This window comes from Camellia sinensis, chromosome 14, assembly GCF_055761805.1.
Source record: "Camellia sinensis isolate YWXY chromosome 14, ASM5576180v1, whole genome shotgun sequence".
Classification (NCBI taxonomy): domain Eukaryota; kingdom Viridiplantae; phylum Streptophyta; class Magnoliopsida; order Ericales; family Theaceae; genus Camellia; species Camellia sinensis.
Genome location: NC_138974.1, coordinates 69,336,745 through 69,408,833, shown reverse-complemented (window position 1 = coordinate 69,408,833; position 72,089 = coordinate 69,336,745). Strand labels below are relative to the sequence as shown.

At 38.8% G+C, this 72,089-nt stretch overlaps 1 protein-coding gene and 2 long non-coding RNA genes across 3 annotated transcripts; 1 reads left to right on the top strand and 2 right to left on the bottom strand.

The window, feature by feature from the left end:
• Positions 1-38,043: 38,043 nt before the first annotated feature.
• On the top strand, positions 38,044-39,591 carry LOC145807062 (uncharacterized). The gene is made up of 2 exons (XM_082904980.1): positions 38,044-38,441; positions 39,432-39,591. The coding sequence occupies exons 1-2, from the start codon at positions 38,044-38,046 to the stop codon at positions 39,589-39,591; spliced, it is 558 nt and encodes a 185-aa protein (XP_082761106.1).
• Positions 39,592-43,765: 4,174 nt separating this feature from the next.
• On the bottom strand, positions 43,766-47,011 carry LOC145807702 (uncharacterized). Its single transcript, XR_014351006.1, has 3 exons — positions 46,681-47,011; positions 46,116-46,210; positions 43,766-44,477 (listed from the first exon to the last, which is right to left on the bottom strand). It is a non-coding gene; the product is annotated as an uncharacterized LOC145807702 (long non-coding RNA).
• A 523-nt stretch (positions 47,012-47,534) lies between these two features.
• LOC145807701 (uncharacterized) lies at positions 47,535-49,560 on the bottom strand. Its single transcript, XR_014351005.1, has 3 exons — positions 49,121-49,560; positions 47,971-48,008; positions 47,535-47,882 (listed from the first exon to the last, which is right to left on the bottom strand). It is a non-coding gene; the product is annotated as an uncharacterized LOC145807701 (long non-coding RNA).
• Between the last annotated feature and the right edge of the window lie 22,529 nt (positions 49,561-72,089).

The window sequence follows — 72,089 nt, the reverse complement described above, 5'->3', positions numbered from 1 at the left end:
AGGACTTTAAATATCTTCCACCTAGATCTTCTTAAACATATATGGTGGCTAGTGAAGCTAAAAGCTTCTTTGAAGTTGTGATTTCTCTATAAAGAAGTTATTAATTTAGCCTTATCTTGCATAGGTAGTAAGCCCTACGATGCAAGTGAAAGAAAGCCGATGAGATAGGCTTGTTATTAAAGGATACCGGCAAAGAGAAGGCATGGTTTGACAACCCTCACCACTAATTAGTGCTAATCAATGATTAAGCATGTTAACTGACTGATTGACTGAAATTTTGAACTGATTGATTTAGTGTATTAGTTTAAATGCATGTCTATCTGTTTGACTGCTAAATTATCTGTCCATGTTTTATGTCTAAACTACAAATTGAAGGTCTTATCGGCGGCCGAATCTGAAATTGATAAATGTTTTATGCTAATTGGAATTTATGTGATTTTATGGTATATTTAATTGAAATTTGATTTAGTATGATTAAATTGGATTAATTAAGTTAAATTACAAGAGTTGGACGTATCTACGACTTTGTCATCTAGTGGACTTTGTTAGATTCTCTATCAATCTTGATTCAAACACATTTCCTCAGCCATTCCTTGAACCTTAATCGACTAGAGAGAGAGAGATAGGAGAAATTGAGTTCAACTTGAAGGTTTTGCTTGGAAATTAAAAGAATTGAAGGTTAATTGCATAATTGAGCCTCTAGACTTGTAATTGCAGAACCTAGGTAAGGATTTCATCCTTTTAATTGTGAAATCAAGTTGTATTTTGCATGGTTCATGGAAGATTAGAGTTTTAAAGCCAAAAATTGGTTTGAATGTTGAATTGAGTTGCAATTCATGCATGCATGTGCATATCTTGAAGTTTAGAGTTGTTTTCATGGAAATTATTGCATGCATGTTCATATTTTTGGCCTTGGTCTATGAACTCACCATGTTTTGAAGTTAAATCTTGCATTTGATCTTGTTTTAGAACATTGGAGTTTCAAGGAACCCATGCATGTGTTGAATTTGCATTGTTCTTCATGTTCTTGAAGTTTATTTGAAAATTGTGTTTAATTGAACTACTTTTGGGCTTTGATTTTACAAATTGATCTTCAAAACATATTATATTATGTGTTTTCCAGAAAATTAGCCCAAAAGGATCGAATTTGATGCTTTAAAGTTGAGTTTTGAGCTTGAGGTTCAAATCTGGAATTTCCAGAATTTGGACTCATGCTCGAGCGGGGAACTCCACACTCGAGCGTACGCCTTGTGTTCATGCAGTCCGCTCGAGCAAGGAAAGTGGCGCTCGAGCGTGAAATGCGTGTATCCAGTACTTTGCATGTGTTTATAGTCCGTTCGAGCGAGGACTTGTGTCTCATGCTCGAGCGTGGATCGAGCACCCGTTGAGCGTGATTTTTGTGCATCCAGTATTTTTACTGTAGCTTATAGTCCGCTCGAGCGACGGAAGTCACGCTCGAGCGGAGCTTCTTTGTCTGTATGTCCGCTCGAGTGAAGAAAGCCACGCTCGAGCGAGACCCCTGTTTTCTGAAAATTTTGAAAAGTGTTTTAAAGTGCATCTTTGCATCCTTATTCCATCCTAGGCACTCCTAGGCCTAGTTTAAGGCATCTTAATGAGGATATTGATGTAGAACCACGCTGAGGAAAATTAGGGATTAAGTTATTATTTTTCTAACTATGTAGCTTAGTGTGTGTTTGTTCTGTAACTGTGTAGGGTTGGCATCTGAGGACGCGTACTAGCTTATCTGTAGCCCAGAACTCTGTGAGTAACAATGTTGTAAAGATATGTTCAATTGAGATTATTTTTTGAACAAATGACTGTACTGCTTTATGAAATGAACACTGTTTACTGAATGAATGTTTGTCCTATTTGTGAACTGTATTCGTGGCATCCATAGCAATTTACTATTACTGAACTGTTACTGCTACTGTTACAGAGATCTCTGTCGGTTCTCATGTTGGAACCATTACTGTTTACTGATATGATGGCCATCAACTAACTGTTCGGTCTGTTAAGACCTACTGTATTGTTTGCTACTGGATATACCACTTATGACTGCTATAATTGAATAACTGATATACTATTCAAATGACTGTTTTAAATACTGAAAGGACATTCATTCTTAACCTCTTTACACATATGTTATTCATTGGGCTTTAGCTTACTGTTTATATATATATATGTAGGTGTCCAGGCACTGGATCGGAGCTAGGGGCGTGGGGTTTAAGCTCCCGTTTTGTCAAGCCAACCAATGTGCCTCACTGCGAGGTTTCAAGTCCTTCAAGCTAGGTCTTTTTGGGGTGTTTTAGTTTTCCCCCTTTTTTGCATCTGGTTTTGTAACACTGTATAGACTGCATGATATGTGTATTTGTACTGTACTGTTACGGTAGGGACTTGGTCCCTAACCCGAATGACTGTATATGATATATGTATATACTGTTTTTGGTTCTGAATGTGAATATGTTATGAAAAGTCTTTTTGCATATAGACTGACACAGCTCATTGGACATCTTTTAATTACTGTTTTGGTTTCCGCCAGCCCCTGTACTCTGTATTACTATTTTACTGTTAAGCAGGCCTTCGATAATCTCGGATTACTGGCCGGTTAAGGTGCTAAACCCATAGGGGCGGGTTTGGGTCGTGACACATGGATTACTTTGATATGTAATCACCAGTTATGGTGAGTGTGATCGCAATTGTGCGAAATTTGGAGATACATCAAGATGGATGCTCAGATAGCTTTCCTATATGAAGATTTAGTTGAATTAATCTTTATGGAACAACCCAAAGGGTTTGTTGGTTCCAAGACGAGGAAATATTATAAGTTTAAGAATCATTTTATGATTTGAAATAAGTACTGAAATAATGGCACGAGAAATTTGACTACACTATGTTGTCAATTGGGTTTTTATAATCAATGGGTATTGATAAATGTGTTTATGTCAAAGACACTGACAATAGTATATGTCATTTTGTGTTTGTGTATAGGTGGCATGCTCATTGTTGGTAGTTATAAGAAGATATTCAGTACTACTAAGTGGATGTTGAACTCTAAGTTTGGCATGAGCCTTGCAGATGTGTATCTGAGAATTAAGATTTCTTGACTATCTGCTAGTAGTATACTTTCTGAGTCTCATTATTTTGATAAGAGTTTTGAGAAATATAAGTCAGATACAAGTGTATTAAAGACTTCGATAGACTTTATCTCCATTTGACCAAGAATAATAGAATATTCTTAGGTCATTGGAAGTTTGAAGTATCTAATGAGTCGTACAAGGCCGGGTATAGCCTACTCAGTTAGCAGGCCAAGTAGATACATGAGTAATCCCAATGCCTATATTTAGAAGGCGTGTGTGTACGGGGTACTAACGTACTTACAATGAAGCCGGGGATTATGGGTTGCATCACACTTGATATCCAATTATACTAGAAGGGTACAAAGGCGCCTAATGAATATTTGATATAAAGACTACGAATCCGTTAGTGGATATGTTTTCTCTAAATTGGAGCTACAACCGTGTCTTGGAGATTTTCCAAGCAAATGCGTATCACGAGATCAATGATGGAATTGGAATTCAATGCTTTAAATAAAGCTCCTAAAGTAACTGAATGGCTTTGCCGGTTTTTTAAGAATATTACATGTTAATCAAAACTTATGCTAGCAATTTTATATACTTTGCAACAGCCAATCAAGTATTGGTAGGGCACAGATGAAAGGTCTAGACATTTTCGTCGAAGATATAGTTTCATATGACGGCTACTTTCGTGTATTGTCACTATAGACTATATACATTCTAAGGACGATATTACGGATCCATTAACGAAAGGGTTAAATCGAGAGTTAGTCAACTGTGGTATAAAGAGATACCTTATGTAGGTCACCTATGTGAGTGCAAAGTGGGGCCGCTTCTTTAAGAATTGATGAGGTTGAATTCTTTAAAAATACTCTCTGAACCAAGCTACTGTTCTAGGGCCAAACCAGACACACCAGTGAGAACAAGAACAATGGTTGGAGTAACTCCTGTGTGAGGTCTATTGTCTCGGTTTACACAAATGATAGAACAGTTCAAGACATTACGTTCACTGGTCAGCCAATAAATCCAATAGGCTTTCACTACGAAAGGTTCAAGGCCAGCAACAACCTTTTCTGATGTAGGGTTATTCTGTATGCTCTCTCTCTGAGTCTTTGTTATTAAGCGTTGTCCATTTTTCTTTATTCGGCCAATCTTATTCATGTGGGGGATTGTTGAAAAATAATGCTTTTTTGGCAACTTTAATTTGAAATTAAAGTGGGACCCAACCTCCGGTTAAGGTGGGTCTAAGTGGTTTTGCATGCTCTTAAGTGAGAAGATTGCAATACAAAAATAATGAGCCGAAACCATTGAGTTGTGAATGAGAATTGTCTCATAAAGTGGGCATCAATAAAGTTGGGTTTAGATTTGGATTTAGTCTTGGTTTGGACAGGGCCTAGATTTGTACTTGTGCATGTGCTAGGTTTGGTCTTAGACTTGGACTTGGAGCTAGTCTTGAGCTTTGGATTGAGCTGTGCTGGGCTTAGTTTGTGCATATGTTTGAGATTGGGTTTGGATTGGGTTGTGACCCAACACCTATATCTATTTTACAACCCATCTAGTTTAATTCTTAAGAATTATGCATTATATACACATTATAATTTATATAATGGTTTTGGAGTTTTGAACCTTTGTAACTCTAGGCCTAATGGCTAGAGTTGATGACATTTGATGACCCCATTGATATTGGCCTTTATGGCTAAGGCTCTCATTTCCCAGTATAAATAGAGGCATTTCTCTTCCAACTTAGTAGGTTGTTTTTAGAGCGGTTTTGTGATGGAAAATGAGATGGTGTTTTGAGATAAAAAGTTGGAGATGATTTTTTATACCAAAGAAAAGATTTTCTATCTTCTTTTATTAGCCTCTTCTTTGGTTTTTGTTAGAGAGAGTGCATCCATTGTTAAGTTCGCCGAAGCTATTCAGAAGGTGCTTTTGTGTTAGTTGGTTTTCACCGTCGTATCCTGGGAGATAGACGTTGTAATGACTCGGATTCTAATTCATATCAGATTGGTGTAAAGTGGTGTCCGTTATCTTAAAACTTGTGTGGTTGTCGGACTCTTGGTATTGACGGGTTGGCAAATGAAGTTTAAATATTATAATTGAGGACCCTTGGGTGATATTTGGAACCTTGATTAAAGCCTTAACAAGGTATTTAGATAAAAATAAATCAAAAGCCCCGAATTTGAATTTTTGTTTTTGACCAGCCTTCACTCTTTTTGCCTTTTCTCTTTCCATACTTTGAATTTGGATGTGAGGCCAAAACCATTGGAAAGCTTGTTTCCGGGGCTTCGATTTGGACATAAGAACCACCTAAAACGGAGTCCGAACGAGAGAGTTATGCCTGTTCCAATTTTGAGTTTCTGTGCTGGAACCACCTAAAACGCATTGTTATTATTTTTAATTTTGGTAATAAATAAAATAATAATAATAATTGAAATAGATTTTATTTTGATTTGGAGGATAATTATCATAAAGTGTGTGGGAGAAATTATTCTATTAATTTCATAAATGAGTATTGATGTTATGTATTTGTCTAATCTCGTTTATGTTGAAAAACACACTGCTAAAGATTTTAAAATTATTAATTGAAGATCGATATTATAGTGAACATGATAATTTTGGTTAATATGCATAACCTCTTATTAATTTTTTATAAAGTTGTGGAATCAATTTAAATATATCATGCTTGTAACTTCAAAAGAAAGTTGAGTACTTAAGCGTCGTAATTGAATTCCAATAAAATGATGAGGTGTATGTTAACATGTTTAAATTATACAAGTTGAGAGGGTAATTTATATGAAAATTGGGCCGAGCTGGGTAATGGGCCGTTATGGGCCACAGTACGAAGGGCTGAATAAAAAGGCCTTAAAATTAGTCCGGTCTTAGAAGGCCTTAATTAGTCTGGTCCTAGAGAGCATATTGTTATCTCGGTCCAGGACAGCACTGCGGATAGCTCGGTCGCCAGGTTGCCACATTCAGAGTTAACCCGGTCATGGAATACTGCAGCTAGCTCGGTCAGAACCATCCTAATTGTCAACCCGATCTAATCATGCCATGGCCTGTATAGGAAGAACCGAGGTAAGAGCAGTAAAAGGAAGAACCTGACTAGCTATAGTTTGGTCTACTCTGCGGCTCAGCATAGCCATGCTTATCTCGGTCATATTGGAATTCGACCATGGTAAAACCATCTCACTTGGTTTAAGTAGTGAGGGGGGTATTGAAGGATAAGCATTATCTTTTAGGAATATAACTCCTAGGAGGACTCTACATGGAGGAGTAAGAGTCCTACTAGGATTGTGCCACGCGAAACCTATAAAAGCTCATAACATCACATATGGAGAGGTAACACAACTTTGATTCTCGAATACACAGAGCTTTTTGTCTATTTGTCTATTTGCTGACTTAGGCATCGGAGAGGTATCCGGCACACACCCGCCGGCTAGCTCACGTTTGTGTTTTCAGGGAATAAAGCGATGACGTACGGAGGAGCGCAATCTTGATTAACAGGATTATACGAGAAGGTTTATTTCTTTCCCGTACAATTGGCGCCGTCTGTGGGAAACATCAGACTAGAACAAAACCTCTTGATCAAGCTTTTCCTCTTTATAAATAATGGCGCACAACAAAGATTTTCCGCAGTCCGCTATCGACGGACAAACACCAGAGGGGGGTGCAAGACGTGAAGGCCTACCTTCTGTCCCTCCTATGGCGGACTTGGAGCCACAACAACAGAATCCCAGGAGGGATGCAAAGGGGAGGAGGCGGACTAACAGCCCTCGTCACTCTCGTTCACAAAGTCCTGACAGACAAAGGCGGAGGATTGATCCTCAAGTTCTGGAGGACCGCATGAAAGAGCAAGATGAATTGATAAGGAAGATGGCGGCGGACATGAAGGCCATGAAGCGCCAGATCAAGGGAAAAAGGGTGGCGACAGGAGAGGGGCGCAAAGGCAATGCGCCTCCTCGCCACTCAGAAGATCGTAGTAGGCATACCACGACATCACAAGCAGAGAGTAGAAGCCTCAGGACGAGCGACACTCAATCAAGGACTTCCAGAACTCGTTACTCCAGGTCTGAGAGAACGAGATCACTAAGGTCTTACACAGAGGGAAGTACCTATCGGCCCTCACACACGCACCATACATCATCCAGGCAAATAGAGTTGCCTAGATCGTCTGACTTACGGACTGTGCTTGAAGAAAGGGCGCGACAGAAGGAGGATGCTAGGACATGCGATCCACACAGAGTTTTAGCCCTTCAGCGGTTGGCCCCTCGGACGCATAGAAGTGTCGAGGTTGGGATGCCAATACCGCACCTTGCCTACGAACCAACAGATAAAGCGTTGGCAAGACTCCATTGCTCGCCGTTCGTTCCGGCAATTGAGAACGCACCATTACCCTCAGGCTTCATCCAGCCTAAATTTACCATGTACGAAGGGAAGACAGACCCTTACATGCACCTAAGCCACTTTCGTCAGGTTATGGCAGTATACCGACGGAACGAAGCTTTAATGTGCATCCTCTTCCCATCAAGCCTTGGTATCTAGGCTTGACTTGGTTTGAAAAACTTCCAGAAGGCATCATAGCCTCGTGGGTGCAAATGGCGGAGGCATTCGTTACTAGGTTCAGAACGAACACCAAAACCCCGGTGGAAATTGATCAACTGCTCTCCATCGATATGGGCGAAAAAAGTCATTAAAATCCTACAATAGCCGCTACTGGGAGACCTTCAACCAGATTGGGGACTGCCCCATCAATCTCGCCATCGCACAATACAAAAGAGGCCTTCCAGTCGGGAACAGACTAAGGGACTCAATCGCTATGACACCGCCTCTCACAATGGAGGCCTTACTGGAGAGAGTGCACCAACACATTCAGGTAGAAGAAGATGGCGCTTGTGCTAAATCAAAGTTTAGCACGACCACAGTACCAGATAAAAAGACCGCAGCAAAGGTTAATGCGGTAGAACGTCCGAACAAAAATGGACGAGGCAGGCGGGACAACGGAGAAGACCAGGCTAAAAGATGGTTGAGAATCCGCACTGCCATTACTACGGTATTCAAAAAATCAATCTACCGGATCCTAAGCGAGATATGCGATGAACCTTTCGTCAGATGGCCTGCCAAGCTAGGAGAAGCTTAGAAGGATTACGACGAAAGATCGCGGTGCACCTTTCATAAAGAAAATGGGCACCGTACTGAAAATTGTACACCATTGAGACAGCATTTAGAGGAGTTAGTGGCAGCCGGTCACCTAGACAAATACATTGAAGGAGGGGCGCAGCCAGCCTCCCAGAATGATGATCACCCGAACGGTATGCCAATCGACCCCCCACCTCAAGGTGTGATCAACGTGATTCATGGAGTATTCAAACCTGAGCGTGTATGCGAGCTCAGGGGCATGATAAAGAAGGTTGAGTACTTAAGAGAGGTACTAAGCGCCCAACCTACCATCAAAAAGGGGAGAATAGAGGCCACGAACGTCATATCTTTTTCAGACAAGGACTTGGAAAGAATATATTACCCTCACAACGATGCATTGGTCGTCACCCTCCGTATCAAGGACTACGACGTAAAGCGAATTTTGATAGACCAAGGTAGCTCGTGTGAGATAATGTACTACGACACCTTCAAACAACTAAAATTGGAGGACAAAGACCTGGTCCCAGTTGTATCCCCCCTGATCGAATTCAACTCAATGCCAGAATGGACAGTCGGCAAAATTATCCTGCCAGTTAGGGCAGGAAGCATGACAAAACAAGTGGAATTTTGGGTGTTGAAGGTCCCTCCCACTTACAACATAATCTTGGGAAGAACATGGCTGCATGCCATACGAGCGGTAGCTTCATCCTACCATCAAGTAATGCGATTCTCTAACGAAATCGGGGTAATTGAAGAGGTCTTTGGAGACCAAATTATGTCCAAGCAACGCTTTGTCACGGTTAATGGCAGCCGCGTTGCCAAGGGATATGTTCATTCAGTGGAAGAACCTGAGAGCAATGAACTGTTCGTAGATGTCGGCAAAACAGCTGATCAAAAAGCGGTGGAAGACTTGGTAGAAGTAAGAATAGATGAAAAGAACCCGGATAAATTCTTTTTGCTCGGATTGTCGTTGTCCAGCACTGAGAGATTAGAGGTTTTGGAATTCTTAACCTCTAACATCGAAGTGTTCGCCTGGACACACTACGACATGCCAGGCATTGATCCAAACTTCATCTGTCACCAACTCAATGTCCACCCATTCGCCAGACCAATCATTCAGCGCACTTGCAGATCGGCACTCCACCACGCCGAAATAGTTGCGGAAGAAGTAGGAAATCTGCTGGAGGCAGAAGCTATCATAGAGGTGCACTACCCCAGATGGATTTCCAACACAGTCGTGGTACCAAAAAAGAATGGCAAGTGGCGTGTCTGCGTCGATTATAAGACAGTCAACAAAGCATGCCCAAAGGACAGCTTTCCCCTACCACGGATAGATCAACTGGTAAACCTAACGGCAGGGCACAACCGACTTAGCTTTCTTGATGCATATAGAGGCTACCATCAGATCGCCATGTACAAACCAGACCAGGAGGTCACGTCCTTTACAACTCCAAGAGGACTGTATTGCTACAAGGTCATGCCCTTTGGCCTAAAGAACGCAGGGGCAACATTCCAAAGAATGGTCACCAAGATGTTCGAGCCGTTGTTAGGCAGAACAATGGAGGCTTACATCGACGACATGGTGGTCAAAAGCAAGGATGAGAATGACCATCTAAGGGACCATCTAAGAACGATCATCTCTCAGTGGCCGTAGGCTACGTTTTGTGGTCGTAGGCCGTTTTGCCCGTTTGGAGTCCAGTTTCTGATTTTTCGGAGCCGTTGGCCGTGTGCCTCGGTTCGGGACCGTTTAACCACCTCCGTTTGCTCCAGTTTTTGTCATACATCTTATTTACTCCCTTTTGAGGGACACTGCGGTCCGAGAGACCAACTTTGTGGTCGGACACAACTTCCGGTGCCTAACAGCCCACTTTCGGGGCCCCAAACTGCGTGTTTTGGCTCCCGAACCTTCATTCTACATTTTTGGGCTCCGATCCAAACTTGAGATAGTCATATTTTGAGGTCTTTTTCATGTTTGATTAAGGACCTTTTGCTGTTTGAGATCTCCTCCTATCACTTGCTTCTTTAACGCTCTTTTAGGCCTATTTTTGCACGGCATTTTAGGCTTACTTGTGAGCTATTTCAGACTTGGTCATAAACTAAAAAGTGTCTTGTTTTGAGCCACTCTTCAACTTTGTTGAAGGGCTCTAGGCCATTTGGGTCCAGAAGCTACCACTTGCCTTTATATCCCACTTTTTGGCCTTTTTTTGGGGGGAAACTTGAATTGTTTTCCCCCCCTTTTTCCCCCTCTTTTCCAACTCTTTTGCTTATAAAACCAGCAGCTCCCAGCTGTGTTGGAGGGTGAGAAAATTTTGGTTTTGAGCTCTCTCATTAAATTTCTCTCTCTCTCTACTCTAAACCTCAAAACCCCTTAAGTTCTTAACCATTTTTACACACCATCACCTAGCACCACACCACCACTTCCATTTCCAGCAGCTTGGAGGTCTTCTCAGAGGCTAGGAGGCAGCAAATTTGGTCCAAGAAGTTGCTAAAGATTGGTCTACAAGGGTGAGTTACCATTTCCCTCTTTCTAGCTCCTCTCTTTCTTGTATATCTGAGCTCCGGCCACAACTGAAAGTAGTGTTTTTTTGAGCTCTATTTCATGTTTCATTAAGGGACTTTTGTCATTTGAGGTCCCCATCTTGCACTTGCTTCATTATCCCTCTTGTATGCCTATTTCTTGCGTAGTATTTTAGGCTTATGTATAATCTATTTTGAGGCATGTCATAAACTGAAGAGTTGCTTATTTTGAGCCCTTCTTCAACATTGTTGAAGGTATCACTGCTGTTTGTGGCCTCCATTTACTACTTGTCATTATATCTCTCTTTTGGGCATTTTTTTTGCATGATTTGTTAGCCTCGGATGCTTCTGTTTTTGGTCTCTTTTCAGAACTGAAAACAGTCTTATTTTGACTCCCTCTTAATGTTTCATTAAGGGTCTTTCATGGTTTGAGGCATCTTTTATATACTTTGTGTTATATCCCTATTTTTGGCCTTATTTTGCATAGCATTTTGAGCATTCTCGCCTACTGTTTTGGGCCCGGCCATCAACTGTAAAGTGCATTATTTTTGGCCCCTATTCAACATTGTTGAAGGGCCCCTTTGTGTTTAAGGCCAGCAACCACTACTTGCTTCTTTGTCCATCTTTTGGCCCTTTTCTTGCATGAGAGCTTAGCCATAACTGTGTTGGTTTTTGTGGTTTGTCATAAACTGTAAAACATCATATTTTGGGCCCCTCTTCAACATTGTTGAAGGGCCCTAATCTGTTTGGGGTCAGCAGCTGTGAGTTGCTTCTTTATCTCACATTTAGGGCTATTTTTGCATGCTAGTTTTTTCCTATTTGTGTTTGCTGTTTGGCCTCGCTTAGAACTGTAAACATGCTTGTTTTGGGGCTGCCTTGAATCTTTCTTCACATGTCATGATCAAATAATGCATGCTTGATGTAGCTACAAGTCATTTCATGTGCTTAATCTTGCATTTCGGGAGAAATTCCATGCATCGGGTGTCATTTCGCCTTGTTTCGGGGCTGTTTTCCCCCCTCATTTTGCTACTGATTTTTGCATGTTTGCATATCATATTCCATGTCTTTGCTATATCTCATTAGAGTGGCATTTCGGTGCCTGAGGGTCGGTCATCGGTTTGCGTGCACGCGTGCACGCATTTCGAGTTGTCTTATTTTCATCTGATGGCCTCCTATGTGAGTGTGGCTGAGGCTCTCTCATGTTGGTGTAAGCCCATTATTGCATTGCGTATGCCATTTCATCCATAGCATTGTGTATGCTCGGTTGTGTATTACCTCGTGCAGCGTGTATGCCATTCCATAGCATTGTGTATGTTAGGATTGTATCTTAGTTGCATTTCATGCATGTCATGCATATTGCATCGTGTTCGGGATAGGAGTTAGCCCGGGCACGGGAAATGAGGTGCATTTCGTACTTCGAGTGATGGAACGTGTCTCAATTCCCTAGTCACCGACACTCCGGATTATCCATGATGGAGTTAGGTTTTAGTTGTGTTTTCATGTGCATTCATCCTATATTGAATTGTGCAATTCGACTCCTCGGCCATCATGCATCGAGATGCGTGATTGATGGCACGAGGATCGAGGCATGCATACATTTGTAAAAATACATTGCCATGCCCTTTTCCTGCTCTCTGTTGCAGCAAATCAAGAATCGGCAGTCTTCCGGGGCTCGACGCGCTTTCCAAGAATAAATTGCAAACAGAGGCTAATCGGGGCATCGCCGTGGATTTCCGTGCAAGGCAGCTTAGACATGCATCATCCATCATCTGAAGAAGAGTCAAGGCAGTCCCTGGCTTGCATGCCAGTTTATCTTTTTTTTTCTTAGTTAATTTGTAAATTAATTAGGAATCTGTATTATTTGGACTGTATTATTTGGACTGTATTTATTCTGGACTGTACTATTCATTCGGGCCCTCTGCACGAGGGCACAACTGTAATAACTGTGGGTGAGTGTGATGTATGTCTTCCAACCCCACGTCTTTCTTTCCTTTTATTTATCCGCTTATGATGGTTAGATTAGGGCATATTTCAATTAGCATACAGTATGATAGCATGTTTGCATTCATTCATCTGTTTTGCATGCACCGGGCTCGGCGCATCATACTAACTGCATTGTATTTTCAATTCCAAGTTGAATACATGTTAGCTGTAGCATTTCATATGCCATGTTTAGAATAGCCGAGCCTGCTATAGTTGCATTTTTGCATGTGTTGCATTAGGCACTTCTGTATAATTAGGATCATGCATAGATTTCTAATTAGCTTTTGTTTTGGCTTGGAGTACTCGGTGAGTTTTTATGCTTTAGCATCCTTGCATGCGTGTGAGTGACTGCCATGAATAGCATGCTTACCATGAGGCTAATTGCTTATGTGATATATCTGCCTGAATGCCTGTGGGTGAAGGTTGGGTTATTTGGATTGGAACAAATCATTGGCTGTGAGTTTTAAGCCCACTAGATAGTGGCAAAACCATCTCTTCTTAAGCCCACCTGAGGGTGGAAAAATCTGCATTTCAAGCCTACTTGCGAGTAGCAAGCCATCTTTCAAAAACAAACATGAAATGTTTCGTTCCAATTCAGGCGACCCAGTCTATACTTGTATGCTGTGCGCATCACATAGTAATCTAGGATAATAACTGGAATAAGAACACATAATGTTTTCAAATTTGATATCATGGTTAGTAGAGGCCGATCTTTGATCGGGCGAGCGGGGGTGCTCACGAAGTGACCTTCCCCAATCGTACCCAAGTTCCCGAGCCGAGGCAACTTTGGTGATGACGGACACGTGGCCTTAGGCAAACGAGTTAGGGTTTCCTAAATTTTTCCAAAATAAAACATTTAGGTGGCGACTCTGTATCTGGCAAAGTAGTCCATGTTTGGCACTTCTTTCAAAAAAATCTGTTTTCTCAAAACGATTTGCCGGATTTGGACTCTTTGGTTCAGACTTAGAACCGTGACAATTTGAGAGTCCTGAGCTGTAGTGAGCCCAATATCGAACAAAACAGGACTCACCCTCCCGGGGCGTTCGGGGACGTCTACAAAGTGCAACATCTCACCGGCATGGCAGCTGCACTCAACCGATTCATTAGCCGGTCGTCAGACAGACTACGACCATTTTTTTCTAGCATTAAAAGCTAAGTTCGAGTGGGACGAAGAATGCAACCGCGCTCTGGAAAACTTGAAGGAATACATGTCTTCTCCACCACTGCTTGTCACCCCAATACCTGGAGAAGAACTCTTCCTGTACCTGGTGGTCTTTCAACACGCAGTCAACGCAACATTGGTCCGTGCGGAAGGAATCCAATATCTGCCCATTTATTATGTCAGCAAGACATTGCTGGGCACCGAAACGAGGTACTTGCCACTAGAAAAACTGGCCTTGGCCTTAATGATGGCCTCAAGGAAGTTGTCGCACTACTTCCACGCCCACACCATAGTCGTCCTCACAGCTTTCCCATTAAAAGCTTTGTTTGAGAGGACGAACTTTTCTGGGCGAATTTTGAAGTGGGCAGTAGAGTTGGGACAATTTGACATCAAGTTCCAACCCAGAACTACGATAAAGGCCTAAGCTTTGGCAGACTTTGTCGCAAAATTTACTCTTGGAAGTCATCATATCTGCCCAGTCGACCTGACTAATACAATCGAACTAGGGATGGAAGTTGACACCGGAATAGAACAACCCCTGGTGTAGGATACTCAGTCGGACCCCAAGGTAGACCAGAGTAAAGAGAGCAAGGCAGAAGCGAACCATGCTACACCAAGCCAAGACTCACCAACAAATAAAGACTTGGTTCAATCAGATAGCGAGGGGCAGACAGCAAGCATAGACCTTGAAAAAAACACCAGCAACATTCTTGACCCCATGGCATCATCTGATCCCTCCACTTGCTGGAAATTGTTCGTCGGAGAGATGTGGAAGCTCTTTGTGGACGGAGCATCCAACCGGCATGGTGCAGGACTTGGCATAGTCCTCATCTCACCAGACGGCCTGGTTATGGAGCAAGCAGTCAACCTTGGATTCCAAGCATCAAACAACGAAATGGAGTATGAAGCGCTTCTTGCAGGTCTCAAATTAGCATTCTACATGAAGGCTACCGAGCTAATGGTCTACAGCGACTCACAGCTGGTGGTAAACCAAATTTCTGGCAATTACGAAGCAAAGGATGACAGGATGGCCAAGTATCAAGAGTTGGTCAGAACAGAGATCAAGAAATTTGAAGTAGTAAGGACAGGAGAAAAACAGCAGAGCAGACGAACTAGCAGGCTTTGCTTCAATGGCAGATACATCCATCCCTCATCCACTGCTAATTGACTACCTACCAAGACCAAGTATTGAAGACCCCGAAGCAGAAGAGGTATGTTGCGCCGAACTAGGCCCCTCATAGATGGATCCCATCATACTGTTCTTAAAAGACGGCGTCTTACCGGAAGAAAAGAAAGAAGCCAACAAAATTAGAGCAAAGTCACAGCGATTTTGGCTTTCTCCATCTATGGCATTATACAAAAAGTCATTCTCAGGACCTTACCTAAAGTGTGTCCACCCCAGCAAAGTGAAAACGTTCTTGTTCGAGATACACGAAGGCGTGTGCGGAAGCCACCAAGGAGGAAGATCGTTGGCCTACAGAGCCATTTCGCAAGGATACTGGTGGCCATACATACAAGCAGACTCAGAGAAGTATGTGAAGAAGTGCGAGAAATGTCAGAAATTCGCACACCAAATACACCAGCCAGCCAGAGAGCTCCTACAATGTGGGGCTTGGACATAGTAGGACCACTTCCAACAGCACCCGGTAATAGGAAGTTCTTTCTCGCAGCAACAGACTACTTCACAAAGTGGGTGGAAGCAGAAGCATTGGCATCAATCAAGGAAAAAGATGTAAAGAAGTTTGTCTGGCAGAATATCATTACTCGATTCGGCGTACCTAAAGCCCTAATATCAGACAACGGCACTCAGTTTGATAGTAGAATCTTTAGAGGCTTTTGTGAAGAATACAAAATAGAGTTCTGCAATTCTACACCGGCATATCCCCAAGCCAACGGCCAGGCGGAAGCATCAAACAAGGTCATTTTGGATGGACTGAAGAAAAGGTTAGAAAGAGCAAAAGGCAAATGGGCTGAGGAACTTCCTCATGTTTTATGGGCCTACCGCACCACACCTCGACGATCAACAGGAGAAACACCATTCTCCTTAGCCTACGGCATGGAAGCAATAATCCCACTGGAAGTTGGCCTCCCCACAATTAGAAGCGAAAATTTTGATCCAGACTTGAATGGAAAAGCCATAGCATTGGAGCTCGACCTCGCCGAAGAAAGAAGAGAAAAAGCACTGGTTCACATTGCCTTATACCAACAAGAGTTATCCAGGAAATACAACAAGACAGTACATCCAAGGCAATTTAAAATTAGAGATTAGGTACTGCGCAAAGTGATCGGAAACACCATGATACCGGGAGATGGCAAGTTAGGACCCAATTGGGAAGGACCTTACAAAGTGGTTGGATTAACAGGCAAAGGGGCATACCACTTAGAAGACGAGGACGGCAAAGTAATTCCCAGGCCATGGATTACTGTCAATCTCAAGTTATTTTATTTTTAGCTTTTTCTTTTAAGTATATGTAATTTTTTCCTTTCTCAGTAAAATAAGTAGCTTCTTTTTTAGTATAGTTGTTTTCTTCTGTAAGAGATTGTTTTAGTAAGTTAGGGGCATTGAAAGCAAAGTTGGCCGGAATAACCAACTATGCACCCTCCTAAGCCCAGGATAAGGATCCAGACTGCAGGACATTTGGTCGGAATAAACCAAACACTTTACTTTAGGTTGGCTGGAAAAACCAATCTAAAGGTTGGCTGGAAAAACCAACACCCTCCTAAGCCCAGGATAAGGATCCAGGCTGCAGGACGTTTGGTCGGAATAACCAAACACTTTACTTTAGGTTGGCTAGAAAAACCTATCTAAAGGTTGGCTGGAAAAACCAACACCCTCTTAAGCCCAGGATAAGGATCCAGGCTACAGCACGTTTGGTCTGAATAACCAAACACTTTACTCTGGGTTGGCTGGAAAAACCAATCTAGAGGTTGGCTGGATTAAACCAACTCTTAGTACTCTTCAGCCGAGGTAAGGATCTCGGCTGAAGAATGGTTGGCTGGACTAAACCAACACTTGGTACACTTCAGCCGAAGTAAGGATATCGGCTGAAGAGTGGTTGGCTGGACTAAACCAACTTTTAGTACTCTTCAGCCGAGGTAGGGATCTCGGCCTAAGAGTGATTGGTAAGTATACTTATAGTTGCAATGTTAAGACCGGAATAAAGTATCTCGGCAAGAGAATGCTGTACCTCATCCAAGACATCAGTTAGAAAGTAAAGTACAAACATAGAGATCAACCGAAATAAGAGTTGGAACAAAAACACAGACTTCATTAAAAATTCCCAGCAAGTACAAAGGGTGGGGCTTCAGCCCGGTTACAAACTTTTTTGTCCAACAGAAAGAAGAAAATACAAAATCAGGTAAATAGATCATCTAGATCTGCATCAAGATCGACTCGGAGCACGGTTTCAGTAGGCAACTCATTAGTCAGGTCTTCTACCACTGGCTCTAATCGACCTGACTGACTGACAGGCTCATTGACAACCGGGATATCATTAGGCACGGTTTCTTCTTCATCATCTGAATCTTCAAGAAATTGTTGCTGAAGGGCAGCAGCATATTCCGCCATGGAGCTTGGTATGAAGTATGCAGGAGGGTTGAAGACCTCGGTCTCTGGACCGTGACCGAGCTGCGCCACAACCGCTCTCCACCCACATTTGAAGAAAAGATCCTTGGCAGCTTCACATTGTTTAATATAAGTAGCCTCCCCCTCCTTGTAACCCCGGAGCTCGGCATCATCCGCACTCTTCTTCAGCTTCTCAATCTCGGTGTTCTTTTTTCCTTCAAGCTTGGCCAGCTCCCGCAGATATTTGTCTTTTATCACGGCTGCAGCCTTTTGTTTGTCTGCTTCAGCCGAGCTAACAAGACCAGTTAGACGACCATTCTCAATTTTTAGCTCGGCTATCTGCTTCCTGGCCTCTTCTAGCTCGGTGGTTTTCTCGGTTACTTCGGCCATAGCTTGCCTTGTTGTTTTACAAAGCTCCGACACACGCTTGTGTGCAATGTGGTTCTTTTGCATAGCCTGAAAAAGAATGGGAAGAGACTTGTAGTAAAAATCGAGTAGAAAGTCGTGCAGATTAGAAAAATCAGCAAAGGAAGCTACTTACAAGCACCATGGATTTTGTTGCCGAACGGATGGCCTTTAGCTCGGTCAAATGGTTGTGGTGCTCCATATCCACTGGAAGGCAAACACTCTTGGCAAGATTGAATGCCATTAAGTGATCTTTTTCAACAACCACTGAGTTAGTGTCCTGAATAGCTCGGTTCTGGAAAGTGATTTTGGGAGCCCACTTGGAGGAGCTAGCCCGGTCGGAACGCTCTGGTTGCGGGCTCGGTGGAGGGCTTGGTGGTAGAATGGTTTTGTCTTCATCGACAAGGCGTTGCTCGGTTGGGGTACTCTGAGCACGCTTACTTGGATGAGAAGAGGAGGGTTGTTGAGATGGAAGAGCTACCATGGCCTCAATGGATTGACTGGTTTGCGGTACCCCGGCTTGGTGTGTTTCGATTAGTAGGGCCCTTACTCTGTTCCTCTTTGCCATCTCTTGTTCAGTGGTAGTTCGGACCAAGTTAATTTGAGGCAAGGACGGATCTAGTTCAGGAGAGGCTTCCAGCAAGAAGTCTGTTACTTTGGCTTTTCGTCGGCTGCGGTATCTATATGTCGGTTCAAAATTCAGTAGTTTGGCCCAACTTCTTTCAGGATATCGTAAGTACGCCTAAATTGGGGTAGCTATACAGTGATTTGAGATGGGCTGAATCTGCAGAAAGAAGGCAAACAGTTAGTTCGGTTCAGGGAGTGGAACCGAGGTAAAATAAAACATGCAATAGAGCCGAGGCAATTATACCGGTGGTCCCTTTATTCCAGTTTATTCGGTCACCAGGAATCTGGACTCCTTGGTCTTCGAAGTTCCCAGAAACCTAGAAGAAATCATCGTCGTTTAAATCTTTATCTGGGGTATCTTTGATTATTTTTTCTCGACGGCATCGTATTTTTAAATAATAAACCCAGTCGTCTTCTTTTGAGCCTATGGAGTATTGATGGAAGAGCTCGGCTAAGCCGAGGTTAAGGCCAGCCTGACGGTTTAGCTTGGCTATGCCATTTATTATACGGTATGAATTTGTGGAGAGTTAGGTAGGACAAAGGTTGGTTTGTCTAAGGAATTCATAGAGTAAGGGCTGTACAGGGAAGCGTAAACCGCACTCCACAATGGAAATAACGTTAAAGGGGACAAAACCTTGTTTTCCCCAGGGAACGGTGTCTAGCTCGGCTAAAGAAAGGTGGACATCATCTGGGATTTGGTAGTCCTTGCGAAATTCAGCCATTGCACCAGGTGAGTTAACTAAAAACCTATACTTTCCCATTTATGGTCTAAGTTATGAATAAATTATACTCGAGTGTTAGCTCGGTCGAAGGATGATGCCAAGTAGCTCGGTTGAGCGCTCAAAGGAGTGCCTGGGCAACCTAAGTCTGCAAAATGAAGAACCAAGGTGTTAAGCACAGATTATTGGACCGTGCTAAAAGAAACACAGGCAAGTTAAATGAAGTCCTAGCTCGGCTATGAGAATTGCATCGTGTCTTAACTCAGTTTGAGGAAGGGGTCTGTTAGCTCGGTGTGAACAAGGGATTTGTTAGCCTGGTTGAGCCTCCAGGGGCAGCATTCTTAGTTTGGTCGGAACTAAGAAAGCTGGTTTAGCCCCAAGTTGTAGCTCGGTCGTGGTTGAAACTTTCAAGCACACTTGCACAGACTTAGTACGGTTTGTTAGCCCGGCTAAGTTAAAACAAAAGATGGTTCGACTTGTTGAAACAGCGGGTATATGAAATGATAGTTTGGTTGGATAGTCTGGCTAGATTGATAGCAACTACAAACAACTTTTTAGTTCAGTTATATTGTGATTTCGGATCAAATACAGTGTTCTACAGATTGCTTAGTGAAATACAAGTGGTTCTATTACTAAGTTATTTTCCAGAAAAACGCATGACCAAGCGAAAAATGTGTTTTGCAAAAACATGAAACAATATGCCATGGATTGTAAAAAAACAAATGCGAAAACAAAAACAAGACAGATTTGAGTAGCTTACCAGGTCAAGAAGAGGAAAATGAAGATGGAAGCAAAGACAGTGAAAAACACGAACTCAGCAAGCTCAGGGTTGAGGAGTTTCAGAGGCTGGCAAGAGAGAGAAGGTAAATAATAAAGTGAATGATTCACAACATTAGGGTTTGTTTTGTGAAAAGAGAAGGGAAAAAGGCGGGAACTGTTCAAAAAACACGAGGTACGAAAACGGCGTGATAGCTGCCTTCAGCCAATGAGAGCATGCCACGTATCCTTAGAATAAGAAACAATTCAGTTGCTGTGACTGAAGAGAAGTTTTGACTGGACAGGTACGGCCCGGTGTAAATTTAGCTCGGTCGTAAGGCTAAAGTTTTTAACCCGGCTTATAGGCTGGTAATCCCTATCATGCTGCGCAGATGGAATTAAGGGGCAATTGAGAGGGTAATTTATATGAAAATTGGGCCGAGCTGGGTAATGGGCCATTATGGGCCAAGTACGAAGGGTTGAATAAAAAGGCCTTAAAATTAGTTCGGTCCTAGAAGGCCTTAATTAGTCCGGTCCCAGAGAGCATATTGTTATCTCGGTCCAGGAGAGCACTGCAGATAGCTCGGTCGCCAGGTTGCCACATTCAGAGTTAACCCGGTCATGGAATACTGTAGCTAGCTCGGTCAGAACCATGCTAATTGTCAACCCGGTCTAATCACACCATGGTCTGTATAGGAGGAACCGAGGTAAGAGTAGTAAAAGAAAGAACCAGACTAGCTATAGTTCGGTCTACTCTGCGGCTCAGCATAGCCATGCTTATCTTGGTGATATTGGAATCCGACCATGGTAAAACCATCTCACTTGGTTTAAGTAGTGAGGGGGGTGTTGAAGGATAAGCATTATCTTTTAGGAATATAACTCCTAGGAGGACTCTACATGGAGGAGTAAGAGTCCTACTAGGATTGTGTCACGCGAAACCTATAAAAGCTCATAACATCACTTATGGAGAGGTAACACAACTTTGATTCTCGAATACACAGAGCTTTTTGTCTATTTGTCTATTTGCTGACTTAGGCATCGGAGAGGTATCCGGCACACACCCGCCGACTAGCTCACGTTTGTGTTTTCAGGGAATAAAGCGACGACGTACGGAGGAACGCAATCTTGATCAACAGGATTATACGAGAAGGTTTGTTTCTTTCCCGTACACAAGTTTTTGTGACAAAATATTTTTAATTGCTATGTATACTTGTGTATACTTTACATATGGTACTAAGTGAAAAATATTTTTAAAACACTTTTGAATTGCGAACTAATATAAAATTTAGTTAGAATAACTTTTGAGTTTAGGATTGTACAGAAGTAAAAAATTTATGATATATTTTTGAAATCAAAATGGGACCTATAGCTATTTGTTGTTACTTTGTAAGTTGTCAATGGTTCTATTATTTTGGTTTTGACATAAGAATCTTTTAAGCTTTTAAAATGTGAAGTTACTAGATTGGTGAACAATTTAAATATATAAATTTTCTTGTATACTTGTGCCTATTATAATAAATTGGTCCGTTCATTCTCACATAGAGAAAGTGAGAGTGCAAGTAGAATCTGAAGTGTCTATTCAGTCTATTGATAAAAGTTGAACATGTATAACACGTGCAACCTTCTAGACATTCTCATACAATTAAAAGATCCTTGGGATTATATTATTTTTCTAAATAAGCAATATCAAGAGATTGAAGAGATGATTGTTACGTATGATGAAGATATTGGCGATTTGTAATATGGTAAATGAATTGGTAGAAATTATTAATTAGATATGAGATCATGTTATACCTTTTTAAAAGTTTGAAATTTAAAGAGTATTTTTTTAAAGATAAATAAATAAAGACAATGCTATTGCAAGAGGTTGTGATTTGAAAAGAGTATTGTTCTTACCAATGTCATAAATATAGGTTTATAATGATTATAGTGGTATTGTGACATTTTTATCTATTGCTTCGCCAAACAAAATAAATTTGATTTGTAAGTTAAACAAATTTATCTATGGTTTTAAATGAATTTTTGAGTAATGATATTTAAAGGTTCAACAAATATTATTACTTAGCTTTATGGATAATACTATTAATTTATGCATACATTTTAAGGTCAGTGAGAGCAATTTATTTTTCTTGATCCTTTATACTGATGGAATTTTACTTACTAGTAATAATTTCGAATTAATACTTGATGTGAAGATATTGTTGTTAATAAATTTTTTTTATATAAAATATCTTGATAAAGTATTTTATGTGTTTGGCATTAAGATACTTGAAAAATAACTTAGAGGATTATTTGTCTCATCTCAAAGAGCATACCTAGATCACATTTTTACTGGATTTAATATCCAGAATTGAAAGCTTTACATTGCTCTTCTTAATGATCGAGATTAATTAAGTAACATTCAGTATTCATAAAATGATTTTGAGAAAAAGTTCATGAGGAATGTCTTGTATGCTAGTGTTGTGAGAGTTTAATGAATTATGAAGTTTGAATTAAACTTGGTGCATATGCAATTAGTTTATTAGACAATTATTATTTTAATTTAAGCCTTGACCATTGGGTTGAAAGACATAAAGTGTCATGATATTTATAGAGAATTAAAGATTATACAATTGGCTATAGAAGAATTAATCATGTTAATATTATTAGTTGTATAATGTCGACTTTGGAAATTGTTCAGATGATATATAGTGTCTATTACTGGTTACATTTTTTATGTTTGCAGGAGATCTTGTTTCATGAAAGAGTTTCATAAAATCTCTTATAATTTTTCACTATGCAAACATGTTTTAGAATTCGACTTGAGTTATGTAATTAAAGAATTTTATTTTAGAGCTTGGAATTGTTAATTTCATCTCCAAACCTATAAAGATGTATTATGATATATGGTTTTAATTTTCTCTATGAAGAATAACAAAAACTCTGATGGTGTAAATACATAATTTTAAAGTACTTCAGAATTAGAGAGTTGTTAAAGATGATATTCTTTATGAGCACATGTTATAGAATACATACTAATTGTTCCTCTAAATATAGGGTTTAGGCCAAATTTTAGTTTGCTAAATATATTGAGCATATGGGTACTTTATAGTTTTTTATGTGCTTGGTTAAAGAAATTTTTTATCCATGAATATTATCTATGGTATATTTCAATTAATAAAGTTTAATGTGTTTATTCACATTTTGTTTATAATTATGTGTGTGTATACATAAATGGTAATTGTCATATATGTATACCTCTTATATGAGCTCTTACAGTTATATTTTAATTTTGAGATATAAAGATTAACACTTTGGTTTAGAAGTGTATATGAATCCATAAAGTATGATGCTTGGTTTAAAACATGAAATACCTCGGTTTAGAGGAATAAAGGCTTCTTTTGAAAGTGTAAAATGGAATAAAATTCCTTGCAGGGTTTTGTCAAGACCATACAGAGGACTGAATGTGAAATTAGTATGTTATATAATTTTTGGATCAATTATGCTGAAATTCTACACTACACTTTATCACATAGAGGAATCCATGTTAGTGAGATATTAGTGTTTGTAATTGTGGAAGGTGTTATGTTGTTCAATAGCATAATTACCGCTATAGTTCGATATTAATATTTCTCATTGAACGAGATTCTGTACTGAGATGTTTCTATTTTGAATCATGTTTATGTGGCCACTAAAGTTGTTTAACCCGAGAGTCATTTTTTCTTAAATAAAATATTCTCTTAAAGTAGTAGTCAATGTTGCATAAGTGGGAGAATGTAAGAATTTATTCTTAATTAGGCTGTCATTGACTATATTTTGTTTGGTTTGTGAAAAACGGGTTAAACGTGATTCAGATAGATTGACTGGTATGAGCCCAAAATTATTATTGTGATCCATAAATTTTGGGCCATGGTCATCTTGGTGTATATATTATTTTATATGTAGATATGTGATATGGAGGTGTAAGGCTTGTTTTAAGTTATTTGGGTTCCTTAATGGGAGAGCCCTATAATTGTTTTATTTAAGCCCAGTCTCCTCTCCTATCCTTATTAGGGTTTACATATATCTATATGAGAAATGTTAGGGATCATGAAATTTTTTTTATGAAAATGATCATGAAAGATTTATGACCTTTAGAATACCTTGATTAGTGTGAGGTACTTTATTCTAAGTGTAATCCAAAAATCACAAATCTTTCATGATCATTTTCATGAAAGACTTTTCATGATACTTAGCATTGCTGTATCTATATATATGTAGATCAAAGGGTTGTTAGCCCCATTGAAAGACAACAAAAAGATTAGGAGAAGGAGGGGAAGAGCTAGTACTAAGGTTTTCCAATTGTGAATGTCATATTCTTTCAAGGAAACAAAAACTCAAGACAATAACGGAATCATAGTGTAGTTACTTAGTAGTTACTTATATTCATAGTGTTTTGATTTATACTATATAGATCCTATAATCTTACATGTATCTTATTTTTCCGATACGTATCGGCCGATATTTAGAACTATGCCCACAAATTAAAGTCCGGCTTCAATTCTCTTCTGCACGGTGAAAACCGGTCCTCCTCCTCCTCCATCACAGACGGTGGTGATCCGGCTTATCTCCGGCCGTTCTCCAGCATGGTTGGGTCCAGTATGGGGAAATTCAAGGGGAATAGTAGTAATAGAGAGGAGAAAAGAAAACACGCGATGAGTCTCTCTGGCAAGTCATGTACTTGAGCTGCTGGGGCCCGAGCTGAGATTTGGCCATGAGTTCACCGGAGAACTGATCGGAAAATATTTGGAAGTGCGAAGATTCGTTGACTGGCGATCGAGAAGTCGCTATTGAGCAAGACACAGGACTTTAGTCGACTCGGTAATGGTGTTTGGTACGGTGTCGGAGAAGTCAACTTGTAAAATGAAATCGTTGGCAGGGATGTTCTGTCCTTGAATGTAAATTACTTTTACATTGAGAGGTAAAATTATAAAAAGAGCAAGAAGTATTAAATTTAAAAATTAGATTCACTTTTTAATTTTAGTGATTAATATTATTATATGCTTATTTACAAATGGTATATTATATTCATTTTTAATTATGTTATTTTTTTTTATAATTGTGATTAATTTTTTTTCTTTACTTATGATATTATTTTAGTTATGCTAATGAATTATTTAATTACGACTCAAAAAATTAAAATTATATTATTTTTTTAATTATAAAGTATATATGGTGCTTACCATAATGTTTCCATATAAAAAGAGCACGCACTATTTAAATCTAAAAATTAGATTCACTTCTTAAGCTTAATGGTGAATAAATCAATCACGCTCAATTTCTTTTATTTTATTTTTTTTTGGAACAAGCAATCATATTCATTTGTTATTTATTTTTCTTTTATTTTCTTTAATTATTAATTAATCATTTAATTTGTACATCATTAAGGGATTGTTTGGGATGACCTATTTGGAGGGGGTCCAGAACACTTTTGTATAAATAATTAGACTATATATGTATATTATGAAAAAAAAAATAGAAAAAATTGGTAATAAATTCAATTTAAGGAAAGTGTAAGGCATTAGGTTCAGTAAATATTTTTTATTAGTGAGAAACAGTGGTGCCACATACACCAATTAATATATTAGCTAGTATACCAATAATGGTTATGAAATTATTATTGATCTCACACATTAATCACATTACAAATACCAAAAATCTCTTAAATTATATCATCAATTGATATACTAGTTAGTACACTAATTGGTGCATATAGCGTTATTCGTGAGAAATTCACGTTTTGTGAAATAATTTGGTGAGAAATCCTAGAAGATATTCAATGTGTTTGGTTTCAATTTTCTGAAAATTAAGTGTTTTATTTTTTCATAATTTTTTATTTTTAGTGAAAATTTTTAAAATTTTAAGAATTTTTTTTTACTTTTTTAAATGCACCTTACTTAAATGTATTTAAAAAGTAAAATATTTGTAAAAAAATATTTTAAAAAATCAATAATTACACAAAAATATGACAAATGTATTGAATTTTTAATAAACTTTTTTTTTTTGTATTTTTGGTATTTATTGAATTTTGTAAACATTTTTTTCACAAATATTATACTTTTTAAGTGTATTTATATTAAAAAAATGCTTAGAATATTAAAAAAATTCAATAAAAACAAAAAAATATGGAAAACAAATAATTCAATTTTCTAAAAAGTGAATCCTTAACATAGGAACCAAACAAGCTTATTTTGTTTCCAATTTTACCCCCATTGACTTGTTTTTATCTGTTTGACTTTTCTTTGACTATTTGTTTAAATTTATATCTATCTGTTTAATTTTTTTGACTATTTGTACAATTTTCCCCCTGTCTATTCAATTTTTCTCCTAAATTGTATCCATCTGTTCAATTTTTCCTTAATTCTATTTAACTTTTCAATTTTATATCTATCTGTTCAATTTTCCTCCTAAATTCTATTTATTTGTGGGTATGTCTCTATCTGTTCAATTTTTTCTCTATTCAAAAAATTTATCTGTTCAATTTTTCTTGTCTGTTCAATTTTCTATGTTTTATCTATTCAAATTCCCATACATAGGCATAGAAAGATATATATATATATATATAGAGAGAGATGTCTTATAATTTTATCTATTCAAAATGCTGTCTATTTGTATGAAGCTCTAATACACACACTCACAAATATATAAACATATATTATTCAACATTAACAACAACAATAAGAAAAAAATCTGTATATGTATGAAATGAACAATAGGTAGGAGTGTTTTCGATATTACTTTAGTTATTTGTGCAACAATACGACATTAGGTGAAGCGGTATAGCCATTAGGACATCTAGGAATGTGATTAACGTTGTCGACGTAACATTGGCGATTTCATATCAATTCGTCGGCAGAAGCGTTGATTATGTATTGGCGTGATGACAACATATATGGGTGTCTTCGATGTTACTTTGGTTGTTTGTGGAACAATACGACATTAAGGTCGATGCTCGAAATGTGATGTTGTTTAAATGGTGCGTAATGTGGGGTTTTAGGTGATGTTAACATTGCGGTTTTGGGGTTTACTCGTGATACCAAATGTGATATTGTGCATGTACGTAATATGACAGACGCATGGTGTTTTAGTTAATGTTTGTATGATTGATTGAGTCTCGTGTAATTTTAATATTTTCACGAGTGTGGGGGTTACTAGTGATTGCAAATATGATATTGTGTATGTATATAATGTAACTGACACATTGTTTTTATTTAATGTTGTTATGATTTTTTGGATCTCTTGCAATGTTAGTATTGTTGGGGGCTAGTGGGAGAATAACATCAATAACATAACACTGAGTAGGTACATCAGCAATCCACACAATCACTCCACGAAATCTCTAAAAAAATGTCAAGTCATACCTTACCCATATATACCCAAATTCCAAAAAAACATCAAAACCAAATCTCAAATAAGGGCAAATAAGTAAACTCTAATATTATTAAATCAAATTAGTAATACATACTACAAATAAAAATGACTAATTGGTTTATAAAAAAATATGTAAGAAAATGGACTAACATTTCTCCAAATGAGATTTATGAGTAATTTTTTCCTAATTTAAACAATAAAAATCAAAGTAAATTTAAACCAAATTATAAAAATGTAAAATATAATTTATCTTAAAATTAAGGAAAAATTATTTATAAGTCCTATTAGGGAGACTTATGCTACATATGGTCCTACTAAAAAACCTATGTTCCCATAAGTCCTGTGGGAAGTTTGTTGACACATTTACCCTCAATATTAGTTGTTAATATCATAAATAATAGTAAAACCATATATAGGAAATTGAATATTACCATAGATCATATCTATATAAACGTAACGTAACGTGACATTTACATAAACGTAACGTGATACCTACATAAACGTAACGTGACACCTGTGATCTATGGTAACATGCAAGAAATTGCATGTTACCATAGATCATATCTACATAAACGTAACGTGACACCTATGATCTATGGTAACATTCAATTTCCTAGGAAATTGAATGCTATCATAGATTATATCTATATAAACGTAACGTAACGTGACACCTACATAAACGTAACGTGACACCTATGATCTATGGCAACATTCAATATCCTATATAGGAAATTGAATGTTACCATAGATCATATTTATATGAAACGTAACGTGACACTAACATAAACCAGTAACATTTTCACATTCAATTTAAAAAAATAAAAACTCATTAAGTTTACGAAACATAACGTGATACGTTACGTTACGTTTATGTATGTGTCACGTTACGTTACGTTTATGTAAGTGTCACGTCACGTTACGTTACGTTTATGTAGAATCTTGTGGAATACATTCATATCTAAATAGGACTTGAGACTCTATAAGAAATTATACAGGACTTAATCTATCATAAGTGTCTGAAAAAGAACTTATAAATAAGTCTCCCTAAAATTAATTGATGCAGCCTATTTATTAAATTTTTTTTATTTAAAATCAATTATGCGAGTCACATATATGTTATAAAAAATAAAAATAAAAAAAGAAGAAAATTTCAATGGTTTGACAGCGTTATTCATCGCTTGACCAATAAGCCGTTATGTTAATCGGAGCGTCCACAGGAGGAGCCCTTTGGCATCCGACGGCCAAGGCTTAATATCTTCCCAACGGTCATAAAAATCAAAATACATAATTTCCCTAATTAAACCATCTGTGTGCCTTTCCTTCCCTCTAATTGTTCCGAACCCTCCAAAAATCCAAGAACACAACGCAAATCCTCTTTCTATATATCAATATCTCGAAAATTTCCATACCCATTACAGAAGAATGAGTATTCTTCAATACCCAAAAGCCACACATCAGAGCTTCAGATATGGAACAATTCTGCATTCGACAGTGGCGAGTCTGAAGACACAGCAACAATATCTTCTTGGTCTCCAATAAACCCATTCTTGTGAATCGGTCGGAGTCTCTTGATTCGCTTTCAAGTAAAGAAAATCAAATTCCTGTGCATTTCTCTGTTAAGCCACTTCGCCAGAATGGTGTTATGGGAACTCATAAGGGAAGCCAAAAAAGCTTCTTCTAAAACAAGGTTAGGTTGAGAAGGCTATTTCGAGGAATGGAAGTGAAGAAGAGGTTCGCGATGAAAGGAAGATCGATGTGGAGATTGAAGAGATTCAGACGGAAATCGGTCTATTGTCCTCAAGTCTAGAAAACCTTTGGCTTGAAAAGGCTGAGTAGAAACTAAAATCACTAGAAAGGCGAAGAAGCAGCGTAAAGGTAGTGCCTTCCAAGTTCATGGAGCAGAAACAGAGTGTTGAAAATGCAAATAGTGTGAAAAAGATTGAAGAACAATCATCAATGAGTTCTAGAGCAAAATTCCAAAGGAGGGGTGTTAGTTTAGGGCCAGAGGAGATTGAGATCAAGTCGCGACAATTGGGTAAGCAAGAAATCATCACCCCTGTTCAGTCCACACATAATCGAAGAAAATCGTGCTTTTGGAAGCTACAAGACATTGATGAAGAGACGGTGAAGAAAGAAAGGAGAAATAGTTTCAGTGTTAGTCCCAAATCAAGGAAGACCATATCTAGAAGACAAGCAGTTACAATCATGGGATCGAAAAGAAACGTAAAGAAAGAAGATGGGATTCTTTCAATAATTCAAGCCAAAGAAACTGTTCAAAGAGGGAGAGAAGTCAGTGCCTGCCAAGAAGCCATTGAAGCTTGGCAGCGTTGCGGCGAGTTGTTACAATCAAGATACAGTTCAATCTACTAGGAATTCAGCAATGAGAAAGTGGTCATTACCAGAAAATGGAAAATCACGCGGGTTTCTATTGGAAGTAGGAGGGAATCAAGGTACTGAGAGTTGGGTGAAGAAACGGTGGGAAATTCCGAGTGAGATAGTGGTTAACAGAAACTTGGTAGATGATAACTCCCCACGAGAAATTTCGAAAATGCCTGATATGCTTCAATGTCTCAGAACAATTCAGTGCACCAATGATAATAGTCCTAGGGATTCAGCACCAGCTAAGAGAGTGGAAAAGTTGATTGCAAGGAAATCATTCTTCTGCAATGATGAGGAGGCAGAGCAAGAATTTTTTCTGGCCTTGAGTTTTGCAGATGAAGAAAAATAATATATGGGAAGCAAGGTGTTTTCTTCATTTCTCATTTTTCAAGTCTAGTTTTGGAATTTAGGATAATTGGTGCAAACCATAGTTCATCTAAATTCTAATGGTGGGATAAGTATTTTTTGCTTTCTCTAAATGATAGTGAAGTGTCTAGTTTTGCCTCCCTTGTAATTCCATATTGGGATCTATTGTTCTCTTGATTCTATATTGGTTTATTTTGTCATTGTCATTGTAGAAATTTATTTAGAAAAATTCACAAAATGCAGTGATGACAGTGCTGCATTCATCTAAATATAGCATTACTGGGATCTTGGGTACGGTTTGTAGTGCATATGAAATGTTTCATGAGTTTGCCTCCATGAAGGTGGCCAAAATTTTCCTAGATATAATTTCTTATCATTTGTATAAGTTGAAAGAGAATTGATTGAGATGGTTAGTCATATTCAACGGAGACCTATGGAGGCAGTAGTGAAGAGATACAATGCAGTGACGGCAGATGGAAGGGTTAGGGGACCGGGTAGGCCTAGATTAACGTTGGCTAGCATTGTAAATAGAGATATGAATTTACTTAATTTGACTAATGAAATGGCCTTTGATAGAGTCGCATGGAGAAGAAGGATTCATGTAATTGACCTATTTGATGGGATTTAAGGCTTGGTTTGGTTTGGTTATTTGTATAAGCGTTTTGTTAACTATCATTAATTGGGCGTTGGTTCAGATCCAAATAATGTCAAAAAAAATTAGAATTTGAATGCACATCACATATTTTTACATATACTTTTGTACATTTTTCACATATTTTAACACACTTCTACACATTTACCAACATTAATCACCGTCCATTAGGTAGTGGTTAGCATTTTCCTTCTTATAATACCTTAGAAGATTAGATACGTGCTTAGTATTTTTGAAAGAGATGTATGGAGGCGGACTTGAACTAGATTTGATTGAGAGCTTTTGGCAATCCTGGAATGTCGAGGAATCATTGGGACTCTTTGCTGAGATGAAGTACAGGTCTTCCTAACTAATTGTATATTGTCGAATGTCTTTTTTTGTATTTGCAGACATTGTTGTATGCTTGGGTCTATTTGTTGGACTTTCTTTCAAAAGTTAAAGTAAAACTCAATCCTATTGCTCAATGTTTAGAGTTCTTCAGACACAAGACTTTGTGAGATATTGTCATATTGACTCATTGACTTAATCACATATAGGTGTTAACCTATTTTGTTAGGAAAACAAGAGATTCAATATACCACAACAACGCAATTTCTATGATGGCGGTAACAATAGGTCATATAACACAGTATTCTCTATAATTTGTTGCAGAAAAAAGCAAGAAAAATAGGCCATATTTTTAACTTTGGAAACACGGATAAGCTGATGCTGATTAAAAGTGGAAGCCAGTTAGTGTTTGAAACAGGAAAAAGGCCACTGCTTCTGCTACTGAAATTGAAGGGGTGAAAAAAACTAGTACAAGCACCCAGAAAATTAACATTTGGCAACATAACAGAGTTTTATGGTGACATGACAAAACATTTATGTTAATCAGGATATTTTTCAGTTCCAACCATGACATTGTCAAAATAATTCCCATAAATAGTGAAATTTAAGCACTGTTGTGACTAGGAGTATCATATTTAAGATCTTATTACTGAGTACCCTAGGAGTGTGCGTGAACGCACACACAAAAAAGACAAAAAGATGAGAGAGAACAGAACAATTTTTCATTAATTTCAAAACACTAATGGCAAACCAGAGTGTCATAAGGAAACTTTCCAAGTTAGGATGAGAGAAAAGACGAGAGCTCGCAAGGAATGATGAGATAAAGTCCCCAAAAAAAAGAAATATATATGTATTGCACAATAAATAGGTTTACCAGTAAAAGAAAAAAGTCATATAGTAATTTGATTTTCATTACTATTCAGTCTAACACCTCTCCCGGATAATTCATGCAATACTCTGTTAGCATTCTCTCGTGAGAATACTATTAGAATAACATTAAATATTGAACTACATATTTTCTATCTTTGTTAACAAAAGCTAGATATAGTTTGATAACAAAGCATAACGTAATCTAGCATTGGGTAACAAATCTATTATTAAATTGAACTCCCTCATTGTATATTGCTCATGATTTACAATGAAGCCGGCCATCACTTTATTTATTTATTTTTGGTATTGCACCGAATGATCATACTTGGTTAATTAACTTCACTTGCTGTCTTATTAGTCAGCCCTTTACAACCTTCTCTCAATAAATATGATCATTTTAACAAAGCTAGAACCATAAGAAATAAAGTCACCAAGCTTAGGCGAAAACAAACACATTAAACAAACATGGTTAAGGCAAACAAGACAATAACCTTCTTGTTTAACTTGCTTCTGGCCATCTCTTTTTTTCTGATGATCTCAGTGGCTGAAAGCAGAATTTTTGGATGTAAGTTTTGATATTGCATTGCAATATTTAGTGCATTTTATATTTTTTTCAATTTATTTTTTAGTTTTAATTAGAGTGATATTTATTACCTATGTTTCTTCTACTAATATGCTGGTTTGTTATATATGATGGAACAGTTGGGTTTGGACAGCAAGCAGCTCCAAATTGTGACACAGTGTATGGGGCAGAAATTGGTGACACATGCTTCAGTGTTACCCAAAAGTTCAACCTGACTACTGAGTTCTTCACTGAGATAAACCCTAATCTTGTCTGTGATAAGGTTTTTGTGGGTCAATGGCTTTGCATTGTTGGATCTGCAAACTAAGAAGTCAATTGAAGAATCCACATTTCTTAAGTAATGACAAACATGACTGAATAAAGAGAAACAGGGTTGATTCTGGCGTAGAGCATTTGCTTATTTTATTTTATTTTATTTCATCTTTATGAATAACAGTTGTGTTTCATGTAATCAATAGCCAATATTTGTGCTATGAAACTTCAAAATAATACTCCCTCAAAGTCGTTTCATTCTTGTTAGTTATTCGCTCTTGCTTGTATAACTGCCAAATGAAGCTTTAGTTATTCGCTCTTGGTTGGGTTTTGCTGAGTTTTAATCCCACTGGTTCCTCAACCATACTTCTGGTTATTTGTCTACTTGCTGATGTCTTGCTCTGGCTTCTTGCTGCTCCAGAGTTGTGTAGTTTGTTACTCTGCATGGGACTGCTTGCTGGTTTTCTTTGTTGGTCTCTCACCAACTAGGAGGTTGGAGTTTAAACTAGCTCCAAACTCCTCTTTATTGATGTAATTTATCATACTTTGTATGTGTTTTTCATCAACAAAGTCTTTTCTTTGCCAAAAAAAAAAAGTGGAACTTCAAGCATAAAATGAATTTGGGACGTTTATTTACACACACACACAAGTTTATTGATATTGAATTTAATATATTTTAAAAGGCATGGGATTCTATGCTATGGGCATTCGCTAGCCATGGCATCATCCAATTGTGATAGATGCTATAAATGCAAATTAACATCAATTAGTCTGTCTTATTCACTATTACATTAGTGTTAGCCGAAAAAACCATATCCGAAACTGTTGCGAATCGTGGGCACACCAGGGGACACTCACAAGCAAAAACACAAGAGTTTTAACGTGGTTCGGCAAACCGGCCTACGTCCACGGGAGCGATGTTGTTATATATCAACAAATGGAGGAGATTACACACTCTCAACTCACTGTCTCTCTATATAACACACTCACTCACACTCTCTGACAAACAGAAAATAGCTCTCACTAGCTCTCTCTGTTTTGTGCCTTCCTCTCAGCAATGTGTTTTGCCATTTGCCCTGTCTACAACTCACCATCACCATTTCATTTTATACACCTTGGAGTAGGTGGGAGTGCCATTGGGTAGCCTCCATGCTTGACTTCGGCAGCCTCCTTCTTTGACATGGTTGGTAGCCTACTTCCTTGTTGACCAACCAAGGTGTGTTCACAAGACAATTTCCCCTTCACATGGGGTGAATTCAACAAATCACCCCCTCAACCCATGTGAGGTGATCCACTGCACACACTGCTGCTAATCTTGTCACGCCCAAATTCAACAAAGTCTGCATCTCTTCACTGAGATGCTTGCACCCCCTTGCCTGGAGTGCCCGGCACCCCCTCACTGGGGTGCCATGCAAAGCTTTACTTTGCAACTCTTTGAGATGGCATCTCTCCCTTCCATCCAGTCTTGGAGAGATCCCAATATGTCTCTAATTCAGGAGCAAAAGAAACTTTCTTTCCTGGGACATGCTTTGCTGTCTTGGTCTCTTTGCTCTGAGCTGTCTTTAGAATTGGCCGCAATGGCTCCGTCTTGTGCACCTCCGAACTGCCTCCATGCGTTCTTGTACACTTTGGTTGCCATGTCTGCTGGGCCCTATGTCTCTTCTGTGCATGTCTTGTACGTCTTGCCCGGTAAGTGACAGTAGCTCCGTCTGTCACAACCTTCTCCACAAGCCTGTACAGATTCCCCTCCAGTCGTCCATGTAGCATCACCGTATCTCCATGGATGACTTTGAGATTTCCTTTGCTAGATGTGAAGCTATAACCTTTCATGTCTAGCATACTTAAGGAAATTAGATTCTTCTTCAGTCTTGGCACGTGTCGGACTCCATCCAACGTGAAAATTTTTCCATCTTCCATTCTCAGCCGTACTGTTCCCATGCCAACAATCTTACTCACAGTGTTGTTAGCCACTCGAACAATACCTCCATCCTTGGCTTGGTAGGTAGAAAAAAGTTTCTTATCCATGCATATATGATATGTGCTTCCGGAATCTAAGATCCAGTCAGGTTTCGTCATACTCGACGAAACTGTAAATGCATACTCATCCTTAGCATTTACTGCAGCAGCGACATTTGATGAGCTCGCCTGTTCCTTTTGTGCTTTGTCCTCCTTGAGCTTTGCACAGTCTTTTATGAGGTGATCCTCCTGATCACAGTAATAACACTTTCTCCTGAAGCCTGACCTTGATTGCGAACGTCCTCTTGATTTGGATCTACCCCGTCTATCATTGGACCTACCTCTGCCTTGCTCATTTTCTGAGGCAACCATGGCATTTCCTTCTGGGTGTTTGCTACTGCTACCTTCCTGTTTCTTCATCGACTCATGAGAAATGAGCGTAGCAATCACCTCATCCAGTCCAAGAGCATCCTTCCCGTACAATAGAGTTGTCCTGAGATGCTCATATGATGCAGGTAGAGAGACCAGCAAGATCATAGCCCTATCTTCCTCCTGGGTCTTGTCTCCAATGGTGTCCAATTCCATTGTGATCCTATTGAACTCGTCCAGATGTTCTGTGAGGTTCGCACCTTCTGGCATTCTAAGTGTATATAGCTGCCTCTTTAGAGATAACCGGTTTGTCAAAGATTTTGACTTGTACCTCATCTCTAACTTTGCCCATAGCTCCGCCGGATCTACTTCACTGATGACTTCCCGGAGTGTGTTGTTCCCGAGATACAACTGAATTGTACTGTTTGCCAATTCCCTCAACTCCTCCCACTTGTCATCCTTTATGTCTTCCGGTTTGTTGGACTTTTTGAGAAGAGCTTTCACCAGACCTTCTCGTGTTAAAATGTTTTTCACCCTTTGCTGCCACAGGGTAAAGTCATTACTACCATTAAAAGGCTCAATCATGAAACTTGCGCCTTTTCCTGCCATTGTAAATTTCTTCCCTTTTTAAAGAAATTTCGATGTAAGAATCTGACCGTACGGATGGGTCCGGAATATTTCAAATAGTTGGAACGCACTATTGGGTCGCCAAAAACGGACTCCGAATGGCCTAGATCTAGCCAAAAGAGTTTGAATGCCTCCGATTCAAAAACTAACCGTACGGATGTGTCCGGAATACTCCAAATAGTTGGGACTCACTATTGGATCGCCAAAAACGGACTCCGAATGGCCTAGATCTAGCCAAAACAGTTTCAACGGTTCAGATTTGCTGAATCTGGTGCGCCTGAGAAGCACCAGATAATTCCTCCGGATTGGCAGGTCAACGGCTCGGTCAACGGCGCAGGCGGCGCGGTCAACGGCGGCTTGACGGCTGGTCAACCCGGCTTGGTCAGCGGCTCAGGCTGACTGGGCTGACACGTGTCTGACACGTGTCTGACACGTGGCTGACGTGTCGGCTGACGTGGTACGCGCGTGTATTACACGCGCCTTCCCCCACTCGTCTTCTTCCTCCGTCAGCGCGTGTGGCGCGTGGATGAGAGTGGTACCACGCGCCGGGTGCCTTAACGGCGCGTGTGGGCGCGTGTCGAGACTGTGACTCACGCGCCAACTTCTAGGAGCGCGTGAGGGCGCGTGGAGAGGCTTCTGGGCTCTGTTTTTGCTGTTCTGGACTCCTCTCCTCCTGACCTTCCTCCTGGTATGCTCAAAAGTGGATTTCGACCACTTCGAAATCTGGACACTTTCGGAAAAAACTCGATTTTTCTCCACCCGGGCTCTGATACCAATTGTTGCGAATCGTGGGCACACCAGGGGACACTCACAAGCAAAAACACAAGAGTTTTAACGTGGTTCGGCAAACCGGCCTACGTCCACGGGAGCGATGTTGTTATATATCAACAAATGGAGGAGATTACACACTCTCAACTCACTGTCTCTCTATATAACACACTCACTCACACTCTCTGACAAACAGAAAATAGCTCTCACTAGCTCTCTCTGTTTTGTGCCTTCCTCTCAGCAATGTGTTTTGCCATTTGCCCTGTCTACAACTCACCATCACCATTTCATTTTATACACCTTGGAGTAGGTGGGAGTGCCATTGGGTAGCCTCCATGCTTGACTTCGGCAGCCTCCTTCTTTGACATGGTTGGTAGCCTACTTCCTTGTTGACCAACCAAGGTGTGTTCACAAGACAATTTCCCCTTCACATGGGGTGAATTCAACAGAAACAGGGTCATAATAGCTTGAAACAATGGTTTAATTAATATTATACTAAGATCTAATCAATGGTTCAAAACTTTTGAAAATTGAAAAAATTACTTGGTAAATTTATTTAGTTTTCTCGTGAAATACTTTTTTTTCAATACTTAAATAAAAAAGAGTGCTGCTATTAGCATCTCCCAAAATTCTTTGGACCCCCCATTTTATAATTTTTTTTATTACAATTATACCCTAAAGTAAAATTACATTAAAAGACATTATTAAATGGAACACCCACCTATCAATAAGAACTAATACTCTATAATATTGGACACTCACCCCCACCCCCACCTCCAACTCCAACTATACGTATTCCATGTTTGTAAACCCTAAACCTATTACTTTTCATAATCAACTAATATAAACCCTAAATCTATTATTTTTCATAATCATCTTCAATCCTGAATGTGTCATCTTCATCACCATCATCAACGCTATTGAACTTGAAAGTTTTGCTTCAAGTATAACGTATACTTCATCACTTATTTCACTGTGTAGAGCAATGGAGGACGAGGACAACAATTCTAGTGAGACTGACGTTCCATTAATAAGTTTATCTGTCTTGTATTAACATTCTCGGTCGTTTTTGGTCGTTCTTGTTTCGTTCAAGCTGTTCGGTACTGGTTTGCTGACTGTTAGAATTATGTTCGGTAACACAGTACTGAACATAATCCTTTCGTTCAATACATAGGTTCCGAACATTAATGTAGATAGTCAGTTATGTAATTTTCTTTGTTAAACTAACTTAGAATGGAAAAGAGTGAATTGGAATGGATTTAAGTTATGTATTTTGAATGGATTTAATTCATGTTATTTTAAGTTGTGAATTGGAATGGATTCAAGTTACACAGTGATGAACAAATTTTGTTCAGACATACAGTGCTGACAAGATCATTATTGTTTGACAAAACAGTTCTAAACAAAATACATTTTTTCGGCTACACAGTGGTGAACAAATTGGGAGGGTGTGCATTTCATTGTGAAAATATTATGGAGATTAGTTTTCCATATATATACATTGTTTTCTATTCCTACAATTCGCACCAATCTTCACTTTCTCATCTGAATTTCCCAATCAATGGCAAATTCCAAAGAGACCCACGTCGTTGAAATCCCAATCGACGAAGAACACCAACCCCACAAACTAATCTCCACAATTCAAAACCACCCATTAATGGAAATCTCTCAAAGCCCAGGTCACCTCTTACTCCTCAAGCTCTTGCAAAGAGAAGAACAGCTCTGTGCTCGCCAAATCACAATTAATGAAACAAGAAAAGACACAATTGGAAGAGAAATATTCCAACTCTGTTTTTTCTTCTTCATTTTCCACTCCTTATTCTCAATCATTCTCTTCACTTCAACCACCAAAAACCAAAATGATTACAAATCTTTGTGTGAAAAATGGTGGGTTCCATCGATTTTGTCGATTTCGGTTTCGATTGTTGTGATCTTCTTTGTTCAGATTAAGCTCTGGAGGTACTGGAAAGTGGAGAGAGAGTTGCCGAGAGAGAGAGAGAGAGGAGCGATTGCAGAGCAGTGACGAGGTGGATTCAGGAGATGAGGATGAAATGAGCGAGTTTTGATTTGTCGAATGAGAGTTAGGGAAGGAGAGGGATGAAAAATTAGGTGGGTGTGCATTTCATTGTGAAAATATTATGAATATGGGTAGATTTGGTAATAAGTGGGGTGTCCAAAAAAATATTATTAAAATTTAGGGTTTAGGGTTGGGGTCCAAAGAAATGGGGGGTCCAAAGAATTTTGGTAGGTGCTAATAGCAGCACTCATAAAAAATCATATTCAAATATTAATGTACCAAAACTAACTTGTTATTTTTTATGCATATATATTGGTCTCTCCCAAACAAAAATCCTGATTCCACCCCTCGTCATTGGTAATCTTGCTTGTATGGATGAAACCTAACAAGTAAAGGCATTGGTAATGTTGACATACCCCCAAATTTCTATTTTACACGTTTGGCTTGACCTTATTTGACGTCCGACATGCATATGGGGCATTCAAATGGCAATAAGGGTGTAATTTGGCGCGGGCTCAACCCGGGCAACCCTAGCCCAGCTTGAATTTTTTAGGGCTTGAGCAAGATATTTTTGAATTTGATAAGGGCCTGGGCAAAAATTCAAAAGTTCGAATTAAATTTGGACAGGTTTGGGCAAAGATATCAAATAACCCGAGTAACCCAAAACCCGAATTATATATATACATATATAAAAATATTAAATATATATATAAATTATTAGCCATTACATGAATTAAAGTAATTTAGATCATTCAATGATATTGAATATATATTATATACACAAGTAACGTAATAGAAAATCTTACATTTTTTATTCTCACACATAAATTGTAAAGAATACCATAGTGGTATCTCTCTCACAGAAACTTGGTAGATGATAACTCCCCACAAGAAATTTTTTCTAAAATGCCTGATATACTTCAATGTCTCAGAACAACTCGGTGCACCGATGATAATAGTCCAAGGGATTCAGGACGAGCTAAAGGAGTGGCAGAGTTCATTGCAAGGAAATCATTCTTCTGCAATGATAAGGAAACAGAGCAAGAAGTTTGTCTGGCCTCGAGTTTTGCAGAAGAAGATGAAGAAAAATAAGAAATGGTGTTTTCTCTGTTTCTCATTCTTCAAGCGTAGTTTTGGAATTTAGGATAATTGGTGCAAGCCATAGTTCTTCTAAATTCTAATGATGGGGTAAACATTTTTTGCTTCCTCTAAATGATAGTGAAGTGCCTAGTTTTGCCTCCCTTGTAATTCCATAATGGGATCATTTATTCTCTTGATTGTATATTGGTTTATTTTGTCATCGTTATTGTAGAAATTTATTTAGAAAATTCACAAAATGCAGTGATGACAGTGTTGCATTCATCTAAATGTAGCATTACTATTTCATATGATATAGTTTTAGGGATCTTGGATAGGGTGTGTCATGCATATGAAATGTTTCATGAGTTTGGTTCCATTGAAGATGGCCAAAATTATCCTAGATATAATTTCTTATCATTTGTACAAGAAGGGTCTTGTTAACTATCATTCATTGGGTGCTGGTTAGATCCAAATAATGTCCAAATTAGAATTTGAATTCACGTCACATATTTTTACATATATTTTTGTACATTTTTCACATATTTTAACACACTTTTACACATATACCAACATTGATCACCATCTATTAGGTAGTGGTTAGCATTTCCCTTCTCATAATACCTTGGAAGAATAGGTACATGCTTAGTATTTTTGAAAGGAAGAAGGAGGACTTGAACCAGTTTATTTTATTTTATTTTATTTGGATATGGACTCGAACCATATTTGATTAAGAGCTTTTGGCAATCCGGTTGAGGAATCATTGGGACTCTTTGCTGAGATAAAGCACAATTGGGTCTTCCTAATTAATTGTATACTGTTGAATATCTTTTTTGTAATTGTATACTGTTTAATATCTTTTTCATATTTGTTGACATTGTTGCATGCTTGGGTCTATTTGTTGAACTTTCTTTCAAAAAGTTGAGGTAAAACTCAATCCTATTTGTAAAGCTCAATGTTTAGAGTTCTTCAGAAATAAGACTTTGTGAGATACCGAGTCATTTTAACTCAATCACATATAGGTGTTAACCTATTTTGTTAAGAAAACAAGAGATTTCGCAGCAATATACCACAACGATTCACGACATTTCTGGGTGGCTTCTTTTGTTTTTTCTTTGTATGATGGTGGTACTAATAGACCATATAACACAATATTCTCTCTAATTTGTTGCAAAAAATAGCAAGAAAAATAGGACCTATTTTGTAACTCTTTAGAAACACAAATTAGCTGATGCTGATTGAAAGTGGAAGCCAGTGAGTGTTTGAAACAGTAAAACGGTCACTGCTTCTGCTACTGAAATTGAAGGGGTTAAAAAACTAGTGCAAGCACCCAAAAAATAACTTTTGGCAACATAACAGAGTGTTTAGGTGACATGACAAAACATTTATGTTAATCAAAATATTTTAGTTCCAACCATGACATTGTCAAATTAATTCCCATAAATAGTGAAATTGAAGCACTGAGTATTATATTTTAGGATCTTCTTACTACTGAGTACTCTAACCCTAGGGGCATGCATGCCCGCACACATAAAAAAGACAAAAAGATGAGAGAACATGTAATAATTTTTTCATCAATTTCAAAACACTGTTTCAACCTTTTCAATTAATTTCAAAACATTAATGGCGAACTAGAGTGTTATGAGGAATTTTATAGATTAAGATGAGAGAAATGTGGAAGCTTGCTATGAATGATAAGATAAAGACCCTCTCAGGAAATCTCAAAGAAAAAATTGTAATGCACAATAAATAATTTTACTGGTAGAAGGAAAAGGTCTTATATTAATTTGATTTTCATTACTATTGAGTCTGACATCTCTCTCGGATAATTCATGGAATACTCTATTATATTGTTCTTTCCTGAGAGTTGTAACGCCTCCAAAATAATCAGAATAAACCCGTCTTATAAGAAGAAATAAAGTTGAAACAAAATACTTTCATTAATCGGAGTTGATATACAAAAGGTAACACATGCATTATACATTCATAAATGTTTCATCCTGAATCTACAGCATGTGTTACAAACAGTAATACGAAATTAAAGCTAACATATATCCAAATGCCCTAAAAGTTTATATCTTTCAAAGGCTGTGCTTGGTTACAACAAAATGAGTCAGAAGCTCAATACACATAAAGCCCTCGGCTTGAAAAAAAAAAAAATACAAAATGAACAAAAGTGAGCTTTACAATTCTTTTGGGACAAAGATATAAATCTTAACAAAGATATAAATGTGATGTGTATATACAATGCCTGTCACTAAATAACTCACAGTTCTTTTGGGACCCATGCCATGCCAAGTCTTGTATTATAATTCATGCTATCTTAATCCCTTTTCATCTCAATTCATGAGTTATTTCCATTCTTTACAAACAACCATACTGAGGATACAATTCAAAGGTTCTCAAATCAATATAGTCATCACACAAATACTTTCATTTGCCATTTTACAGAAATTTTGTCCGCGGGAATCGGTACCCATGTATACACAATGTTTTGGGACTTTTATCATAGACATACAAGCCAACTTAATTCAATGGAGTCCATCCCCTTTCTCCTCCCAAACATGGAATACATCCTTTTTCTCCTCTCAAACATCATACATATACAATGTATTAAAGCACAGCCATATTCAATGACAACTATTATGAGATTAGTTTCAATTTACCTAATTCTTATGTAATTTTTACAACACTCATGACTATTCTCCACCGATAGCTCAAACAAATATAAAATCTCTAAAACAGATAAATTATCCAAATTTCTATAAGTGAGAGGTAATATATATCCAACTCCACAATACTATATTCTCTCAATTTCATATTTCCAATACCAATTTCATTTATTTACACAAAATAACTATTTAAAACCTTTTAGGGCAAAATACCATTTTCGTCCAAAACTCAACCCATGTGCCAAAATCAACAATTTCAACACACACACATCCTCATATCGACACTCATAATCATTTTCAACAATTTCATTTGAAAACCACTATTTTGATTTTAAACCAAAACCCTAGGTTTGTCTAAATCCTCCAAATCCCCACATTTATTTACACAACCACAAAATAGCTAAGTTAAAACTCATAGGAGAGTGTAGAAAGTCCCTACCTCAAGCTTAGAAGACCAAGAGAGAAGTGAAGAAACTCCAAAGACGCCGAAACCAAGATTTATTTGGATCAAAACGTACCTCTTGAAGTGCTCTACCTTTTTAACAAAGGCACAAAGGTGGAGAAATCACTAGATCTAGATTAAAAAGTAGAGAGAAGATAGGTTTTAGAGAGAGAAGGTCTCAACTTTAGGGTTTGGAGAGAAATAGATCTGAAAAAGTGATGTAAAATGACCTTTTTATGAACTGATATACACACAGTCCACTCGAGCGCAAGAAGGGACGCTCGAGCGACAGAAATAATAAATTTTTCTGCTCGAGTGCAAGAAATGACGCTTGAGCGCAGAATACACACATCTAGGAGTTTTGCAAACAATAAACCAACGCTCGAGGGCAAGAAAGGCCGCTTGAGCACTCGAGCGTAGAAAGGACCGGTCGAGCATAAAATACACTCTTTCAGTAGTTTTGCAGACTTGCAAAAGTACTGAAAGTTAGCAAAGTTCACTCGAGCGCAAGAAGTGCTGCTCGAGCAAAAGAGCAAAATTTTGGACAATAAGAGTTAGAAGACCAACCAACCAACCTGTCCTAAACACAACCACAACAATCCAATAGCCAAGTTTAAGGGAAAATAAGGTAGGCAAGACATATTCAATAGTACAAAATCAAAAATTCCGAGTCTAGAATACAACAAGGATTGGGTCAAAACCGGAATCGCTAAAAAAATACTATTAGAATACATTAAATATTGAACTATAAAATTCTCAATCTTCGTTAAAAAGTACATAGTTTGATAACAACGCTTATATTGCTGATGATTTACAATGAAGCCGGCCATCACTTATTTTTATTTAATTTTATTGGTATTGCACCCAATGATCAAACTTGGTTAATTAACTTCACTTTTATATCTTATTAGCCAGCCCTTTCACAACATTCTCTCCATAACACTGCTAGAAAATCCGCATTTAGCGGCATTTTTTAAACGCCGCTATAGGTGCAAAAAAGTTGCTAATTCTTTTTGTGACGTTTAGCACCAAACACCGAAATCACAGCCGTCGCTATAGCTTTATGGCGTTAGTATAGGTGGCATTTTTAAACATGCCACCAAATGTCCTACTTTTTTACCTTTACATGGCGTTTCCATAAACGTTGTTAATTGTCCGAATTCAAATTCCTACAATAGTTTTATTCATTTTTAATGATGTTTATTAAAACGCCGTTAATTCCCTATTGTCTCCCATTTCAAATACGTTCAACCGTATTATAATAGCATGCTGACATTTTTAATGGCGTTTAAAAAATGCCGTGGTAGATATATATATTTTTTAATTTGAAATTGTGGCAATTTATTTAGTTGCTTATTTAAATTTAAACGATAACAATTACAATAAAAGTATACCAAATCCATTCCATATAAAAAACAAACAAAAACAAGAACACTACTGATTCTCATTTAACTTGAATAACAATAAAGATCAAATGAGAAGGAAAAAACAACAAAAACAAGAACACTACTAATTCTCATTCAACTTGAATAACAGTAAAGATCAAATGAGAAGGAAAAAACAACAAAAACAAGAACTAGTTTTAGAGGTATATCATGACCTGTCCCATATCAGATTAAAAACTAGTTATGAATTAGTGATTTGTTGCATCAACCAAACATGGATCAACTAGTTGTGATTGTAAAAATTCATGAATACACAATCATCAAGAAGAAAACAAAAAGAATATTGCTGCTTGAACCCCAAGCCCCACCAACCCTTGTACCTTTGTCAAGCTTCAAAGAACCCTACAGTGTAAAAAATAAAAAATTTATTAACTCGAAATATAAAAATACAATGAGATAATAACGATAAAGCAAAGAAACAATGATTACACTAAACAGAAACAAGGTGCATATTTATGGCCTTTTAAACAAGAAACAAGATTCATCTTTTGTTTGTCGTCTCTTGAAGCAAGCGGCCTTTGCATTTATGCTTGTAGAGATTAACAACAAATCTGTAGATTTAATTTCAATGCACTACACAAAATGTAAGAAACTATGCCCCTGCTCATTGAAACTTTATCAAGGATTAAGAATAAGATCCTTCTATGATTAATGATCTCCTGGCTCAGAATTGCAAATCTTTACTTCTATTAAAAAATAGCAAACCGTATCATTCTCTTGTAGCAAAAGAACAATCCAACTTACCTTAACAATAGCAAAAGTTAGCAACAGAGAAATACAAGTTTTGGAACTAAAAAATCCCCAAAACAACAAGATGCACTTCAATTCATTCTAAAAAGTTAATGAGTAATTTTATCAAGCTCATCAATCAGTGCATTTTCCCCATACAATCCAAAAAATGAGGTCTTCTTATCCTATCAAAACAACCAAGATTACTAATACAAAACAGATCATGAAATTAATGATCAAGGATGATTAGTTTGTGTGACGGCAACAAAGGACGAAGGAAAAGATTACTTATTAGGAATAATTAGAAGTCATACAAATAACAAGATAACATGATATATATCAACTAATGCATGGAAAAGACATTTTTAATGGAACTTGATGTTATGATGTAAGACAAATGTAATAACCTAGTAAACTTTCCAACTTTAATAATAACCAAAGTCATCATGTTATATAGCAAAACATACAAGACCTCAAATGCAAGACAACCCCATTAGGTGTCGGATGAATTCACATCTAAAATTTTCTACATTAGGTGCCAGATGAATTCACATCTGAAATTTTGTACATTATCTGATCCAGCAAAAACCCATTGTATGAGCAAAATGCAAACATGTAGAAGACTATACCGCAAACAGGGTCACTTGGAAAACTCATAACACAAAACCAAGAACAATTCTTCTACACAGTATCCCTTTTTTTGTCTCGCTTATTTGTCCATGAATTCCCACCTAACTCAACCAAATAGTACCATTAAACATACTTAAGTACACTTCAAATTCAAATGTTTAAATTCCCAAGCAAAGATTCTGACTTTAATCTTCATTTATTTCCCCACATTTTTCAAATCAACATAGCAAAATATCAAATGTATACATTAACAAAATACCCAAAAATCCAAAAAAGCCACTTAATTTCAAATATTCAAGCAAAATCAAGAAACCACACATAGATCAGTAGTCAACAAAAGCAACACAAAATGACAGTACAGATCTCTTCAGGAATAGAAACCAAAGTACAGATTTCTTAACAGTAAAGCAAAATTTTGATATGAAAATTTCTACAATTATTCACCAATTTCCAACACCAAATCATATCATGTCTTAATAGATTTAGAAAAGTGAGAAATTAAAAACTAGTGATGTTGGTACTTTTACGTTGTTAGTTCTTCTTCGTCAAGCATTGATCAAGATGACTAGATTACATCAAAAAATGACTTTGTATAAGAAATTCGAGTTTAAATGTACTTACTTCCTGAATGTAATTTGCTACTGCCTTGCATTGCAGCCTTCTATTGCTAGTTGCATTACATTTTCAAACATATCTATTGCTAACTTAGCATCCATCTGCAATAAATAAACATGATTTAGGTAACCTTTGGGATAAATGAGATCGTAAAATATAAATTTATGAGTTATAATGTGGAGGACAAGACAAATCTAAACTAGGAAAACCATGATGCATAATCGATAGAGGCATGTTGGATGAATGACAGACAAATATTTCTTGGGTAATGGTAATATTTTAGAAGGTTTTCCCAAATAATAGTTGATTCATATGGCAAAAAGATGTACATCAGCACCCCCCCCCCCCCCCCCCCCCCCAAAAAAAAAAAAAAAAAAAAAAAAAAGACTCCATGACTCAGAGAGAGATAGAGATTTTATATTTATATACAAGCTCTATTGCAACACTAGAAACATTCCAACCACTATTTAATTTCCCAAAGAAACATTTAAGTAAAAGGAATTTGTGTCTACCAAAGATAATATATTTGTGTGCAAAAAAATATGAACAAATATTAGAGGATAGAAAAGACCTGAAGAAGAGTCACTTTGTCCAACTTAGGCAAAATTCCTACAGTGAAATCAGGGCCTCTAGCACTATCTTCTACATAATTTAGATCTGCTCATTTGATGAAAAGTCCCAACTATTATAACATTTTCTATAATATTTACAAACATTAAAACATGAAAATCTTTTTGAAAAACTCATTAAGTCAAAAGAAATTAAAAGGGGAATTTATGTAATCACAAAGAAGAGGGGTGCTATTAAGGTATCCGGCACTACAAGAAGCAACAAGATCACACATAGGAATCCCAGCATCTGCAAGGGCCAAGGTCGCAGCATTTATGCATGCAGATCTTGTTCCTGCAGGAAATCAATACCAGGATCAGGGAGGAGGATTTCCATTTTAAAAGACAAATTCTTTACCTGAAAAGTAATGAAATAGCGTATAAAGTTCCAATATTAAAGGCATCTATGTTACCTAGGACGTATATCATTATGGTATGAGAAAAGGGTACGGAAACATGATACGCCAAACTAGTTCTATATAGTTCTATCCTTTTGGAGAGCAGATATCATTTTTAAAAATTCAAAAATATATTTTTGATGCTTATTTTTGTCAAACTAGTTTCTATTCTTAAAAAAAGAAAAAAAAAATTTCAAAAAGTAGTTTCAAAAAATAAAATGTCTATCTGAAAAATATGTAAGGAAAAGGAAAAAGGTTTTAGAACTAAGAAGTTCAAACTCATATAGCAAGGCAAACATTCCCTATGGGTTGCAATAGAACCTGAGAACGAGGCATTAAGTTTGTCATTATGCATGCTTCCATTGTCTGGCGAATAACCAGAGATATCTCTGTTGATTGCCTGCATGTACAAAGAAGATAAAGGATGCACTTTCTAGTATTCTAGTGTACTGCAAAATCCCAATTATAATGTATCTAAATGATCTAATCATATGAATGGTCACTATTCATGAAAAGAAATCGTATTGAAAGTAGATATTCAAAACTCTAATCACATAAATAAAAATTAAAAAAAGAAGATATTTAGAAGTCATCAAATCATGCTATTTTCGGTATACTCGGTTCTTAAATTAGACAAAATAATGATTCTTTAGGAAAAGCAATAATGTACAGTTAATCACAAAAATCATTGAGAACAACCTGTCACCCTTCGGCTTTCTCATGCGATCACCGGTACTAAAATTAGCCATGCTATACTCACAGCGCACCTATAGTGTCAATAAAGCGTCATTAGAAAACTAACAAGAAAATTATAATCTTCAAACATTTGAAAGATCAATGACCAAAGCTCTTTACCAGTGCCTGATCATTAATTTGTTGGCTCCTATTTTGGACTTGAAAAAACAAAAAAGAAAAAAACATATATCATTATAAGAATTTTCACACTAATTTACTGCTGTTGACAGATATCAAAATTACACACATATAATGATGCATGTAAATACCTAGCATACATATGGTGGCAGTAGAGCATGACAAATGATGAGTATACCAAATTGGAGGTTTCTTTGTTCATTAGTTAAAAATTTATAGAAAAAGAAAACAATTACAAACTAGAAGTAAGATGGGGGTATAGTTTATTGATCACGCTTATTCTGAGTTTAGCCCTTATATAAAGCTACTCACCATCTTAAGGTTTCTTTTCCATGAAACGGGATTTGGGTGCCAAACCCACATGAGGGTTTTTTTTTTTTTTCTTTCTTTCTAAATTTTGGCTAGGTTGTTGACTCAGGAAGATTCTCGCTATCAATAGTTTGATTAGATGATGCCGTACTCTTGTGAATTGGTGATGAATCCGTAAGCATCCATTAGCCATTTCCTTATCCATTATTATGTGTTGCTAATGAGCTTGGGGAGTTAATTTTGGCTCTTTTAAGAAGCATTGGGTTTTCCGATCTTTCACATAGTTGGAGGCGAGGGGGAGTTAGGAAGGCAAGGGAAGCTTGAGTTTTAAATTTGTTATGCATATGTGGGTTAGTTGGGGTGAAAGCAATTGTAGATATATTTTAACCGTTGAAATTTCAATACACGTGTCTGACACAAACTAGATGTGACTTCTCCCAAGAAGTATTACCACTTGAGAATTACCCAATTTATATTAGGAGATTCAAAATCTATCCAATTCAACCCCCTTACAAAATTTTCAATTAAATTTGCAGAACTTGAATTAGGTTTTTAATTAATTAATTAATTATTTTTTATGGGGTTATTTGACTTTCACGATAGCCATTACTATATATCACTAGTTAGGGTCTACATTTCCACTACAAATCAGTCTAATCCAATCTTGCCCAAATTTTACTATGAGTTATGCAATTTACTTCGCTAACTCCTCTTGTCAACTAGTTTTTTTTTTCAAGCAACACATAAAATGTTAGAAATAACCTTGCTATTATGGAAATTAAATGTAGCAGAGAATTAATGATAGAAGAATATGTCAAAGTACCTCTCTAGGACCATACACAGCAGCAATGACCTTGGTGTTACCCATCTCAAACACAGCAGAACTGCAATCGCAGAGCACATGTGAGACTAAACCCAATTCACTTCAGTTATCTCAACATAAATATATGAATGCAAAAACACAAAATTGAAAACCCATGAATCAATGGTGGCAAACCAAAATTTATTGTTGATTTTTTTTTTTTTCATTCTACTACATTTTTCCACAAAAATTTTAATTTTAGGACCAACTAAACTAGAAGACCCTAAAAAATATATATATTATAATAGCAAAAAGTACACAGACAGAAAATATATAAAAAAAATTGGATCCTTCAAATTCAACTAGACTTGTGTTGTATACAACTCATCAACATGAAACAGAACACATACAACATGAAACACATTGTGAAACAGAGCCATTCTTTAACAATTTTTTACCAGTTTTCTCAGCAACCAAACAAAGAAAAGGTAATGAAATAGAGCATATACAACTCATCAGTAAAAAACAATTACTGAAACAGAGCATATACAACTCATCAATCACTGAAACACACACACACACACACAGAGGGAGAAGGAAGAGCTTCAGAGAGAGAGAGAGAGACGGTGGAGCTCACCTTAGTGAAATCGAAATCACCGGTGCAGATGGTGGTGGCGATGGAGCTTCGAAATCGCTCTGAAATCACTTAAACCGATTTGGATATATGAAATCGCTCTGAAATCGCTTCGAAATCGCTCTGAATCTCTACAAATGTCAAGGGTTTAGAGAGGGTTGAGAGAGAGAGAGAGAGAGAGAGCGGGCTCAAGATGTGTGCGTATGACATCTTAGATTCAAAATACGGGTTTCAAAAAAGAGGGAGAGAGGAGGCGTGTGAGGCTAACGGATTTGGAGGCGTTTCTAAACGCCTCCTACTATAAAATGGTGTCGTTTTGTTTAAAGGAATACGCAACGTTTGTAAAACGTCGTTAAATATTAATAAAAGTGACGTTTAAAAAAACGTCGTTAAAAAGCTACTGTATCTCTTTTTCCTGTAGTGATGCTTCATTTAGATCAGGTGCGTCTGAAAAGGAAAAGAAAAGTCGACAAAAAAAAAAAAAAGTTCACCAAAGATAACAAAACACACAAAAATAAAAAAATTCAAAAATTAGTTTTAAAAACTCAAAACTAACAAGTTTTGAATTTTCAAATTTCTAAAAATTATTTCCAAAATATACAACCAAATTAATTTTCAAATTTCATCAACTATTTTTAACAAGTTATCTTTCAAAATTAATTATGAAAACCAAAACAAACACACCAATGATGTTGACAATAATGGTGAGGTCTGGTGGAGTAGATTGGAGTTTTAGAATGAGAAAGAAGATAAAAAGAAAATAATTGAAACTTTGAAAAGAATGTGAAGAGATTTTAGAAAAAAAAAGAAAAGAAAAGAAAAGAATAAAGCTTCATTTGAGAAAGTGGGTTGGCTTTTTGGTTATTTTAGTCTGGACTAAAAAGTCTCGTTTGGATTAGATTTTTTGACTTTTGTGAGAAAAACAGTGAAATGATTAAGATTTGAATGTGACATTTTATCTATTGGCTTTTTAGCCTATTTTATTTTGTGTGGCTATTTTAGCCTTTTAGCCCCTAAAACCAACATGCCAAATGAGGGTTAAGTGATTAGGATGTACTATAAGAAAAAAAAAAAATTTATTTTAAAATTTGTATAAAATTTTAAAATTTTAGTTGGACGTACTGAGTTATTATTTGAGTGCAAATAGAATTACCCATGTCCAATTCACCAGAGTACATTGTTTGGTGGAGAATTTGTAAGTCGGATTTGGAGTTTCACCGAAGTATGATTTCTATATATGTTCGACTATTGTGGGGATGTAGGATAGAAATGATGGGATTTGAATCCCATGAGATTTTGTAAAATGATACATTTGCCCTTCAATTATTTGATTTCATTATGTATTGTATTTAGTAAAATAAAATATAAAAATCTCAATTAAAAAATAAAATAAAATAAATTTATTCAATTTTTATTGATGTTTATTTATTTAATTTTTTAAATAAATTTTTATAGATGTTTTATTTAAAATTTTTGTTGATATTTTATTTATTTGATTTTTATTATTTTTTAAAAAATAAATTTATTTAAAGTTTTATTTTAAAAATAACACAAATTTTTATTGATGTTTTATTTATTTAATTTTTAAAAAATAAAATAATTTTTTATTTAATCTAGCCAAAAAAAATTGATATATTAAAGATAGATTTAGTATTGCTATTACTTAATAAATAATTAAAAATGATAAAATAGTCTATTGAATATTTATCATTCTTCATAATATAACAATTGATTTAATAGAATATACCTATCCAGATATTTAATCCCATGAAAAAACAAACATGGGATACACATCTTTTCTAACCAAATAGTATAGGAGCTGTATATCCTAGGATTAATTGTCTAATAGATTACAATATTTTCTTATCCAGTTCGTCCAAACAAATATGACCCCTGAGTTCAACTTCTCATAATGAATGTGTTGGGGAAATGGTTTTAATAACCATGAGTTTTTGCTAATTTTGAAGCCAAAATTAAGTGGGACCCTTTTATTATTTTAGGTCAATCCAAGAGGCAAAGTTGTTCATTGCTATGTAGAGATAAAGATTATATATTTGGTTGGTGAAAATCATTTACAGGTGAATAAGAAATCGACATCAAGTAAGTAGGAGTGTAAAAATAGTCTGTGGCCTATGGGTTCGAGCTCAAGCCAAGCCTAAGACCCTGGTCCTGGGTCTAGGCCATCATTTTGAAGCTCGACCCGACTTGTGGGCCCGACCCATAGGCCCGCTCAAGGCCCACTCAAGGCCCAGCCCGAGGCCCGGTGTTTTTCCTAGTGGAAAATAATAAAATTTTGGTAGAAAAAATTAAAAAACAAAAAAATTTGTTCAAGCCTGCCCAAGCTCGACTCCGCCTGAAGCCTGACCTACCGGCCCGCCCAAGGCCCAAATACCCCATTGGGCTTGGGCCTAGGCCTAGCCTAATTTTCTGATCCGTGGCCTAGCCCGGCCTGAATTTTAGCGGGAGCCCATGAGGCCCAACAGGAAGTAGCCTAAGCTTGGGTTGGGCCAAATTTACACCTCTAGCCATTGGAAATGACTCATGTTGGTGGATTTCTAAATTTATTATTATTCCCTTGTCTCCTATAGGAAAGAAGAAGGAAGTTTAAATGACTTATATAGTCTGTTTCTAGAAAGGCTTGGGCCCTTGGAGCACTCAAGTTTTGTAGAGGAGAAGGACCTAGAAAAAGCTAATGGTAAGTCGTGACCACCACACCCGCCTGCTTTGATCTAGGCCGAGCCGGGTCAGGTCGTGGGTGAGGACAGATTGGGTTGGGGGTTAGGTTAGAAAATTTATTTAATTATTTTCTTTTAGATTAATTAATTAAAATTTTAATTTCCCCCTAGATTTTCTTCTTTTTTTTCTGTGTGTCTATTCAGATTCAAACGAACCGGTTTTTGACAGCCTATATAAAGGCAACCCAATTCTAGAATTATTCATTCAAATACTTCCCCTAATTCATGTTGGAAAATTGGTTTTTATAGGCTTATTTTGGGCCACCTTGAGCCCAAATTTGAGTGGGTCACAAACGTCTTTTAGGGTGGGTCCAAAGAGGTGATGTGTTCCTTGCCACATAGCAAGTCACACGATGAAGACGGTTCGTCAAAACCATTTATGAGTGAATGGGAACTTGACGTCGTTTTCGAGTTCGTGGAATGGACAATTCAAACATTAAATGTGGGTTTCGTTGTAAGGCTTGTCCCACATTGGAAACTTAAGAGAATTTATGTGTGTATATAAGTTCTAGGTGCTAAAACTTGGGTTGGGCCCCAAAGGACACCCCAAGTTTGTAGAAGGGAGGAGTTATGGACAAATTGAACATTGGCTTAAATCACCACACATGTGCGGGCCACCACCATCCATTCGTCCCCCCGACCATACTGGGCGTGAGTGTGGGTTGGGTCGGTTCTAATATTAATAGTTTGAACAAAATTCATTTGAATTTTTTCAAAAATTCTTGCGGGAAATTAATTCAAAATTCGGACCAAATTTGAATTTAAATTTTCTGTCCAATGTTACCTCATCTAGTCCAATTTTTCCAAACAGATTAAACTGCCCAAACAGTTTTTCAGATCTGTTAGAACTCGGACAAATTCAAAACTACCAAACAGGTTTATAACCACTACAGTTTCAAATAGATAAAAACTGCCCAGCAGTTATCTGTAGACCGTCCCGAACTCCGCTCCGCGCGCGAGGGCGCGAATTGTGGTTCAAAGCTACTACAGTTGGGACTCCTGTCACGGTTTTGAATCTAATCTCACAAAGTGCAATGTAAGACTGATAAATCACCAAAGAGTCCAAATCCGGCAAATCGTTTTATAAAATCGATTTTAATCAAAAAGTGCCAAACATGGATTGCTTTGCCAGATTTCAGAGTCGCCACCTAAATATTTTATTTTGGGAAATTTAAGAAACCCTGACTTATGCCTAAGGCCACGTGTCCGTCATCACCAAAGTTGCCTCAGCTCGGGAACTTGGGTACGAGAGGGGAAGGTCCTGAAATGAGCACCCCCGCTCGCCCGATCAAAGATCGGCCTCTACTAACATGATATGTTGTTTTTAAAAATACATGTGTTCTTATTCCGATTTATTAGCTAACTTACTATGTGATGCGCACAACATACAAGTATAGACTAAATCACTTGATTTGCAACAAAACATCTCATGTTTGTTTTTCGAAAAATAGTTTGGAAGTGCTACTCGCAAGTAGGCTAAGACGTAGATTTGCTACCCTTAAGTGGGCTTAGAAAACATGGTGATTTGCCACTTCAAGTGGGCTTAAAACTCACATTTCGATGAATTGTTCCAATTCAAGCAATAAAACCTTCACCCACAGGCATTCATGTAGTTAAACACTTAAGCAGTTAGCCTCATGGCAAGCATGCTATACATGGAAACATACACATCTCATGCAGTATGCTAAAGCGTAAAAGCTTACCTAGTACTTTGAGCCAAAAAAGAAGCTAGTTAGTAATCAATGCATGATCCTAACTATGTCAATCAATGCCTATATAACACATGCAAAAATGCAACTAAAATAGGCTCGGCTATCTAGAATAGCATATGAATGCAACACTTGATAACATACTTTGAAACACGTATTCAATAAAGTATATTAAAGTACAGTGCAGTTTGTATGATGCGCCGAGCCCGGTGCATGCAGGACGAATGAATGAATGCAAACATACTAGCATAAGGATGCTAATTGAAAATGACCCTAAACTAACCATCGAAAGCGGTTAAGTAAAAGGGAGAAAGAAATGGGGGTTGGAAGACATGCATCACACACACGCACACTTATTACAAAATTCGCCCTCTCGACTGAGGGTCCGAATAAATCAACTAACTAGCTATGCTAAGCTAAGCTAATTATTACAAGTAAACTAATTAACTAATTCTAGCTAATTAAATATTACAATCCAAATTGAAACAAATAGCTAAGCTAAGCTAATTAGGATATTACAAAACAAATCAAATGACTAATTTACACGAACTAATCATAAATAATGAAATGGCCTCGCGGGCAAGGAAGAGATGCATGCTCGGTCGGCTTCGCTCGGAAATCCACTACCGTGCCTCGTGATACCTCTGTTTGCACACTTCTGGAAATTATGCCAACTTCCAGAGTACTTCTAATTCACCTTAGGAACATGCTGAGGGATGGTCAGCCAAGAGGAATGGCCATCGGACAGAGTGGATGGTCATCGGCCAATTTTGATAGCCGATCGGCAGACTTGGTGGTCGATTGGCAGCTCTGATGACCGGTCGGCCACTGCTTCCTGCAAATTCTTCTTTTCTGCTGCAACAGAGCACAAACAGAGGCATGTCACTGTATTTGCAAGGTATGTGTGCACAACTATCCTCCCTATCATTTCTCAAGCTCAAGGGAGTGTAGTACTCGACTCTCGGGCCATCAATCACGCATCTCAATGCATGATGGCCAAAGAAACCAAGTTTGCACAATTCAATGTCAATGAATATGAATGCACAAATAACACATAGGACTTAATGAACCTCCACCTTATCATGCATGATCAAAGGTGTCGGTGACCTAAGAAATGAGACACGTTTCATCACTTTGAGTACGAAACGTCCCTCGTTCCTCGTGTTTAGATTAACGTCTAATCCAAATGCAATGCAATGCAACAAAATGCTAAAGTGGCATGCAATACAATGCTCAACGGACTTAAACCGAATATGGACAGACTTAAATCATGCCAAAACAGTGGCCAACATGCCAAAACTTAGGCATAAAACGGGCCAAGAACACATGCTCATGTGATGGCTCATCAACTAGGCATAAGGGTCAACTTTCAAACACAATGAAAGAGGGATATGCATGAGAATATGGCAATGCTACATGCTCTGAAATCAAATGTTAAAAGATGCCAAACTATCCAAACAACACAAATATAGCATGCAAGAAGGCTCAAAGCTTAAGGCTATCAAAGGCATTTGTACCATAGCCATATCAAGCAAGCCCCAAAGGGCCAAGGTGACTCAAAACAGTCCCAAGACAGGTCAAAACAAGGCCAAAACATGCATGGACTAGAGCCAAAACAAGCAAGCATGGTAAGCCAAAACGCCAAGCATGCAAGAGGCAATTAGCATGATTACACTACAAGTGTAAGAAGCAAATGAGGGATGCTCTAACCAACCAAAAACAGAGTTATATCATGGAAACATAAGACCAAAAACACACTAAAATGGTAGCCCAAAAGCTTAGGCAAGATGGCATGCATATTGGCTCATGTTTAAGGCATAAAGCACCAACCCTCCAAAGGATTGAAAGAGAGAAAGATGTCAGGGCATGACAGTGAAACATGCTCTGAAATCACATATCAATTGATGTTAAATCATGCAAATAGCCCAAGCAATGCATGCTAGTGGACTTAAAACACAAAGCTAGTGAGCAAGATTGAACTATGGCTATATAAAGCAAGGCATGCATGACCAAAACAACTTAAAACAGAGCTTAAGCATGGCAAATCATGAATAAAAGCTTGCTGGAGTTGAGCCAAAATCATGTTAAAATGTTAGTCCAAAGCATGATGCATGTGAAGGCTATAGGGAGGATTGCACTACAAGTGTAAAAAGCATGCATGAGGTAACCAAACCAAGCCAAAACAGAGCTATATCATAGCAAAACAAGGCCTAAGACATGCTGAAATGGAGCCTCAAGGAGGTAGAAAAACATGCTAACTTGGTGAGCCATCAACACAAGCACACAAGATACAAAAGGGGGAGACCACCCGCACCTATTTTGGGTCCCAAAACACACTTTCCACCACTGAAATTCCTCTGGAATTCAGTGGTGAAGAGGCCAAACAAAGGTGATCCAAAGGCCTAAAAGAGATGGCTTAAAACAAGGCCAAATAAGGCACAAAGGGGGTAGACCACCCCCCAACACCAAAGAGGTCTCAAAAAAACACTTTAAGCACTTGAAAATGAAGCTTTTTACAGTTGAAAGTTAAGTCAAAAGAAGCATGCGAAGGTGGATAAGTACTCAAGCAAAACAAGGCTAAAAGGGGGTAACAACTCACCCTTGAAGAACCACAGCCAAACATCAACTTCTGAGCCAAAGAAACAAACTTTGAGAGTCCAAACAAGGTCCTCTATTACCTCAGCAACAAAGCAATGGTGCTTTACTAGGTATTGTAGTGCAAAAGTGAAGAGAAAACACACTTTTAGGCACAAACTCACACAAATATATAGAGAGAGATATGTATATCTCTAAGCAAATTTTCAGAACCCCTGGAAAGGGAGAGAGGCCTCCCCTCTTATAGAAATCCAAGTCTCAAGCTTGTTAAACAAGCTAGAGGCTTAGTTCAATCCCTTCATACACGTGTATGGAGGATGAGTTCTATGCTCACCAGCTGCTGGCAATAAAATATCTGAAAAAGAAAATGAAAAGGTCTCGGCCAAAAGTATGGTCGACCGGCCAATAAAGGTACCGACTGGCCATCAGAGGTGCCGACCAGCCACAACTGATGGCCTATAGAAAAAAGGAATGGCCGATAGGCATGAGGCCTGGCCAATGGGTTGTAGGGCTGGCCAACAAGCCACCCTCTTCCCTCAGAAACAAAACCATAAGTTCTTAGTCCACAACCAAGCACAAAACAGACAAGTTGAGAGGTTCTAAGGCAAGGCGCGCAGCCGAGACCTTCAGGAACTCAAAACGAACATGAGCATGGATGATTATTGAGTGTTCAAACGATGACGTCCAAGTCTTGAGGACGGTCAAAAATGGGGTGTTTACATTATCTATTCAAACAGTAGTGCACCTGTTGGTTTCAAATCCAATCTGTTCTAGTTTGAAAATGCCAGATCTATTCCAACGTTTTGTAAATTCCAAAAATTCATTTGGTTGCTTTGTTTTTGCTCTCTTGTATCAATTATTATTCATATTATTTTAGGGAAAAAATTCAGAGAATTTAGAACACAGGTTTTGTTTGCTGAACAAATTGTTTGGAGTGCTACTACAATTTGTGAAGATCATTGTATCTTGGGAGATAGACGCCAATTGTCCGAAAGCACCGTAGCAGGGGTGAATCTGTCTTAAGGATAGAGTGTCACACACTCGACTTGATTTTTTAATTATTCATTCGGTTCGGTAAAATAAATTTTGTAAGTAATTTATTTTTATTTGTTTGATTTGTTTCAAGTTATTTATTTTACACAGAAGATTATTCCAACAATTTTAAGACATAATTAAATTATTCTATTTATACAGATTTTTTCGTTTGTTTTATTTTCGCTTTCTTCTTCTTATGGAAATTATTTTCTGTGGTTTTACAAAATAATATTCTGGTTGGAAAACAAATAGTAGTAATATACTGTTTGACAAATAGTAGTAATATACCGTCTATTTTCTTTGATAACTAGTAGTAATATACTGGTGTCATTAACAATTCAGAATATTTATTTGTGAAGTTTGTCAGAAATTAATTTTGGTTTTCAAAAATAATTTCTGAGTGTTCATTAATTAAAATTCTGTTTTAGTATTTTAATTATTGAAGTGTTACAGAAATTTAATTTTTTTGTGTGAAATTAATTTGGTTAAATAAAATTTTATTTTATTTCCAAATTAATTGAAAATAAAAGTTACAATTTTTGTTTTTTTTTATTTTAACAGAATTTAATTCTGTGGTTTTAGTTTAAATTTTCTGTGTAGTATAAAATTCTAATTATAATTTTGTTTTATAATTTAGAATTCATAGCTACTGAAACTGGTCAAACTAATGCTCAAACAAGTATTGGTATGGTGATTGCAATTCCGCGAACCTCCTCTCATATTGTGACTGTGCTAGTTAATCACGGTGAAAAGTCAGAGAAGTTCTCAGGAACTGATTTTAATAGATGGCAGCAGAAAATGCTGTTCTATCTTACAACTCTAAACCTTACTCGTTTTCTCTATAAAGATGCTCCTACTCTGAAAGAGGATGAAATTGACTGGCAAGTGGTTGCTACGGTCGATGCCTGGAAACATGCTGATTTCTTTTGCCGGAACTACATTTTGAATGGACTTGACAACACATTATGTAACGTCTACAGTCCTATCAAAATGGCAAAAGAACTTTGGGAGTCTTTGGAGAAAAAGTATAAAACAGAAGATGCTGGCTCAAAGAAATTTGTGATTGGCAAATTCTTAGACTTTGTGATGGTTGATTCAAAGACTGTTATCAGCCAAATTCAAGATCTCCAACTCATTCTGCATGACATTTATGCAGAAGGCATGTCTCTCAGTGAATTCTTTCAAGTTGCAGCCTTAATTGAAAAATTACCACAAGGCTGTAAGGAACTCAAGAACTACCTCAAACACAAGCGCAAAGAAATGACTTTAGAGGAATTGATTGTGCGTTTGAGGATTGAAGAGGACAACCGTAATTCTGAGAAGAGGGCTGGTAAGCATCCCATAGAGTCTAAGGCAAATGTGGTGAAACATGCTCCAAAAGCAAAGAAATTGAAGTATTCTAGAGAAAGTTACGCAGAAGGCTCTAAAGGAGGGGAACCTAAAAAGTACAAGTTCAATGGAAAATGTTACATCTGTGACAAAGAAGGACATCGGGCCAAAGATTGCTGTAGCAAGTGCAAAGGCAAAGGAAGATCAAGCAAGAAGCTGATCAAGCCAATATGACCGAAGTGGACAAAATTTTCAATGGTGTAGAAGACATAAATCTTTCTGCCATTGTTTCCGAGGCAAACCTTGTCAAAAATCCTAAAGAATGGTGGGTGGACACTGGTGCTACTTGCCACATCTGTGCCGACAAAAAGATGTTCACATCTTATTCTATAGTGGACAACAGTGAACAACTTTTTATGGACACTCCTCAACTTCCAAGTTGAAGGACAAGGAAAGATTATTCTGAAGATGACATCTAGAAAGGAGCTCACTCTCAACAATGTGCTGCATGTACCGGACATTCGCAAGAATCTTGTTTCCGGATCTTTGTCGAGTAAAAATAGGTTTAGGTTAGTTTTTGAAAGTGACAAGTTTGTCCTCACAAAAAACGAGATGTATGTAGGAAAATGTTACATGTCTGATGGCCTTTTCAAAATAACTGTAATAATTGTTGTACCTTCTGTTATTAATAAAAATACATCTTCTTCTTACTTGCTTGAGTCTTCAAATTTATGGCATGGTAGACTTGAACATGTTAATTATGGATCTTTGCGTAGATTAATTAATATGGAATGTTTACCTAAATTTGACATTGATTCAAATTGTAAATGTGAAATTTGTGTTAAGGTAAAATTATCCGAAACTCCTTTTCATTCAATTAAAAGAAGTACGGAACCACTTGAATTAATTCATAGTGACATTTGTGATTTTAAATCAATTCACACTAGAGGTGGGAAAAAATATTTTATCACTTTCATAGATGACTATACTAGATATAGTTATGTTTATTTAATTCGAACCAAGGATGAAGCTTTGGAAACTTTCATTCTTTATAAAAATGAAGTTAAAAATCAACTTGGTAAGAATATTAAAAAACTTAGAAGTGATGAAGGTGGTGAATATGAATCACCATTTGGTGAATTTTGTAAAGAACATGGAATAATTCATCAAACCATTGCTCCTTTCTCACCTCAGCAAAATGGAACCGTTGAAAGGAAAAATAGGACTTTAAAAGAAATGATGAAAGCCATGTTAATAAGTTCTGGATTACCTCAAAACTTGTGGGGGGAAGCAATACTTTCTGCTAATTATATACTTAATAAAGTACCCCAAAAGAAAGTGAATCAAACATCTTATGAAATGTGGCATGGGAGAGTACCATCCTACAAATACTTAAAAGTGTGGGGGTGTTTGGTTAAAGTGGTTATTCCTAGTCCTAAAAAGACTAAGATAGGTCCTAAAACAGCTGATTGCATTTTCATTGGTTATGCCAAGAATAATAGTGCATATCGGTTTTTGATTCATAAGTCAGAACATTCCGAAATGCCTGTAAATACTATTATTGAATTTCGGAATGCATCGTTCTTTGAGCATATATTTCCAAACAAGACTGGACAAGAGACTAGTATTAATAAAAGATCTTATGATGCTATTACTAGTCATGAACAAGAACAAGATCAAGAACAAGAGCAAGAGATAAATCAAAATGAGGAAAAGGAACTTAGGCGTAGTAAACGTGTTAGAACCTCAAAATCTTTTGGTCCAGATTTCCTAACATTTTTGTTAGAAAATGAGCCTTTAACTTTTAAAGAAGCTATGTCCAGTCCTGAGGCTCCTTTATGGAAAGAAACTGTAAACAGCGAAATTGAATCCATCCTGCAAAATCACACTTGGGAATTGCTGGATTTGCCACCAGGTTGTAAACCTCTTGGGTACAAGTGGATTTTCAAAAGAAAAATGAAAGCGGATGGATCAATTGAAAAATACAAGGCAAGACTTATGATCAAAGGTTTTAGACAAAAAGAAGGTCTTGATTACTTTGACACATACTTACCGATAACTAGAATAACATCCATTAGAATGCTAATTGCTATTGTATCGTTGTACAATCTAGAAATTTATCAAATGGATGTGAAAACTGCTTTCTTAAATAGTGAGTTAGATGAAGAAATTTTCATGGAACAACCAGAAGGATTTTCTGTTCCAGGAAAAGAAAAGAAAGTGTGTAAATTGGTTAAATCATTGTATGGTTTAAAACAAGTACCAAAACAATGGCATGAGAAATTTGACAAGGCAATGATGTCAAATGGTTTTAAAATTAATGAGTGTGACAAATGTGTTTATATTAAAAACACAAACAAAGCTTATGCCATTGTTTGTCTTTATGTGGATGATATGCTCATCATAGGTAGTAATAATGATATGATTAAAACTTCCAAGAAAATGTTGAATAAATATTTTGACATGAAGGACTAGGGGATTGCTGATGTCATACTTGGTATGAAAATTACCAAAACATCAGAAGGTTATTCTTTGTTATAATCTCATTACATTGAGAAAATACTTGACAAATTCAGCAAAGATGATGATCATCTTGCTAGAACATATGTGGATGTTAATTTCTTTCTTTCTAATAATGTATAGGAAAGTATTTCTCAATTAGAGTATGTCCAAATTATTGAAAGCTTAATGTATTTAATGAATAGCACTCGTCCAGATATAGCCTATGCAACAAGTAAATTAAGTAGATATACGAGTAATCCAGGAGTAGAACACTGGAAAGTAATTATAAGGGTTCTAAGATACCTTCGATTTACTTGTAACATTGGATGAAATTATACTAGATATCCAGCAGTACTTGAAGGATACTATGATGCAAACTGGATATCGGATACTAGAGACTCAAAATCCACCAGTGGGTATGTCTTTACTCTTGGTGGGTGGCTGCATCTTGGAAATCTTTCAAACAAACTTGCATAGCTAGGTCTACTATGGAATCAGAATTCATAGCTTTAGATAAAGCTAGGAAAGAAGTAGAATGGCTTTGCCACTTCCTTGAAGATATTCCAATGTGGCCAAAACCGGTGTCTGCTATATGCATACATTGTAATAGTCAATCAACAATTGTTTAGAGCATAGAGTCATGTATAACAGTAAGTCGCAACACATTCGTCGTCGACATAACACCGTAAGACAACTACTCTCTAATGGAATTATTTCCATTGAATATGTGAAGTCATAGCGGATCCACTAACCAAAGGGTTAGCAAGAGAGTTATTTGAAAATTCATCGAGGGGAATGTGACTTAAGCCTGTTAAATAAGAGTTACCACAACGGCAACCCAGCCTAGTTGACTGGAGATCCCAAGATCTAGGTTCAAAGGGACAACCGAGTTGTGTATGACTCAGAGAGATCACAGGGGAGTCAAACTCCTACCCATTTCTATGATGAAATAGTGATGTCTATAGCGTTTTAGGTTAAGTAATACTTTTAATGATTCTTATATCTAGGAATACCTAGTGGAGTATGGCAGGATACTTTTCATAAGAATCACCTATATGAGTGTGAACTAGGTCGGTTCTATGAGATTTGTGAAGGGCTATAATTCTTTAGAGCTCTCATGAAAGACCAGGTTGTTTAGGGCCAAAATGAACACAATAGTGAGAACTAAACTGTGTCTAGTAGTATACTGTGTGAGTTCTATTGTCTTGGTTTACACAAATGGCTGAATAGTTCAAGACATCATGTTCACTGGTTAGCTAGTAAATCCGATAATGTCTCATAAGAGAAGGTTCAAAGCCAAAAGCTACATATCCTTTGCAGAATATTCCCAATTTTTGTACTCTCTGTAATTAGAACATATTGTTGCATTTTCTTTCCGTCAAATTCCATTTATGGGGGGGATTATTGGAAAATCAATTTTTATATGCTTATTTTGGGCCAACTTTGAGCCCAAATTTGAGTGGGTCCCAAATGTCTTTTGGGGTGGCAAGTCAATGGTGAAGACGGTTCGTCAAAACCATGGCAAGTCAATGGTGAAGACGGTTCGTCAAAACCATTTATGAGTGAATGCGAACTTGACGTCGTTTTCGGGTTTGTGGAATGGACAATTCAAACTGTGGGAGCCGAATACTAGCAAAATCAGAAGTGCATACCTTAGAAGACTGATATTAATCGGCTGTATCCTATGAGAATGGGAAGCCGAATACAATATATGTGTCGAATAAGTGTAGATCCTTAGAGCCGAATAAGAGAAAGGACAATGATTAAAAAGTAGGGCCTAGCCCCGAGGATCAAAAGGAACAGGTATAAATACAGGAACAATGGATTGAGAAAGGTATGTAAGAATCACTTCACTTAACTTAGTAAAGAAGCTATCCTGAGTGTCTGAACTGATTTGTCCGTCGGAGTGCTAAGTCCGGCACCCGCGACTGGAGTGTTTGTATCTTTTCAGGTGACTAGCTGAGGATCACTAGCATCTCCCAGGATTTGAAGAGTATTTCCAAACCACTTCCCCACAATTGGCGCCGTCTGTGGGAATACTTAAATACATCCATGGCAGGCGTGACTGAAGATCCTCCGATAGCCACTAACCAGACCGCATAGGGAGATGACCTCACTCCAGCAAATATGCTCGGAAAGGAAACCATCGCTGCAAGACGCGCCTTGAACTTCGACTCACCAACGACTTCAGCGCAAGAGACAATGCGAGCGATCATGGAACAAGCAAAGTAGAATGAACAAAGGCTGGAGAACATGATCGCTGAAAATGAACGTCTCCGTCAAGATTTGGCCCTGGAAGTAGCAAAATCCAGAGAAGCCGTGCACCAAGATCCGAACGACCTCCGAGGGCAGGTGGACAACGACCTCGAGCATGACCAAAGGAGACCGATAGCAACTCCAACTCATCACCCACGGAGCTCAACAAGAAGGGACGATCTGAAACTTCCAGCTCCTCCGAAAAGAGTCTACATACAAGGAACAAGCGCAGAAGAAGCAGTTCAGACGAAGAAGACCAGCACGATCCTTTTGTCCGACGGATCGTAAGGGCGACCCTGCCCAAGAAGTTCAAAGCTCCGTCATTCACTCTTTACGACGGAAAATCAAACCCCACTGATCATATCCGTCACTACAAGCAGGCCATGACATTGCATGCAGACAACGAAGCCCTCATGTGCCGAATATTCCCCAGCAGCCTGGGGCCATTAGCTGTCAGGTGGTATTATAAGATGGAGCCGGCTTTGATCAAAAGCTTCCATCAATTACAGAAATCCTTCAGGGCTAGGTTCATCACCAACAAGGTACAGCCGAAACAGGCTGACTCTCTCTGGGCTATGCAGATCCAGTCAAGAGAAACGCTCAGACCGTATTCGGCGCGCTATTGGGAGTGCTTCAACCTCGTCGACGACGCTTGCAATGACTCCATGGCCATCACTGCCTTCAAAATGGGACTACATCCTGACAGTACTCTTCGTAGTTCCTTGACCAGAAGACCCCCCAAAACAGTCTGGGCGTTGATGAAGAAAGTTGAAGGGTATTGCAAAGTGGAAGATGATGCCTTGAGAATAAAAGCCGGACAAATGTCCAACAAAACGCCCCCCCTTGAAATTGCTCAACCAATTAGTTCCGTGCCACCTTCGAGCCCTGATCCACGGCAACGTGCTAAACGAGACAAAAGGCGGGACTCTCGCCGATCAAGCCATCAATGCTCCCACCGGACGAATGAACAACTGCAAGTCGACAGCAAGCGCTCGAGGTGTGCCAACAAGAAGTACACAGAGTTGTCAGAACCAATCATTGCAATAATGACCAAAGTCCAACACCTTCCATTCTTCAAATGGCCGTCAAAGATGGTAGGGCCACCTGACACGCGAGGAAGGGATAGGCGGTGTGAGTATCACAACGATCACGGCCACGAAATTGAGAGCTGCTACGCATTAAAGGATCACCTAAAAGAACTGGTGCAAGACGATCGACTGCAATAGTACGTGATAAACGGAAAGCCAATCCAGGCATTAGCCTTGAGACAGGACTCACCTCTACTTGGTGTGATCCATATAATCTACTGCCTGCCTGTGTCCCCAACCGTGCACACAATTCAATTGCATCCAATCTCCCAAAAGCAACGTATTCCGACCGAATGGCCCAGAGCAGCTCCGACAATTACTTTCAATGACTCCGATCTTAACGGCACAACAGCCTCCCGCATCGACCGTTGGTCATCAAATTACGCGTAAATCGGTTCACCATTGAACGCATTCTCATAGACCCAGGGAGTACTTCAGAGAGGTTATGTGTTACAAAACTTTCATCAAACTCGGCTTCAACGAGTCAGATCTGTCTTTGGCACCTCACCCACTGTTCAGCTTTAATACGAATCTCGAGTACCCGTTAGGGAAGATCATATTACCTGTTCGAGCGGGCTCCAGAACGGCCGAAGTAGAATTCCTGGTCGTAAAGCTCCCTTCGCCGTATAATGTCATCATGGGGCGGACCTGGTTACATATTATGAAGGCCGTTCCAAGTACTTATCATCAGCTTGTACGCTTCCCGACAGCCCATGGCATTGAAGAAATCCGTGGCTCCCCGTAATCAGCACAAGCAGAGATTCTATTAGAACCCTATCACTGACCCGACCTATGGGCTTTGATACTTGTATATATATCACTTCTGCAATGCAAACCATTTTTCTTCGTCAAGCAATTCATTTCTCGAAGCCCCCTCTTTGGTGCATGACACCTTAGGGCCGATTAAGTCTTCGGATTTGGAGCGCCCATTGTGGATATCATGATTGGCCAAACTAAGTCTCCGGATTCGGAACCCCCTTCTGGTGCATGACACCTTAGGGCCGACTAAGACTCCGGATTCGGAGCGCCCTTTGTGGATATCACGATTGGCCAAACTAAGTCTCCGGATTCGGAGCCCCCTTTGGTGCATGACACCTTAGGGCAGATTAAAGTCTCCAGATTTGGAGCCCCCTTTGGTGCATGACACCTTAGGGCTGATTAAGTCTCCGGATTCGAAGCGCCCTTCGTGGATATCACGATTGGTCAAACTAAGTCTCCGGATTTGAAGCCATTTTTAGTGCATGACACCTTAGGACCGATTAAAGTCTCCGGATTCGGAGCCCCCTTTGGTGCATGACACCTTAGGGCCGATTACATCTCCGGATTCGGAGCCCCCTTTGGTGCACGACACCTTAGGGCCGATTAAGTCTTCGGATTTGGAGCGCCCTTCGTGGATATCACGATTAGCCAAACTAAATCTCTGGATTTGGAGCCTCCTTTGGTGCATGACACCTTAGGGCCGAATAAAGTCTCCAGATTCGGAGCCCCCTTTGGTGCATGAAACCTTAGGGCCGATTCAAGTCTCCAGATTCGGAGCCCCCATTGGTGCACGACACCTTAGGGCCGATTAAGTCTCCGGATTCGGAGCGCCCTTCGTAGATATCACGATTGGCCAAACTAAGTCTCCGGATTCGGAGTCCCCTTTGGTGCATGACACCTTAGGGCCGATTAAAGTCTCCGGATTCGGAGCCCCCTTTGGTGTATGACACCTTAGGGCCGATTAAGTCTCTAGATTCTGAGCCCCCTTTGGTGCACGACACCTTAGGGCCGATTAAGTCTCTAGATTCGGAGCACCCTTCGTGGATATCACGATTGGCCAAACTAAGTCTCCCGATTCGGAGCCCCCTTTGGTGCATGACACCTTAGGGCCGATTAAAGTCTTCGGATTCGGAGCCCCCTTTGGGGCATGACACCTTAGAGCCGATTAAGTCTCCGAATTCGGAGCTCCCGTCGTGGATATCACGATTGGCCAAACTAAGTCTCTAGATTCGGAGCCCCCTTCTGGTGCATGACACCTTAGGGCCGACTAACACTCTGGATTCGGAGCCCTGTTTATGGATATCATGATTGGCCAAACTAAGACTCTGGATTCGGAGCCCCCTTTGGTACATGACACCTTAGGGCCGATTAAAGTCTCCGGATTCGGAGCCCCCTTTGGTGCATGACACCTTGGGGTCGATTAAAGTCTCCAGATTTGGAGCCTCCTTTGGTGCACGACACCTTAGGGCCGATTAAGTCTCTGGATTTGGAGCGCCCTTCGTGGATATCACGATTGCCAAACTAAGTCTCCGGATTTGGAGCCCCCTTTGGTGCATGACACCTTAGGGCCAATTAAAGTCTCCAGATTCGGAGCCCCCTTTGGTGCATGACACCTTAGGGCCGATTAAGTCTCCGGATTCGGAGCCCCTTCGGTGCACGACACCTTAGGGCCGATTAAGTCTTCGGATTCGGAGCCCCCTTTGGTGCACGACACCTTAGGGCCGATTAAAGTCTCCGGATTCAGAGCCCCCTTTGGTGCACGACACCTTACGGCCGATTAAGTCTCCGGATTCGGAGCGCCCTTCGTGGATATCACGATTGGCCAAACTAAGTCTCCGGATTCGAAGCCCCTTTGGTTCATGACACCTTAGGGCCAATTAAAGTCTCCGGATTCGGAGCCCCCTTTGGTGCATGACACCTGAGGGCCGATTAAGTCTCCAGATTTGGAGCGCCCTTCGTGGATATCACAATTGGCCAAACTAAGTCTCCGGATTCGGAGCCCCCTTCTGGTGCATGATACCTTAGGGCCGACTAAGACTCCGGATTCGGAGCGCCCTTCGTGGATATCACGATTGGCCAAACTAAGTCTCCGGATTCGAAGCCCCCTTGGTGCATGACACCTTAGGGCCGATTAAAGTCTTTGGATTCGGAGCCCCATTTGGTGCATGACACCTTAGGGCCGATTATGTCCTCGGATTCGGAGCCCCCTTTGTGGATATCACGATTGGCCGAACTAAGTCTCCGGATTCGGAGCCCCCTTCTGGTGTATGACACCTTAGGGCCGACTAAGACTCCGGATTCGGAGCGCCTTTCGTGGATATCATGATTGGCCAAATGAAGTCTCCGGATTCGGATCCCTCCTTTGGTGCATGACACCTTAGGGCCGATTAAGTCTCCGGATTCGGAGTGCCCTTCGTGGATATCACGATTGGCCAAACTAAGTCTCCAGATTCGAAGCCCCATTTGGTGCATGACACCTTAAGGCCAATTAAAGTCTTCGGATTCGGAGCCCCCTTTGGTGCATGACACCTTAGGGCCGATTATGTCTCCAGATTCGGAGCACCCTTCGTGGATATCACAATTGGCCAAACTAAGTCTCCGGATTCGGAGCTCCCTTCTGGTGCATGACACCTTAGGGCCGACTAAGACTTCGGATTCGGAGCGCCCTTCGTGGATATCGCGATTGGCCAAACTAAGTCTCCGGATTCGGAGCCCCCTTGGTGCATGACACCTTAGGGCAGATTAAAGTCTCCGGATTCGGAGCCCCCTTTGGTGCATGACACCTTCGGGCCGATTATGTCTCCGGATTTGGAGCCCCCTTCGTGGATATCACGATTGGCCAAACTAAGTCTCCGGATTCGGAGCCCCCTTCTGGTGCATGACACCTTAGGGCCGACTAAGACTCCGGATTCGGAGCGCCTTTCGTGGATATCACGATTGGCCAAACTAAGTCTCCGGATTCGGATCCCTCCTTTGGTGCATGACACCTTAGGACCGATTAAAGTTTCTGGATTCGGAGCGCCCTTTGGTGCATGATACCTTAGGGCCGATTAAGTCTCCGGATTCGGAGCACCCTTCGTGGATATCACGATTGGCCAAACTAAGTCTCCGGATTCGGAGCCCCCTTCTGGTGGATGACACCTTAGGGCCGACTAAGACTCCGGATTCGGAGCGCCTTCGTGGATATCACAATTGGCCAAACTAAGTCTCCGAATTCAGAGCCCCTTTTTGGTGCATTACACCTTAGGGCCGATTAAAGTCTCCTGATTTGGAGCCCCCTTTGGTGCTTGACACCTTAGGGCCGATGAAAGTCTACGCATTGAAACACCGGTTACGGAGCCCCATCAGCGCAAGATGTCTTTGGGCCGATTAAGACTCCGAATTTGTAGCGTCTGTGACGCGTAACACCCTAGGGCAGATCATACCTCCGAATTCGGAGCACCCTTCGGCACGAACAAAACGAAATAAAACATGCTAACATTCGAAATAAGGTGCTTAGCTAAGCATATAAAAAAAATATATATCCAGAGTAAGACGCAAATGTTTGAAATAAAATTTTTTATTTGATCAAACAGTTGTTATATAAACGCAATCCGCATTCAAACATTACAATATCTATCTTTAACTTCTAAGGAGAAAAAGGGAATTAATCACGTTGATACAGCAGAGGCCCTGAATCAATGCACATCGTTTGGAAGGCCTCCGTGGCTCAAAATGCCTTGATCCAACTGTGCCCGAATTAGCTTATCTTTGGACCTCCCTCTGACACCATCGACAATGTCAAGGCCAAGATCCAAGACAAGGAAGGTTAAGGGCAACGGTCGTTGTGTCTCCTTTCGGGGCGATCTGCTTCGACGACTTGGAGGATGACGCGCCTCCCGTTTCTTTTTTAAACGACCTACCTCCCACACCAGAGAATTCTCCGCTACGATCCATTGCGGCATCAAGCTCGGTCAAAGTTCAAGTTTGGCTGATTAAAAAAACTCTGTTTTACATCCACAATATTATATAACCCCACGCAACAAATGACGTTATATTAATGAGGTCACTGGCACGAAGAGTCCATTCTATTTATTTTTAAATGCTGGCAGTGACCCCGAGGTAATTTCATTAACACCAAAACCCCAAGAGACGAACGTCGGTTGACATTCACTACAGCCTAGGTATCCGAACGGCTTTTTGGAACACATGCACTGATTGGGATAGGGGCAGCGCTATCAATCTAACCGGCCAAGCATTTAGACCCCGCGCCAACTGGAATTTGCCACAGCCACTCCACGTACTGGCTTTTGGCCTCTTGAAATTACAGTGGCCACATTCAAGAATAAACGGCCATTACGATTGGGCTTACCCCGCCTATAAGCCGGCATATCACTATACGATCAATGTTTGTACATTTATTCAAACATCCATGTAATAAAATGAAACACGTATATGCCAAATACGAACTACGACGAAATATTTATAATAGAACGTTTTTATTCAATCTAACAATAAATTACATAGTTTTTATTGCGTTTCAACCTTACAATGCATATTCTTATACGGCGTCACCCTCATCCTCACTTTTCTCGACTTCAAAAGCGGAAAACGGAAAATGTTTACTATGGTAGAGTGGCGATACTGAATCAATGCCCGACGCTCGAAGAGCTTCCGCAGCTTGAGATGCCTTGATCCAACCGTGACTAAATCCACGATTCTCACATCAACAAACCTCTTCGGTAAGCTTCTCCTTGGTCTTTTCGATTCCAACTTTTCGGCCTTCATGAAAACCTTTTTCATAGGCCCTCTCCTTCGCGGACTCTATTGCAAACATACTCGCCGTCTCACGATCGGTGAGCGCGGTACTGATGAGCTGACTGGTAACCCTTTCCTCTACGATTGGGTTTCCCTGCCCGGCGGGTTGTGCCTGAGACGCCCTGGTCTTCCTTAACTCACGCTCAGCCGCCTCCGCGCGAGCCTCCAAACTTCGAATATGTTCCTCATTCTTCTCCAATTCTCGACGGGCAGCGCGCAGCCGCATGCCAATTTCATAGGCAGTGTAAAGCCTCTTCACCGCCCCGTGAATGCCTTCACAAAATACGTCATAGTCCTGGCGACCTACCATTAACTGCTGAACCTCAGGAGGAAAAATTTGTTGAGCAAACTTGACCGCTACATTTGGGTCTCGAACGATCGAGTCTACCTTTGTCATGGGTCTATTCCCCACAAATACCGCAAAGCTTATTAGGCACGGATTCACGTCAGATCCCCTCTCGACTCGGAGTTGCGGAAGTTTGCCCCGCGACTGCTTGTCCCGCCTGGGTGACCTGCTTCGACATCGAGGAGACTGACGCCTCTCTCGATCCCTAGAACTCCTACTTCCTGTACGCGAAGGTTCACCACCTCGATTATTGTCTCCGCCCAGCTCAACTAGCGTCCTCGCTTCCCCTCTACTGTTAAAGAAGAGTCTGTTCGACATTCACATGATAAATCTTCCTCAAAGAGCTGGAGTCAGCTATTTACTAAGCTTATAAAGGTTGTACCTTTGTTCATTTATCCTTTACAGAGGTAGCGCCCTCGAGGCAATCTCATTAATTAAGAAAACCTCAATCGTCCAGCACTCGAATGATCATGCACCGCCTGGGGCAAGGGTAGATTCATCAATCTATTCGGCTCAAGTACCCCAGCTGGCTCATGAATCGACTTCAAAATTCTTAAGGTCGTCTCATCCGGCAGTCGAATGATCATCCACCACCTGGGGCAAGGGCAGATTCATTAATCTATTCGGCTCAAGTACCCCAGCCGGCTCATGAATCGACTTCAAAATTCTTAAGGTCGTCTCATCCGGCTCCCGAATAACCATGCACCGCCTGGGGCAAGGGCAGATTCATATTCGGCTCAAGTACCCCAGTCGGCTTATGAATCGACTTCAAAATCCTTAAGGTCGTCTCATCCAGCACCCGAATGATCATGCACCGCCTGGGGCAAGGGCAGATTCATCAATCTATTCGGCTCAAGCACCCCAGCCAGCTCATGAATTGACTTCAAAATTCTTAAGGTCGTCTCATCCGATCCCCAAATGACCATGCACCGCCTGGGGCAAGGGCAGATTTATCAATCTGTTCGGTTCAAGTACCCCAGCCGGCTCATGAATCGACTTCAAAATTCTTAAGGTCGTCTCATCCGGTAGCCGAATGATCATGCACTGCCTGCGGCAAGGGCAGATTCATCAATCTATTTGGCTAAAGTACCCCAGCCGGCTCATGAATCAACTTCAAAATTCTTAAGGTCGTCTCATCCGGCATCCGAACGATCATGAACCACCTGGGGCCAGGGCAATTTCAACAACCTATTCCGCTTGAATGC

What these genes read in the sequence shown, in the direction of transcription:
- LOC145807062 (XM_082904980.1), top strand. Translation starts at nt 38,044, where the DNA reads ATGGCAAATTCCAAAGAGACCCACGTCGTTGAAATCCCAATCGACGAA. An exon ending in GTTCAGATTAAGCTCTGGAG is followed by an intron (nt 38,442 to 39,431) that starts GTACTGGAAAGT and finishes TCAATGTCTCAG; the next exon opens with AACAACTCGGTGCACCGATG.